We start from the raw sequence: 72,089 nt of genomic DNA, 5'->3' as shown, positions 1-72,089 counted from the left end.
GGGCGGCCACTACAGCTCTTAACAATAGTGACACAGGTATGTGCCAGACAGAAAAATGAGCTTTGCCACACTGCTAGTGGAGGAAAGTGAGGATCAATAAATCATAAAATTAGCCAAGGAATCATTTGTCTTTCATGGCCTCCTTTGATTCCAGCAATAATCCCCTAGGGCTCCAGTTCCTTTATTGCATGTTAAGATTAGGAAAACGTGCCAAGATGTAGATAGCTTAGTGCATGCAGAAAGGTAAATTATGGAAACACAATTTGGATGCTACAGTTGGCAGTTACAGAAAGCCATTTTTGTTTTATTTGGATTCTTATATCTCCCCAGAGGATATCTTAGCATCTGAAATTTTGAAAGCCCTCATCTTGGCCACTCTTACCAGGAGGAGGCTGATACAGCTGGATGGACTCAGACACACTGACAGCAGAACGTGGCATGTACTGAAGGCCAGAGCCGGGGAAGGAGAGTTTTAAAAACAGGGGGGGAGGGGGGGGGAATAAGGTCATAAGATGCACATCTCAGATTCTGGAACATTGGTAAATATAAAAATAAAATTAATCCATATGTGGATTGCTTTTGCTCAAGGAAGGGGCCATTGTAGTCCAAAAGAGTTGCAACTTAAAATATTGATCAGCCTAATGCAGGATTCTGTCCTTTATTTCCTGGCTACTCTAGCCTCCAAGTTCACTGTCCTTTATTTCCTGGCTACTCTAGCCTCCAAGTTCATTTCCCCTGTTATTTGTATCTGCGCTTCGGCCTTCTTGTTATATGGTTTTTTTGTTAAGTTAACCCCAAGTTTGATGTAAACCGGCCTGATATGAAGCTTGTCATGAAGTTCGGTATAGAAAAATGTTAAATAAATAAATAAATAAATTCATAGCTCTCCAACTGCTGTGTTGGTTTCCCTTAAACAAACTGCAATTTTGGTGACCTAACATGATTAAACTCCTATTTTTCTTTCTGAAATATGGAGGGATACCAAAGGTTATGTCATCCAACTGAAACACCTTTTGAAAATAAATAAATAAATAAAAATTGAAAGACATTATTCTTTCCAAGTAAGAAAACCTTATTCTTATAGAAACATAGAAATGACGGCAGAAGACGACCAAATGGCCCATCCAGTCTGTCCAGCAAGCTTTCATACTTATTTTTCTCATACTTATCTGTTACTCTGACCGCTGAGGTCAGGGCCCTTTATTGGTAACTTTTTTGGTTCTAATTTCCTTCCACCCCCGCCAATTGATGTAGAGAGCAGTGCTGGAGCTGCATCAATGTGAAGTATCAAGCCTAATTAGTTAGGGGTAGTAACCGCCGCAATAAGCAAGCTACTCCCATGCTTATTTGTTTGCCCAGCCTGTGCAATTTAGTCCTTGTTGGTTTTTGTCTGAATGTAAATCCTCTTATCTTCATTCCCCCCTGCCATTGAAGCAGAGAGCTGCTTGGATATGCATTGAAAGTGAAGTATCAGGCTTATTTGGTTTGGGGTAGTAACCGCCATAACAAGCAAGCTACTCCCATGCTTATTTGTGAATGCAGATCCTTTTTCCCACATTTCCTCTTGCCGTTGAAGCATAGAGCAATGTTGGAGTCGCATTAACCGTGTGTATGTTTATTGAATAAGGGTAGTAGCCGTCATTCCCGTAAACCACCCCCATGCCTCTTCTCTTCATTTCATTCACATCCTCAAGACTTTATGGATCCATAGTGTTTATCCCATGCCCTTTTGAAATCCTTCACAGTTTTGGTCCTCACCACATCTTCCAGAAGGGTGTTCCAGGCATCCACTACCCTCTCTGTGAAGAAATACTTCCTGACATTGGTTCTGAGTCTTCCTCCCTGGAGTTTTAAATCATGACCCCTGGTTCTGCTGATTTTTTTTCCAACGGAAAATGTTTGTCATTGACTTTGAATAATTAAAACCTTTCAAGTATCTGAAAGACTGTATCATATCACCCCTGTTCCTCCTTTCCTCTAGGGTGTACATATTTAGATTCTTCAATCTCTCCTCATAAGTCATTCGATGAAGACCCTCCACCCTTTTGGTTGCCCTTCTCTGTACCGCTTCCATCCTGTCTCTGACCCTTTGGAGATACGGTCTCCAGAACTGAACACAGTACTCCAGGTGAGGCCTCACCAAGGACCTGTACAAGGGGATAATCACTTCCCTTTTCTTACTCATTATTCCTCTCTCTATGCAGCCTCGTATTCTTCTGGCTTTAGCTATCGCCTTGTCGCATTGTTTCGCCGACTTCAGATCGTTAGACACTATCACCCCAAGGTCTCTCTCCTGCTCTGTGCACATCAGCCCTTCACCCCCCATCAAATACATTTCTTTCGGATTTCCACACCCCAAATGCATGACTCTGCACTTCTTGGCATTGAATCTCAGCTGCCATATCTTCGACCAGTCTTCCAGCTTCCTTAAATCCTTAAATTTAGATGCATACAACCACTGTGACTTAAGACTTCAGAAAGACTACACAGCGAAATTGACTGGTTTCCAATAATACTAGGAGGGACCTCTAAAAATGCAATTAATTATTTACAGTATCATACAGAATGCTGACCATTCAATTTGACAACATCCACCGTTATAATTAGGGCTTCTGATTTTAGGTGTTTATAAATTGTAAATGTAGGGGTTCATTTTCTAGCTAATTGGGGGGCACCAAAAATCAGTTTTTATCGTTTTTTTGTGGTGCAGATGTTATTGTTGGGTACCTTTTCCAGTTGAACCAAATACATACATTTGTACAGCCGAGGGGTTGTTAGCACAAATGCAGAGGATCCAGGATAGGCAAGAGAGTACTAGGGGAAGTGGTGTTTTACCTAATAAGCACCTATTTTATTTTTTATTTTTGCATCTGGAGATGTTTTATCAGAGTTTATTGATTAAAACCTAAAATCAGAAGCCATAGTTATAATAATTTACCCAGAGCCAATTCTTTTTTGTTTTGTTCTCAAATGTGCAAACAAAATGAACTATTAAAAACTTGTCATTTTCCTGCTTGATATTAATTATTTGAAATGCACTTAGCCTTGACGGTGTTCAAAAATAAGGCTGAATTGCTGAAAAAAAAACTTGCGGCAAAATGCAAATGAAGGCACTGAGCGGCCTCCAAATGTAGACTCAGTACCGACGTTCTGGCAAGATGCCTGCTTCAGAAGTCACAAGGATGCTCTGTTGTCAAGAAATTTAACAAAAGTTTAGTTAAACTACTTAAGATTGGGGCCCGATTTACGTTAAAATACCCTTGTAGGGCTTGTATACTTTACAAAAGTAATAATTATATATTCTCAGAGCCTAAACAGTTGAAAGAGTTTTTGGCTGCTCATTTACCACAAGCATCTACTGCAGCTTTGGAGTAGAATGAGAATAGGCTCTATGGAATGCTCAGTTAGCAAGTCATAATTAAGAATAATTGTATTAATTTCTTGTGAAAATGCTTCTGTTGTCATCTCCTTATTATCCTATAATTATGATGTCCAAATGCAATAAGATGAAATTCTAAATTTTTCTTTTTCTTCTGTATTTGATTTCCTTGCATTAGACATCAGCTTTTCTGTAAAGAGTTTATATCTTGGAAAAAAATTTTCAAAATTGAAAATAAAGAATTAAAAAAAAAAAAACTACTCAAGCCCCAATAGAACACTCCTGATGCAAAAAAAAAAAAAAAAAAAATAGATGCATATTGGATAAACATCACTTCCCTGGCACTCTCACCTCCTCTTTGCCTACCCTGGACTCTTTGCTTTGTTTCTGTGCCTCTTCCATGCTAACAACTCCTCAGCTGCACAAATGTATGTATTTGATTAAACCGCAAACGGTATCCAGCAATAGTACCTGCGCCACGAAAACACCGATGTTTGATACCCCCCCTCCCAAAGAACCCCTAATTAGCTGGAAAATAAACACTTAAATTGATGATTTATAAACACCTAGAATCAGGAGCCCTAGATATAACAAATGTAAAAAAAAGCATGGTGCAGTATCAAATCCCTGGATGGCCATCTCTAGCACCGAAGCAGGCATCTTGCCGAAATATCGGTGCTGGAGGTTGATAAGTGCCTTCATTTGTGCATCAATACAAGGTTATTTTCAACATGTCAACTTTTTTTGGACATTGTCAAAGCTAAGTACATTTCAAATTATTATTACTGTATATCAACCAGGAGAATGTCAAGTTTTTGATAGAAAGTTAATTTTATTTGCACCTTTGAAAAGAAAACAAAAAAATATAGAATTGGTTTTGGGTAAATGATTAAAACAGTGGATATTGTCATATTGGATGCAGATAAGGAGCAAAAGAGCAAAAATTGATTTCTACATCATACCAAACAATTATCAAAAAGGAAATCCCAACGAAAACATCTTTCCACTGACGCCAACAGTGGAAAGAGTTTTTCATTGGGACTTCCTTTTTGATAATTGTCATATTGGCTGCTCCATCTTTGACAATAATCAGCATACTATTTGATACTGTAAATAATTTCATTTTTAGAAGTCCCCCTTAAAATGATTAATTTCTATCACTGGTGTGGACCATTTACCTCTTTTTATGCATACTGAAATGATTTACAGTCAAAGAGAAGATCCAGTTGGAGACTATTGTTTGTTGTAGTGTATCACTTAAATAGTAAATGCAGATGAGATATGGAAAGGTTTTCAACAGTACTGTGCAGAATTCCTGTAATTTCTAATCAGTGCCAAGAAAAACCAACAAGTCACCATGTGACCCTAATGAAAAGAGTGTGCTGTTAATCCTTCCACTCATAAACTATTCTCACTATTGTTCAAAGGACTCACCTTTTGCTCTACCAAACCTGTGGAAAGAAAATTGAATTTTGCAGCGACCTTGAAGAGTTCTTAAGAATATTATGTTAAGCATCCTAATAAAGTTATCACTGCTAACAATAGGTGGAGCGTGACTACTTCATTTGGAGGGGCAAAGGTCTAGGGAAGTCAGATTGGTGTTGAGGGCAGGGAGGGCAACACTCTCTGTCTGGGTGCCTCACTCACTCACACCTTTTCTTACATGCATCCTCTCTTACAATCTTTCTCCTCATTCCACAGGCCCGGCCCCCAGCACTCTCCTCCTTCTCTATCTCAGTGCTCTTCTCATTCCATCCCCTTGACCAACGTGCCCTCTCCAATGCCAGCACTGTCCCCCTTCCCCTCCTCCCTCCCAGGAGAACCCCAGCAAACTCTAACCCTCCCACCTGGCTGATGCGGGGTGAGCAATGCATGGCTTCCTCCCCCAGCTTATACAGATCGATATAATTGTGACCTTGTCTCCACCTTCTGCCCTCCACTCTCTCCGACTGCTCTGCAGATTTTATTTTGTGTTCTGATGCAATAGGTGTAACGATAAACGACTGGAATAGGAAGCCCCTTTGATAATGGTTCTTTGCAATGGTGCTTTATTTTAAGATTAGTATACTTACAGCCTAATGTATCATGAGTTCTGTTAGGAAGGTTTCAGTAATTACTTAAAATCAAGATTAATGATTTTAGCCACACATTCCTTTTATGTCCTCAGATAGCAAAAGGTATTACACCAAAAGTCATTATTGAAAGCCAGAATGAACACCTGATACCAAATGTAAACCTAGCTATATACTGTAGATAAGGAAATTGTTTTTCTTGCTTTCAAACATTGTCCATTTAGTGTCAATGAAAAAGCTGCAGAGAGATAGCACGTGACTATAAACCTGCCCCCTCCCCCCCCCCAAAAAAAAATTACAACTAGTAAAGAACCACAGTGGTGATTTTGCTACCGATGGCATTTGGAAATCTATGTACTCAGCAGATTAATTAATACATGATTTGCATATAATAATCTAACATGACAGCAATCTGTAGCATCCTGTCAATATACAACTGTAGGTTAGCATTACAGCCCTCAATTGATATCATTTTGAGAGCAAGGGCATGACAGCAGCTTGCTGCAACCACCACTGTCCTATCTGGGGCACCGTGCTTGAAGTTGTGTCTATTATTGCATATAGCAGAATTCCTTTTTATTGCACACTCTTTATTAAGAACACAAGAACTGCCATACTAGAGCAGACCAGGGGTCCATCAAGCTCAATATCCTGTCTCCGACAGTGGCTGATCCAGGTCACTCACAGGTACCTGGCAGGATTCCAAAGAGTAGATAGCTCTCATGCTGCTTACGCACAGGGATAAGCACTGGCTTTCTCTAAGTCTACCTGGTCAATAACTGTGTATGGACTTTTCCTCCAGGAACTTGTCCAATCTTTTTAAACCCAGCTATGCTAACTGCCTTTACCATATCCTCCAGCAATAAATTCCAGAGCTTAATTGTGCATAGAGTGAAAAAAATATTTTCTTCAATTTGTTTTAAATGAGCTACTTGGTAATTCCATGGAGTATTTTGAAAGAGTAAAACAACCAATTTGCGTTTACTGATTCCACTCCAGTCATGAGTTTTTAGACCTCCATCATATCACCCCCTTAATCGTTTCTTCTCCAAGCTGAACAGCCCTAACCTCTTTAGCTTTTCCTCATAGGAGAGCCTTTACATTAATCCCTTTATCATTTTGGTCGCACTTCTCTGAACCTTTTCTAGTTCCGCTATATCTTTTTTGAGATGCAATGACTAGGATTGTACACGGTATTCTACGTACAGTTGCATCATGTTAAGACACAGAGGTATTATGAAGTCTCCATTTTAGTCTCTGTTCTTTTCCTAATAATTACCGCTGCACACTGAGCCACGGATTTTAATATATTGTCCATAACAACACCTAGATCCTTTTCCTGGGTAGTGACTCCTAATATGGAACCTAACATTGTGTAACTACAGATTACATTATTTTTTCCTATGTGCATCACTTTGCACTTGTCCACATTAAATTTCATCTGCCATTTGGATGCCCAGTCTCTCAGTCTTGCAGAATTCTCCTGCAATTTCTTGCAATCCACTTGTGATTTAACAACCTTGTATCATCTGCAAATCTGATCACCTCACTTATTATTGTTCCCTTTTTCCCAGATAATTTAGAAATATATTACAAAGCACCAGTCCCAGTACAGATCCCTGAGACCCTCCACTATTTACCTTCCTCCGTTGAGAAAGCTGAGTTTCATTTTAAACAAATGCACACCCCTCCTCTTCAGTCCTTATACCCCATAGGTCAGCTGGCAGGAGGGGTACATTTCACCTCCTACTGGTTCGCTATTTCATGAGTGTTTGATACTGCTGGATATAGGAGGTAAGATGCGCATCTTCTGCCAGACAACCCTAGGAGAGCCCTCTCTAAGTCTGCTGTTGGGGAAATAATTGGAGGAGACTGTCTTACTGGTGCGCTGAGGGGCCATGAATATTTATTTATTTATTTATTTATTTATGGCTTTTATATACCGATGTTCCTGTACTAGTACATATCACGTCGGTTTACATAGAACCAAAGTTGGAAATTACATCAAAGAGGGTACAGATAACAGGGCTAACTTCATATGAACTTATAGATAAAGCAGTGAATGACTTAAAATAAAATAAAATTATTATAAATATAAGAATAAATATACAAAATATAAATAAACATAAACATTCAACAAACTTGGATTTACAGCAGACTTGAAAAGCATGAGTGCATTATAACATACAGCTTGCGGGGTAATAATGAGATTAAATTATAAGATTAAATGGTTACGGCGTCGGACATCTCGCATCATCGTGAATCTGACTCTGAGGGAGAGACCTTTAAGTGAAGGCTTTTGTGAAAAGCCAAGTTTTGAGCTTCTTTTTGAACGTCCGACGACAAGTTTCTAGCTGAAGGTCTGTGGGAAGGGCATTCCAGTGAGAGGGGCTGGCGGTCGAGAATGCACGTTTCTTGAGCGATGACTTGCTGGAGATGCATATAAGGTGCCTAAGTAGCTGGATCTGATTGGTCTCGATGATGCGTGGGGACGAAGTGGGCAGCTTAGATCTAGCGAAGTTTGGGAATGAATGGTCTTGTGGGTTATGGTTAGTATTTTGAATATGATTCTAAATTTAATAGGGAGCCAGTGTAGGTTCTTTAGAATAGGTGTGATGTGTTCTCCTCTACTAGAGTTGGTTAGGATCCTGGCAGCCGAGTTCTGCAGCATTTATAATGGTTTGGTGGTGATAGCTGGGAGGCCAATTAGCAGAGAGTTGCAATAGTCAATTTTTGAAAATAGAATAGTTTGGAGGACTGTTTTGGGAGAATACCTGCCCCCCCCCCCCCCCATTTAGAAAGAAATTTTGAACAGCCTCCCTAGCTGCAAAGTCTACGAGTACTTTTTTTTTTTTTTACCTGTGAATCTTGTGGCTAATGTTCAAAGGGAAACTAGAGGGGAGTAGTTTCTCAGGGTAAATGCTTTGAAATTTATCAATTTTAGTACATAGGGCCTTGACAAGAAGAAAGCAGGGGCAGTTCTTGATAATGCGACCTCTGCTTTTTTTTTTGTAATTTACAGCCATGCTTAGCTCCTTTTTTTTCCCCTCCCTGGGGAATGCTAGCCTCCCTCTAGAACCTTAACCCTTTTCATTTTCTAGGATCTGTGCCCAGGAGCAAACTTTCTTCAGGAAAGGTAAGAGCACATCAATGAAAACCTCAGTTATCAATTCAGCAGCAAAAACACATCAGTTCTATAGCCCCTGTGCATTTCCATCTATCCCAGGAGCCATAAATCGCTCAGACTTTGCCATTAACGCATTGTCCCCTCATGAAAGGTTGGAGAATGGCAAATCCATTGCACATCTTCCTTCCTTACAGAGGCGAACTACCGAATTATTGTTCCTGGGACCGTCTGTGGATTAATTTCTTAAGCTGCCATAAATTATGCCATCTGTAATACCACCTCACAATACACAGAGTTAGTTTGGCAATCCTGACTTTGTAATTTCCATCTCAGGACATTCTGGAGGGAAGCAAGCGTAGAGCAGCAAGCTAGGAACCATGGAAGTCAGCGTTCAAATCCCATTGACTCTCCTCGTGACCTTGGGCAGGTCACTTCACCTACATTGTCTCAGTTACAAATTTAGGGGGTTAATTACTAAACTGCATTAGGACTTTACTGTGCAGTAAGTGCCTTAACACAAATAAAATGCATTTTAACATGTGATCTTGAACCTAAAAATAACACAATATGGGGATTACTAGACGGTACTATGGTAAATCAAATAACAAGGCTTACCTCCAAATTCATAAGCTGCATTATTTGATATTATGTTCTGCTTTTTCAGGCATTTCAAAGCAGATTACTTTCAGGTATTTCTCCATCTTCAGAGGACTCACAATCTAAGTCTGTACCCGAGGCAATGAAGATAAAGTGATTTGTCCAAGGTCACAAGGAGTGGCAGCAGTGGGATTTGAACCCTGGTTTACAGCTCCACTCCAAGAGTTACTTACGAGCTGTACGTAACTTTCCCCGAGAGCATCAGGATGTTAACGCATGCCCCATGCATCTAGGGCTCTGCTTAAAGAGTAAATCCCAACAAAGATAAATCCACCGTTATTTGTATAAGCAAATACATTTGTATTTTTGTCTGTTTCGATCTGGTCCTGAAGCAGCTATAAGGGAAACACTGGCCAGTATCTGTTTTGGATTCAGCAGCTTCTTGAGAAAAAGCCTTGTTCAGCGGCATTTTTAGCGTTTAGCTTTTCAGATAAAGTTTCTTCAGCTTTATACATTTATTTGAAAGTAGATTATTGGAAATTTTACAATTTAAATAAAATATACAAAAAATGTTTTCAAGAACTTTATAAAGTGCCTCTACATGGAGGATTTTGACGAATGATTGAAATAAATGTGTATGCTTAATTCTCAATGAATATGCAATGCTACGTATTTATTTTTCTGAGGTCTTTTCCTCTTTATTTTATATATATCTTTATCTATGTGAGCAGCACTTGGTTAGTGTTTTGGTGAGGAGTGCTTTTGGTTTTCTGCTTAAAAGAACTCAACAGCCCAAATAATGGTCCCTCTTCCTCAGGGTCAGATGCGACCCCTTTCCCCCCTGCGCCCTGTCTCACCCTCCTCGAGACAGCCAAATTAATTTTAAAAACATGTTTTTATAGGGGCATCCCAAGCCCTGCCCCCTTGTAATGAAAGCTTTGCCCCATCTATTTGGACCTCTTTTCCTACATCACCCTAGCCCAGCACCCTGACCATTACCTTTAATAGCCTTAGCAGTGCAGTGGAGCTTAGGGTGCCGCACAGGGCTCTATGCCCAGCAGCACTGTTTGAAAAATAGCAGACTTTTCCTCATTCACTCCCTTTAGTAAACCCCACATTCATGGGGGTGGGGTGGGGGATTAAAGCATGTGCAAAATATGTGTTAAAGCGTGTTTTTAAAGCACTTTAGTAAATAGGCCACTACATCACTGAACTCCTGATGAGGGACTACATTATACACGACAGGGACACAACTGGGTCTTGAAACTATTCACAAATGGTTTTCGTATGCTGGATCCCAAAACTACGCTAATTGCAAATTCTGGTTTGACTGTAAGCTGTTTTAATGCCTCTGTGCCTTTAAATGTATTGTAATCTGCCTTGAAGCAAATTCTGAGGAAAGGTGGAATATTGAATGTTCCTCAATAAGTAATAAATAAGTAAATAATGCATCAGTTGTTGCTGGTGGTATTCATCTTCTATTAATGTCCTGCTGTGTGAAAAATGCCTAGTTCTGTACACTATGAGGCTGTGGATGTTGCTGTATAATTAAATATTTGTTGGGTGGCTCACAGCTGCTGCCTTTAGTTTGTGTGGATCACAGTAACAGAGAAATGTGGAGTCTATGGCGTACCTAAGTCTGCCCAACCACACCAACTGCTTAGCTCCGCAATCCCTACCTCTCCCTCAAAGATCCCCTGTGCTTGTCCCATGTTTTCTTGAATTCAGATACTGTCCTTACCACTAGGGATGTGAATCGTTTTTTGACGATTTAAAATATCGTCCGATATATTTTAAATCGTCAAAAAATCGTTAGGGCCACGATACAATACCAATTCCCCCGATTTATCGTTAAAAAATCGTAAATCGGGGGAAGGGGGAGGGCAGGAAAACCGGCACACTAAAACCCCCTAAAACCCATCCCCGACCCTTTAAATTAAATCCCCCACCCTCCCGAACCCCCCCCCAATGCTTTAAATTACCTGGGGATCCGGCGGTGGTCCAGAACGGCGGCGGTCCGGAACGGCCCCCTCAATAGAATCGTGTTGTCTTCAGCCGGCGCCATTTTTCAAAATGGCCGCCGCAAAATGGCGGCGGCCATAGACAAAAACGATTCGACGGAGGAGGTCATTCAGGACCCCCGCTGGACTTTTGGCAAGTCTTGTGGGGGTCAGGAGGCCCCCCCAAGCTGGCCAAAAGTTTCCTGGGAGTCCAGCGGGGTTCCGGGAGCGATTTCTCGCCGCGAATCGTTTTCGTACGGAAAACAGCGCCGGCAGGAGATCGACTGCAGGAGGTCGTTCAGCGGGGGTTCCGGACCGCCGCTGAACGACCTCCTGCACTCGATCTCCTGCCGGCGCCATTTTCCGTACGAAAACGATTCGCGGCGAGAAATCGCTCCCGGAACCCCGCTGGACTCCCAGGAAACTTTTGGCCAGCTTGGGGGGGCCTCCTGACCCCCACAAGACTTGCCAAAAGTCCAGCGGGGGTCCGGAACGACCTCCTCCGTCGAATTGTTTTTGTCTATGGCCGCCGCCATTTTGCGGCGGCCATTTTGAAAAATGGCGCCGGCTGAAGACAACACGATTCTATTGAGGGGGCCGTTCCGGACCGCCGCCGTTCTGGACCACCGCCGGATCCCCAGATAATTTAAAGCATTTGGGGGGGGGGGTTCGGGAGGGTGGGGGATTTAATTTAAAGAGTCGGGGTGGGTTTTAGGGGGGTTTAGTGTGCCGGCTCACGATTTTAACGATTTTTCACGATAGTTTACACACCCAAACGGCAACAATACGATTCCCTCCCCCTCCCAGCCGAAATCGATCGTTAAGACGATCGAGGACACGATTCACATCTCTACTTACCACCATTGGCAGGTTGCTCCATGCATCCACCACCCTCTCTGTAATAGAAATAGTTCCTTAGCTTGCTCCTTAGTCTACACACTTTCACCCTCATCCCGTGACCAGAGCCTTCTTTCCATTGAAAGAAACTTGCCTCCTGAGGATTGATACCTTGGAAGTATTTAAGTGTCTCAATCTCATCTCCCCTATCCTGCCTTTCTTCTAGGATATACATGTTTAAGTCTGTCACCATATACTTTACAGCGAAGACCACTGACCATTTTAGTAGCCGCCTGTCTGACACCCTTCAGATCTGAGTCAGGCTGAGGGGATTTGGTTCCCACCAGTGCAGGTTTAAGACCGAACCACGGGCCTGACCTGTTGTCACATCCACAGTATAGGTTTTCTTTAAAGTACTTAGATATAAGGTCCCTTCCACGAAAGCTTACAGTGTTTGGGCATCAGGATGTTCAGTGATTTGTTCAAGGTCATTTATGTGAGTAGATGAGGTGGAATTCATATCTTGGTGCCTTATATCCAAAGTATTTGCCACCTAGGGCGGATACTTCCTTTGGCACCCCACATACGTAATTTTACGTTTTAAATACATAGAAAAATATATCATGTTTGCAAGCATATTTTTAATAGTACACTAAGTACAGTACTGTCATAAATATATTGGAAATACAAAAATTGAAGAATATTAACAATTCAATGAACAGGTATTACTGCATTTTATTTTATACAAAAATACAAGAAATCCAGTCTCAACACTTGGCGTATTCCTAGGCATCCCTACCCAGGAAAGAGCAGCAACTGCAAATATTACAACAGGCTCTAGAAGACCAATACACTTCCTATTGAAAACAGAACAAGCCAGACTGCTATAGACCCCCTACACTAGCAGAATCCCTCACCTTGGTCACATAAACGGAGCACAGAAAGACCAACAAACAATACAACCAATCATAACAGCAAAATTATACTAATAAACAGAATACATATTTCAAAATCTTTTGAATAGAACATCCAATAATTAAAACCTCAAACACCAATATAATATCTCAAAACAGCAGACGTATCAAATAGCATCCAATAATGAAACTAATAAGGATTAAAAAAAACCTCCTGCTCTCCATATCTGGGATTTTTGATTTCCAGTCACCCTGAGATTGTCATGGATTGGGAGAAGAGGGCCACATAAACTTTATCGTCTCTCACACACACACACACACACACACACACTCACACACACACACACACACACACACACACACACACACACACACACACACACACACACTCACACTCACACTCACACTCACACACACTCACACTCACACACTCACTCACTCACTCTCTCTCTCTGGCTTTCATACACATATAGGCTCTCTGGATCTCATAAAACCATCCCTAGCAGTCTTGCTTCTTAGACCCCTCTCCCCTCCCAGTCCCCAGCAGTTTTGTTCCCTACCCAGACCTCCCAGTCCCCAGCAGTCTTGATCTGCAGCCCTCCCAGTTCCATTCCCCACACCCTTCTCCCCGTCTCTGCTCATGCTTGCTAAACTTTTTTCTGCTCAACTCAAATATCATACCAGCACCACAAATTGTATGAGAACAGCTGCAGACAGCAGGCTTCCTTCTACCGCCTGCCCTCGGATCTTCATGGGGGCGTAAACTAGCTTCACAGAGGTCCTGACCTGGTCCTATACTCCCTTGCTGGCCTGCTTTTTGCATGGGGATGGGGTAAGTAGGCAGGATCTTGCTTCCAGCTCTGCTGCTGCTTGTTGAGGAACAAGCCAATGGGCCTGAGCTGGGGCTTGCCTGCCTCCACCCCCTGCTTTCTATGCGGACCAAAAGCCTCCTTATGCTAAAATCAGTTTGGCTGCAGCCTGCAAGCAGCCACAGATTGCTGTTTCCCGATTGGCCAGAGAGATGCATGGCTGGGAAAAAAAAGAAGAAGGTCGAGGGATGTATTTCAACCCTCCCAATAGCAGCCCTCTCCTGGCTGTCACCCTCGCACTCTCCTTAGCATGTTACTGTCCAAAGGATTTTCCATTCTGCAGTGCTGGTAAGATTCTCCACTGAGAAGCTGGCTGTTAGTGGGGACTACAGGAGTGTAGGTGAAAAACCGATGTCATTGCTCTGACCTCGTTAAGTTTTGCTAACACTTAGCCCCTACCTTTGAAAGAGTTAAGGTAATTTAACAGAAAACTTGGTGTAATTAGGAATTAATAGCAAGAGCCAATGATTCTAGAGTACAAATTGTTTCTGTATTGATCCCAGCCTGCATTGTCAGCACTCTGGAGAGGTTGAACTTTAAGTGCTTAATTCAGCTGGTTTCAAGCAATGATTTTTGTTTTTATTCTCCAAACCAAAGTGCCCTTGTTTATTCTTCTTTCTGCAAGTAATAAAATCAATTAAAGTATTTTTTCCCCCAAACTTTGCATGCCCGTAAAATCAATACGTTTGAAATGTCAGAGTGTTCACAGAAAATTGCTTAATGCCTTGGTGACACGACTGGAAGTTCTAAAAAGCAAAAAGATTTCAGCTAAGTGAAATTTTTAAGGGAATTGCCAACCATCCTGCTGCGCTGATTTTCCATGGGATCCTTTAACTAAGGGCCATGCCCTTACAAAAACGTGTCACCTGCCTTTCAGAAATCGAGACAGCTAACTTTAATAGGATAACTTTAAATCTAAGCAGCCAGCTTTTGAATATGGCCAGTTAGTTCTAAAGTTAAGCGGATATACAGGTCGATCCTGTAAGGCCGCGGTAATAACAGTGCGGCAGTGTCAGGCGCACCCTTCCTCCCCGCACGCACAGTTCTCTTCACTAACTCCCCGATACTCTCCTCTAATCGCATGCAAATGCATGCCGCGGCTTTAAAGCGGTAGGGAAGGGTTATGCCCGCGTAACCCATTTTACTGTATAGGCGCTTAATACAGCGCCTATACAGTAACCTGGGTGCGCTGGTACCTGTCATTTCAAATGACAGGTACCAGGAGAGTTAGAGTCTTTAAAAGTCAAGAATAAGCTGCAGCTTCACAAACCTGCCCAGAGACCCCCATAGCCAGTTGAATTTCCAGGATAGCCACAAAGAATATGCAGGAGAAATCTGTGTACATTGGAGCCCAATTCTATGCAAATATGTCTCATGTATATTCATTGTGGTTTGCCTGAAATTCTGACTTGCAGTGGGGGACACCAGGATGGATTTTTGAAGCCCTGGATTAAGCCCTTAATTTTTAAGTTAGTCCAATAAAAAGATATTGCCTTTATGTTAATTTTTGTTTGTTTGTTTTACATTTCCTTGCTATAAAAAAAAAAAAAAGAAAAAGTAATACAGGAAATGACCTGCAGGGGGCAACATTGAAGAGCTATTGCCTCTCTGTACTATTCTACTGTAGACAAAGTTTAGGGAACTTTCCTTTTGTTTGATCTCTACTAAACTCTTCTTATACATCATATAGCTGCTGGAAAGCCCCGAGACTTGCACGCATCCCGGGGCTTTGCACGTGCCGGCAGCCTATGCAAGATAGGCTCAGCGCACGCAGGGGTGGGGGGTTTGGGGTAGGTTTTCAGGGGTTACGCGTGTAACCCTTTGAAAATCTATCCCAAAGAGCAGAGTGCAAGAAGTTCCTTTCCCCAAAAAGAGAATGTATTGGAAGGAAGCTATAAAAGGTGCTTCTGATGTGGGTGCTCATAGGCCCTTAGTCTCAGTGAAACACTTTTTGACATGTCACTGAAGAAGTCATTCCTGTTATGCTTTTGATTTTTCATAAGAAGCCTTTATAATTGATAGTAAGGGTAACATGCCTCATGACATTTGTGCTACAGCCTTGTACTTGTTTACCTAGACGGATGAGCACTATAAGCTATATAAAGATGCTGAGCTACAAGGTTTTAGAATATTTTGAACTGATATGAGGTCAGTTTACATTCCATCTAAAAAGAGAGATGAGGTCAGTTTACATTCTATCTAAGATTATAGAAAATATTCCTAGAACAAATACAAGGTTGCTAATGCTGGCAAATTCCAAGAAAACATTTTCATGCAAGATGAGAATTAAATTTCCATATGGTCATTGAGATTATTTGTTTATAATAGGCCCATCATAGAAATTTTGACAATTATTTAACCTAGTTTAGGGGTTGAAAATATACAACTGAAATTCTATATAGTGCTTTGTTATCAGTAAAAATCATTTGAGAGGGCCCTAGTGCCTTGAATGGTTCTCTGCCTCTCTATAAGACCTTATTATTTTATAACATTTAAATAAAAAAAGCTTTTCTCTACAGTTAGTGGCTTTAAGCATTCACAAAGGTTATTCACAGTTTCTCTTTACTTCAAGAATTATCCCAAGCTCTGGGCTTCCCAAGAACAGATAGAGAAAGTCTCCACCCCTCAGTAGAATATACAATCACCATTACAGGAGCTTCCCCTCCTGAGATCAGCTTGCTTTTACCATTACTGTCTACTCTACACAGTGATTTCCCATTGACTGCCCTTTTGTCCCATGCAGCCCTGCTGGCTCCCAACCTTCCCACACACTGCTACAGTCTGCCTGCCCTGTTGTGAGGTTTGTTTGCTTTGGGCCACTGACGTCCCTGTCATGGAGGGCACTGGTATAAGAATATGCATCTAGAAAAATGTCCCTCATGCAGCATAGTCATAGTAGAAATGAGGAGCAGTGGCTGCTCCCAGGGGATAAAGAGGGCCATCCGCAGGAAGCAATCTCTAGTCGTGTGCTGGTTTCCGCCTGTAGACCACTAGACATGTACCATGCAAATTATAATATTTTCTTGGCAGGATATGGGCTTGCTTTAAAAAGTATCTATTAATGAAAAGCAATCATACAAAATGAAGACGACATGAATAAACTGCTACAAGGTTTAGTAGCTCAGGAAAATATGGCACATAGATAAATTGGGCATAAATAAAATGAAACCAAATTGAATTAATGCAAAAGGTGAATGGGCAATGAGGATGTATCAGATGTATTCATAAACCTCTTGTTAAGAATGCAAAGTAGAAAGCTACAAAGAAATATTTACAAAAGAAAAGCATTTTTTTTAAATGCGACCACTCTGAGTCAAGCTTTTCAGATCAGAATCTAACATTATTTAAAGGGCTGGAGTCAAAAATTTGATTGACAAATCATTAGTGTGGATCAAATTATTTCCAATCTTCTCCAAAATTACCTCACTTGGTTATAGTTGGGGGTCTTTCTGCCTCTCTGAACATGCTCAGCCCAATCTATCCTGCCATGCTAGAGCAGATCTCAGTGGGGAAGGTCAGGTGAGTAGTTTGTTGTGTGGAGAATAGAACAGGCAAAAATTATCTAACAGAAAAAAAAGAATACTAACATAGTAATTGTTGGCAGATAAGGACCTCTTGACCTATCCAGTCTGATTAGTCAGAGGAAATCCCTGGAGGAGGTCTGATATAGTTTTCCTTCAGCATCATTTGGGGAAGGAGCTGGGTGTTCAGGTTTAAAGTTGGTTTCCCCCTTTACTGTGGTATAATTTCAGCCCCATCAGTATCATCTGCCTCCTTCATCTCCTCACTGAAGGGTAAGTTGCCAATGACTAGAGACCTCAAATTCTCTTCAGCCACTAGTTGTACAAATCCTATAATTCAGGGAATCTAGGACATGATTCTTCCTCTGAATCAGTTTTTGTAAATATTGCCTCCCTCCATTAACTGAGAAGGAGAAATCATGAAGAAGCAAGGTATTGACTTTGGGTGCTGCCAGCCTCTAATAGATCTGCCTTCTTTTGTCCCTGTTTCAAAAGCAAAAAAGAGATGAGCAGACAGGGCTACACATGCTCTCCCAATTTTAATTTCTTATGACTTGAACCGTCCATGCCTGGCTTTCCGTGACTAAAAAATATCTCTTTTTAATATCTTTTTAACATAGGGACAGACCTCCCTTTTGTTCTCACTGCTACTGCCAGTGCTTGTGCTTCTGGAAAGCTTGGCTGACTCTACAGGAATACCCATTCCTCTGCCTATTGTCATTCCCTCATTTCCCTTTTCCTTACAGTAGCCTGATAGAATTAGAAATGCTGTCTATTAGGGTTTTTGATGTCAAATTTGTATTTGATGTCAAATAATTTATTAAAGTACCGTAGTGTATTCACCAGTGCCATTCAATTATAGACTATTACACACACAAATCAGTCAACAGGCCACACGCTGCAATATAGTGCTTAGCAAGCACTACCATGCAGATCGTTACCAGCTTTGCACTAGCACAAACTATCTGCTAGCTGGCTCGGTCTATGTATATTAGAACAGTTACAGTATAACCCCTTACAGTGTGTGTAAAAATGTCATACATACAGTGTATGTATGCTGCGGACTCCTTTTGCACATACACAAACTTTCAGAAGAAACAGATAAGGTTCAGGGCTTTGATTGCCCTCAAGATTAGATTGCAATGCACAAAATGAGACAGAGGCAAAAATCACCCCTACTCACTGCTTCTTTCCATATCCTACTCCAGTGAACAGAGACAGAATTCCAGTACCTCTGTCTCTCTTACACAGGAAGCACTGCAACATGGAGATAAGAACAACGTTTTCTTTTTCCCAACTTCTCTCCTTTTCTTTTTCTTTTTTTTTTTAATTTTTCTTTTACTCTGTCAGGGTCCAGAAACTATAATCTTCCCATGTGAAATTCACTTGAGAAGTAAATCTTAAAATGGAGTTTGTACATGCTCAGATTCTCAGTGGAAGAAAGTTAGTGTCATGATACAGGTGCCAACTATAGGTTGGTTAAAAAAAATGCTTAGCCTTCATTGGTACACCTTCCCATCTTCTTTGCTTCATCCGCCCTTGGCTCCAGTCAGACTATGACCTCACTGGCATTGTTTGGTTGCTAAGTTACCCTCAGGAAAAGGAATGCAATCTAACTGCTGCTGTTCTATTTGTGCCATAGCTATGAATGGAAACAAAAATTTTCATTATTTTTGTGGGTGCCCTTCATTTATTTCAGGGGACCACAAATGAAACAAAAGTAGCCTCATTTATTGCAATTTACACATTTGTTTCAACTGAATGCACATCCCTAACATTTTTGGGAAAGGCTTTCAAGCTGTTAGTATGGCAATAGGTGATTCCTCTATATGCCATCTCTTTCCTAAGGCCATGACTATCAAAACAAGAAGAACCTCAGTCTGGTACAAACCTAACCTTCTTTCAAGACCAAAAAAATCCCCTGAGGGAAAGGAACTTGCAGCACTCATATGAAAAAAAACAACCCAACAACCCACCACCACAATCTTTCTGCCCAGCTTCAGGAAACTGGCATTGATTTTTCTCCAGCCTTGAAAATTTAGTTCCTCCATCCGATAGGCCTTTGATAAACTTTTAGAATTGTTTACACAAGAAGAGTGAGGCTTTCCCTTTTGATAAGGCATGGTTTCTTTTTACTAATTAAAAACAGTTTCAGCTATTTTCCTTTATTTTTCCCATAAACCCTAGGGATGTGAACAGCTGCCTATCGGCCATCCAAAAATGGATATTTTTTTTTAAATAAATTGCCCTTGAATTTGGCAAAAACACAGTTTGTATTGATTCAGAGGCCTTACTCCAAAATCCAGCACACCTCAATTGATGATTGAGAATACCACATTTTCCTTAGATTCAAGCATAAGAAATCTTGGTGTATTAATAGATCCTTCACTTTCCTTTCATGCTCATGCTGAAAGCAGTCATAAAATCCGGTTTTTACAAATTATGGGCTCAATGCGGCTTGTGAAATCTCCTTGACAGGCATCTATTTTGCCTTTGGTCAATTATTGCAATTCAATCTATATTGGCCTTCCATTGGCAACATTAAAGCCACTTCAATTACTAGTAAATTCAGCTGCTCGTCTGAACTCAGGACATAAATGTAGGGACCATATCACACCAGTTTTAGTAGACCTTCACCTGTTACCAATTACTGAATGTATTCAATATAAAATTGGTACCACCATTTTCAGACTTATTTCATTATCAGTCTTTCCTTGGTGTAATGCACTGCTGCATGTCTTTTGCCCGATGCAATAATTAAGGTCATCACAAAGGGGACTGTTGGATATTCCATCTCTGCAACATGCCAGGCTCAGTAGTACAAGAGACTGAGCCTTCTCAGTTCCGGCACCCACCTTCTGGAACTCTCTTCCAGAAGCATTGCACTTGGCCAACAGCATGAAGACCTTCAAGACATTGCTTAAAACTTGACTATTTAAACAGGTATTGTTGCGTCCGTTGGTCTCAGAAGGCTTCGACTTCTGTGCCTCACCTTTCTCTCTGCTCTCCCCACTAGCCTTGGGAAGATGGATACCGCCACGTCTGCTTGACGCTCTCTCTGGCGTCCCCGGAACGGCTATGGCAAGGCTATCCGCCATGTTTCTCCTAAAGGCCTCTTAGGGTGCGCGCGCACACACCACCCACGTCTTTATCCACGTCATGGCAGGAACCTTGGGGGCGTCCCCCTCGAGTGACATCACGCCATCTGGGTATTTAGCCTGCCCTTCGTTTGCTAACAAATTGAGTTAGCAAGGATTGGATTCACCTCTGGTCTAAGCTACTCTGCCGCTTCCGTGCTGCCGCTGGAAGCTGTCTCTGCCTTTCGGGGTATTTTATCTAACCTGAGTACCCGCTCCTCGGGGGCCCTTTGCTTTCTTACAGGTGCCTATCTGGGATACCAGGTACTCACTCCTCGAGGGCCTGCGCTCCCTGCCTGGGTGCCTGCAATCCAACTACTTCTGCCTGCTGGGATCTACACCTATTCAGCTACCAACTTACTGAGTAATCTAACCTTTATCAGTCTGTCTCATCTACAGCCTGCACTGGGAACCTGCAACCGGAACTCCCTATACTATCATGTGCTGCTAACATCTACCATTGTGAGACGGGTCTCCTCTGCCAAGGGTGCCTGGACTGCTACTACTGGATCACCTCACTACTGCCACCTCTGGTGGTATCATCCAGCTGTATAATAAAAGACAAATCTCTGTGTTTGCGTGTCTCGAGTCCAGCCTAGTACTGTGGTTCCTCACGTGGCCATCACCACAGTACCCAAGAATCCACTCGAACACCTCAAAACAATAACAGGTATATTATTATCCTTTTTTCTTGCTAACCCTGGGCATTTCTAGAGCATGTACAGTATATAAAAATTGCTATTCCATTTAGATGTCTTTATGTTTTGTCTCATGTTTTGATTGTTTATCTGTACCATAAATTTTATCTTATCATACATTTTTAATAAAGATAAAGATAGGGATATGCATTCAATGCTCCATTCGTTTGATTTGTTTCAGCAGTACGCACATTTCTGATGAATGGATAGTGGATGCACAAAAATGAATGGTGTGTGTGTATGTATGTGCCAAGTACAAGCATGCACACCATTTGTTTCTGTGCGCCTATTATTCATTTGTCAGATATACGCATACCGCTGAAACAAATCAAATGAATGGAGCAATGAATGCACATGTCTAGTGAACACTAAACAAGTTTGGATTTGGTGAGAGTGAGAGAGAGGAGATCATCTATATAGTCAAAGGTTTTCTGACATTGCCATAATTCTGAGGAAATCACATCAATAACTCCAACTCATTTTACAGGAGGCATTTCAAATGGCATTAAATGATCAGTTTTAGTTTATTGACAACAGTAGTTAAGGTCTAACAAAATCTATGGTGTACACATTTACTAAAAGAAATATTCATATTCAGTGGAGTTAGCATTGACAGAGCAATTCTCCATAACCAGATAGCAGCATTAAGAATGTGATTAGGATTTTCTATTTGTTTTCTCCTGTTTTCATTTTACAATCAATAATGCAATAGATGAGAGAGAGAAATACATTGCAGTTATATCACTTGAAAATAGCAAGGCAAAAGTATAATTTCTTATTGATCAGTTTCACATTGGTGGCAGTAGCGATGACCAGAGACAAAAGCAGATCGACTGTGGTTTTTAAAGCACACAATCCTGTGCAGAACATAAGGAAATATGTGTTTAGACCAAATGAAAATCCTATATACTCAGTCTCTGAAAAATATATGTAAGAATCCTGCTGTTACTTGGCTGAAAAAGCAGAGAAACAATGTGAGATTACAACTGCTTCAATCCTTCCTCACTCCTACCTAATCGTCTATAATGAGTATGTTAAAACACCGCCGTGCTTTCAGAGGAAATAAGATGGAAGTTGGGTATGACCAAGGCAGGAAATGTACAAGAGAAAGAAAGGAGGAACAGCAGAAATCAGAACATTATGTCAAATTCTCAACACTGTAACCAAATAAATATGACGACAGGGCCAAGAAAGAAAGGAAACCTAGAAATACATTGAAAAGCATGTGTACATGCACAACACCAAAGTGCAGAATAAAATCCCCACTGTCTATACAGTAACATACAAACATACTATAAATAAAACCTTCCAACTCTGTCTCTGCCTAGACAGCCCACTGTGTGATTCTTGGCAGGTCTTACATGTATGAAAAGCTACAATGCAGTTTATAGATGTCAGGCCAGTATCATAGGAGAGGTAGAGAGGCGGACAAAGTTTCAGGGCGTGGAATGAACTGACATGTTTCATGAAGGGAATGGTCTTCCCTGATGTACAGTGCTGCTGCTAATAGAAACAAGACAGCAGAAACAGACCATATGCCTTAATCTACCCAACTAATTCATTTTACAATTCCTATCGCTCCTTCAGCGATCCCCTTTGATTATCCCATGTTTTCTTGAATTCAGATACTGTTTTTTGTCTCCACCACCTGCACAGGGAGGCTGTTCCATATGTCCACTACCCTCTTTGTAAAAAAAAAATAATTTTTGGATTATTCCTTAGTCTAGCCCCTTTTACTCTCATCTCATGACCTCTCATTCTAGATCTTTCTTTCTGTTGAAAGAGGCTCACCTCCTATGCATGGATACTTTGGAGGTATTTAAATGTCTCTATCATATCTCCCATATCCCACATTTCCTCTGGAAAGGCATGATAGGACAGATATGTTTAAGTCTGTCTCCATATGCTTTAGAAAGACCACTAGTGACCATTTATGTAGCCACCCTCTGGACTGATTCCAACTGGTTTACATTCTTTTGAAGATGCGATTTCCAGAACTGCAATCGATATTTCAAAGTGAGGTCCCACCAGAGACCTATACAGGGGCACTATCACCTCCCTTTTTTCTGCTGACCATTCCTCTCCCTAAGCGGCCAAGCAGCTTTCTGGCTTTTGCAGTCACTTTGGCCACCTTAAGATCATCAGACACAATCATCCCCCAAATCCCGCTCTTCTTTCATGCTTAGAAGAATTTTACCTCTCTCCCTTGGGTCTTTGCAGCCTAAATGCATAACTTAGCATTGCATAGTACTTTGGCACCATCCACCATTTTTAAAGCACTGGGACCTGGGCAGGAGCAAGTGGGCATCGTCCCTTTTCTTTTTCTATGAGGATATGGGAAGGGGGTAACTTGGTGGCCAGGGTGGGAGATTCCTTGCCTCAGAACTTTTAATTTGGGGTGGGAGGGGGGAAGAATAAAGGGACCTGACTCCAGTCAGGCTGTCCTCAGCAGCAGGCCAGCTCAGATTTTGGCCCTGGAGTGGGGGTGGGTTATGAAGTTGGAGGGGGGTCCAGGAAGGCCCAGTTAGAGCTGCTGGAGGCTTTTTTTTTTTTTTTTTAATTGGTTCAGTTTTTGTGTTTTCTTCAGTTTGGCAAATAAAAAATATTAAACATACTGATCCCCCAACCCCCCCCCCCCCCCCGAAACAGAAAAGCAAACAAACAAACAAAATATTGGGGGCTGCATTCCTAATGGATAGGAAATAATGCTGAGGAAGATTGGCCCGTTCAGTTTTTCCTGGCAGAAATGTCACTTCAGGAGTGACTGACTAAATCTAACTCTAATTGTATTGTTAAATAACCTTAGATTTATATGCATATCAGTACTTCCATATTAACCTTTTGCTTTAATTTAACTTTATTAAAAATGACAAGATATACCGTCACATTGTGAGAGAGACTTCTGAACAATTGATAAAACTGATTTCTTTTTTGTTTTTTGAGGTATCAAGACAATGAGAACCCCTAAATCAATCTGCCTGTTGCCGACTATTGAGAATTCCACTCAGCCCTGCGAGATTGTGAACAGAGCTGATGTCAGGAGGATGGAGGGCAACCAGGGTCCTAGATTTTATGTTGTAAACACTATATTTTATATCTAAATACAAATGGAAAATTTCTCTCTTGGATATTAGTGAATGAAAAAAGGGAAAACCATTGCACATGAAGAGGCAAAATGTTTTCTATTAGGGTTAAAGACACTTGTCTCAAAAAAAGCTTGGATTATGCTAGGCACCAGCCAGTCCTGAACCAGCGGCCTGGGGTGAGCTATCAGATTTCCAGGGAGCGTGCCTTACAGTTAGCCTGTTCCTGTCTGATGTATGTGTGTGCTGTGCTGCTGTTTAGGCTGCTGTTCCTCGATTGGCCAGCCCAGATTATCTGGGATTTTTTTTTTTTTTGTCTGTCCTGCCTCTGGCTGTGAGCTTTGTTGGTTTGTGGTGGATGACGGTGCTTGTTGCACCAGTGCGCTGGAATCTTTGCTCCAGCCTCTGGTATTCTTGCAACACACAGTAAATGACAGCAGTTAAAGACCAAAATGGCCCATTTAGTCTGCCCAGCAAGGAGTCTGGGTTGCGACTTCCACTCCATTCAGATTACTCCCATGCCTTCGGTTTAGGGACATAACTGCTGTTCTGTGTAGAATACCCCTCCCCATGCCATCTGTTTAGGATTGTAAAACTATTCCTGCCTAGGTTTTGTTTTCTTGGATTTGCTGGTTCCTGAGCATGGCTCCACTTTGACCTTGATCCTGCTCAGTGAATTTATGGCCAAGGTTCTGTTTCCAAATAAACCAGCACTGCACTGAACCCTTGAACTTTCTTGCTAGTTCTTCCTAACTGACTCCAAATCATCAGCAAACTCTCGAGAGGGTACTATGCCTAGTGGCTGCCCGCATCTCAGCCAGGAGCCCTCTAAGAGATAAGAGCAAAGTAATATGGATCCTTTTCCATCAATCAGTTCTTTTTTATGAAGGAATATGGAGTTTAGAGGCCATGGTAATATATAATCTTCTCACACTATTGTAAAGATACTGGCTCTTTAAAAGCAGCTTTAGTTTAGATTTGTGAGTTTCTAGTTTACTATTTACCTTGGTGATTAATTTTTTTTTTTTTTTTTTTTTATCACCCAGATTCATTTTTCATTCTTGGACACAGATTAAGTAGGCAGCCTGGAAAGAAAGTTAGTATTGATTCTGAGCAGGTTTGTGGCTATAAAATTTAAGATATAAAAGATTGTAGAAGATACTTACACCCTCGGATTACTTAAGCTTTTCAGTCTTTGAAAGTACTGTAGTCTGATTTAAAAAGCCCAAGCAGAAAAATTGCATTCTTAAGTTGCCAATGCAGGTCAGCGTGAAAGCCTTAGAATTACACATAAAGATAGTCCATGTTTCTTACACTAGCATCCCACTCTTTAAAGGAAATGGTTTCGGGTTAGATGGACTGTTGTCATGAAAGGGGTATAAATGCTGCTGTAAAACAGAAAAGAAAAGTATTTCTTCTGAATATTACCCTGCCTTCAAAGAGCAGTAGTACCCTCTGCTGTATTTAGTTATGTGATATGTGACTTTCATAGATGCAAGGGGGAAAAAACCCGAACTGGCTCAGCCTGTTCCTTATAACATGGAGCTAAATAGTCATTTTAGCATAAAGGTGCAGTTGTAAAAATGTGAAAGTTATTGCTGGGCAGGGCAGTCAAGTACTGTCCAGTAATAACTTATTTCAGCTAATGGTGCATTTACGATGTAACTGGGCATCCCTAAAAACACACATCCAGCACCATATTTGTGTACACACCGACATAAATGCTTAGGTTGCACATCCAGAGATGAAAGTTTATTAAAATGTCCAGTTTGTAATTTTCTTTGGTTAGAAGCCATTAAATATGAACTGAAGAGCCATGAGACTGTTTTTTTCCTAGTCTCCATCCTGACCTATTGGTCGTAGTTGTTGATGTTATCAGGATAGCTTATAATAAAAACTTAGCGATAACCAGGTAAATCGTCATACTTTGCTTTTATACCACTCTCGGTCTGTAAAGATTCTTCTGCTCAAAAGAGGCCAGCAAAATTACAGGGGGGGAAAACCCCAAATATTTTAGAAGAAAAGAACATTGATTTTCTTGCAAGGATATTGTTAGAATCTGTATTTCGGCATGCAGCATGCTATGTAAGCTAAAGTACTGCGTCCAGTGGTGTGCTGTGCTCCACACCGCTGAAAAAGACATATTATATCTGAACTAGAAAGGTTCAGAGAAAACAACAAAAATGATAGGGTGATAGGGGGATTGTAAAAACTTTGAGTTATAGTCAAAGATTAAAGTCAAAGGGACTTTTTTTTTCCTTTTAAACCTGGCAAGGCATGATTGAACGGTTGAAAATGGTGAAAAGCTAAGCGAAAGTAGAGTTTTCAGACAGGTGAAGTATTATAGGATAAAATAAAGCAGGCTGGCATTGGTTCAAGTTAAGATGAGACATGGTTCAAAAGATGTAAGAATGCGTTTTAACACAGTACATCAGACCGAGAGCAGTTGAGTGTAGAAGGAACCGACAAGAGGATATGAAAAAGGATTGGCAGCATGCCAAGTTTAATAACAAATTAGATAAGTACTTTAGCTAGGGGTCAATATATATTATATATATAAAATTGTTCCCTGAAAAACTGCCATGATTATGAAGGCGCATGTTCTGACAATATTAATGTGATACCATGCACTCCAAAGCAACTAGAAATAGTTGTCCTCTAGGAGAAAATGCTATGGCATCAGCATTCACATTCCCTGCGTTGGGGAGTGGGAAGAAGGGGGACTCGGCCATTGCACAATGGTGTCACCTATTGACCAGATTCAAGGTGTACATGCCCTGAGCTCCAGATGGAGCAACGGTTTGTGGCTACTGTGGCTAATGACCATCACTGCAATGACTGGGCCAAGTGGAGCTTATAAAATAGGGGAGAATCCTGGGTAGTTGCAAATGAAGGATCATGGCACCCTAGCCCAATAAAGGCTGGTTATGATTGAGCTGTAAGCCCCCCCCCAAAAAAAGAGAGGAGGAGGAAACTGCCAGGCCAAGGATAAAAAAGAAATAGAGACTATGATGATTGTAAAGAAGTATACGAGTCAGATTTCTGATCTCTTGTACAAGACTAGATTATATTTGTTTTAATTATTGTATAACTGTTGTATATATATATATATATTGTAGTTCACCTTAAGCTTTTGACTAAAAACGGTCTTATAATAGTACAACTACTACTGTAGTGCTAGCCGACATGTGCAGGGGGTAGAGATTTTGAAAGTGGATTGTATCCAGTTGTTGAACCAGTATTAGATGATTTTGCCATTACTGTCTTGGATAAGGCTAAAAGCCTAGATGTTACGTTGGATTCTAGTTTTTCAATGGAGACTCGCAGAGCATCCACATTTGCAATTAAAAATAATAAGATAACTGAGACCTTTTCTGAATTCCCATGCGTGGAAGACGGTCGTGGCTGCTTCGGTCATGGGAGCAATATTTTTATGGTGGTGTTTCCAGCACGCTCTATTTAAAAGCTTCAATTTATACCAAACAGTGCTGCTAGATTGGTATGTGGGAAGTCTAGATAGGAAAGTGTTTCTCCTCTGCTTTCCTCCTTACCCTGGTCGACAATAACAGAGCACAAAATTGAAGCCATTGTCTGTGATCTTCAATTGTATGAGAGGCAATGGGCCAAAATATCTTTTTGCTAAGATTGATTGGCAGAATCTTCAGCAACCTCTTCTGTAGAGGGTGCTGTCACCACAGGGTTGTCAGCTGGCGATACCCAAAGCACACAAATTTTGTTTTGGTTTTTTTTCTGTCTTTAAAATTATGAATGTAAAAGTGTAAACCATTCTTACAGTTTCTTACTGATCATGCAGTATACACGTTTTATAAATAAATTCAATTTTGCAGCCATTAAAATAACAGGAAATATGCACCCACCTGTGAAATCGATGTTCATGCTACAGATGTTGCTTGTAGCACCTTATTAATATTATTACCTGGTTCCGGTTAACTGAACTTGACCACAAGAAGGTAATGACTTGTCCAAAGTGAGTTACGTTGAACGTCACTAAATCAGAGATTTGAAGTCATGAGTCCCATAGACGGCCCAGATATAGGAGGTAGTTCCTACTTTATCCAATAATTGCTGAACATTTTAAATCTTTATTTTTGTAAAACAGAGTAAAAAAAAGTGAATATATTATACCTCTGCTGTTGTGAGAGGAAGCCATCCCTTGAATGAACAGATTTTCAAGCAAAACAGAAAAAAAATTTAAACTGGCAAGTTTCAAATAATGTGGAATCTGTATCAATAGGTTAAAAAAAAAAAGCCTCATGGAAAAACACACTTAAGAACTTCATGATTCCAGGCCAAGTAACAAAAGTTTTATAAGAACGTGCATGGGAAAAACCAACTATTTTCATTTCATTTCATATTTATTTCATTTTTTAATTACATTTAATTTCTAGTGTTTTAAGGCACACTAAATCATTTTCATGCTAAAATGGGATGGGATGTCAGATGGGAAATGACAAAATACAAAATGTCATTATTTTCCTTTTAAAAATGACAGCACATCGTAAAGTGTTATGGTGATATTTGAGTTTCAAATTCTATATGGAGGTTGGTTAAGGTGGGAGGAGGGCGACAGTGTAAACACATTCATTGCAGAAACAAGTCCAGCAGAAATCCATTGCAGTTTAAGGTAAAAAACAAAACAATAAAACAAAATATATATATATATATATATAGCTAGCAAAAAATATGGCAATATTCACTCTACTAGTGCTGAAGCTTATATACAAACAAACTCCCCAACATACAACAGTCGGAGTTAATAAGCACTATTATGATATTTAATGAATCGTTTCAAAAATATGGTTTTTTTGAAAATATGAAATTTTATTAATAACTTCAACCAAATCACTAATAATTTGTGTGAATAAATATATTACAAACCATGAAATATTTCATACATACTAAAATTCTCCCATGGGATGGGATGGGATGGGATGGGATGAAAAGACATCTAAAGGACATACACCACTAGTAGTTGTCAATTGTGTGAATCAAGGAATGTGATTGAAGACACATTATATAAGATTGTTGAAGTACTAAGTGGTGTATTTCTTTATACAGACCTGTTATAACATCAATGAGAGGAGGGAACATTTAGTTTGATCAGGGTCAGATTGAGGGTAGAATTAGGAGAGGATGGAGGGTCAAAACTAATGGGTTTAGCGAGGATTTTAGTATGTATGAAATATTTCATGGTTTGTAATATATTTATTCACACAAATTATTAGTGATTTGGTTGAAGTTATTAATAAAATTTCATATTTTCAAAAAAACCATATTTTTGAAACGATTCATTAAATATCATAATAGTGCTTATTAACTCCGACTGTTGTATGTTGGGGAGTTTGTTTGTATATATATATATATATATATTTCAGTTTTCTTTCTTTAAAATATAAAGATTGTGGTAATATCTGCTATTGACTGTAGGGTTTTTTTTTTGTGCCATTCATCTGTCTGAGAGTTTTATAGGAGCCAACCAATTTTTGCTAAGTGAAAGAAAATGCCCTCACTTGCACTACTAGTACTTATAATTTCTATAGCACTACTAGATGTACCCAGTACTGAGAAAGTCCCTTCTCCATACAGCTTTCTATGTAGTCAAGACAAAACCCTTATTGGCTTTGCAAATAAATATAAGGGTCATGGGTCTTGTGGGAAAAAGTGTGCATTTATTTACACCAAAACTATAGTTGTTTTCAGACATCTTCAACTGTCTTTGCATGTTTAGGGATGCGTTGTTTGGTGCCTTTTGCTTATTAGTCGGAATCTTTAGGCTAAGCTTTTAAGTTTGGGGCAATATCTGTCTGACAGTACGAATATGTTTTGTTACTGATTGTGGAGGTGAGAGCATCTTTAAATGCATTTTTCAGATTCCTCAGGGTTACCTGCCACTGGGGTCTTCTACTCTCGTCCCTCTTTGGATCTTTAATTGTAGAGGAGGTCATGTGATGAGAATGCTTTCCATGCTCTATTTTCGATCAATGTTTTTTTTCTGCGATTCTGCTATTATAAAAGAACTTTCTTTAAATGTTTCTTGCAGTGGGACATTATGGTATTACCTATGCAGGGTTGCCATCTCACCCCAGGTCAGCGGGACAGGCGGATCCAATCCTGATTATTTTTTTCTCTCATTGTATGCATAGATTTGCAGTTCTGAAGTTTTTAGGGAAATCAATGGAAAAATCAAAACTACAAATTGCAATTGGGCAAAACCAAAACTACATCAGCCTGTTTGACTGATCTTTGGAGGAGATGACAACCCTAAGCATTATATGCAGAAAACACAATTTTTAAAGAGGGTACTGAGACGCGACTTATCTTGGAGAGCTGAATCTGGTGGCAACATGAGCACATCCCTTGCAAGATGAGGGAAAGATTTCAGTAAGGCTACGCATTCATCAGGTAAGAAGAGCACACAACAATTCCCGATACTGCAACAGGAAAAACGATGAAGGTCAAAAGCTGCTGATTTGTCCTGCATGCGGTAACTTGTGTCTGCATTTTGTGATTTTTTTTTATTCAGAATGGAATACAATCTGACATTGCAAATCTAATAGTTAAACAAGAGGTCAGGCATTTTAAGCACCTGTAATATATTCTGAATGCGGCTCTGTTAGCAGCTGTAAGCACCACATGATGTGAAGTCTGATGATCTGTCCAGGGTTGATAATGTAGATTATGCCCTTGCTGTTGCTATTTCCATTTATCAGCCTAGGTGGTTTAGGATAAGCCCAACCTTATTGAGACAAGGTGATCTACTGCAGTAGATGGGAATCCAACAAAATGCAACAATTTCTTTGGAATGTTATAGAAAAAAATATTTGTTTTTATACATATGTAGTAGGGATGAGTGCTTTGGCTGCACTAATATTATTAAAAGTGTATTTGCTACCTTACTCAGCTCTAACATATGAGCCCTGTAGTCTGCAATTGCCTTGGCAACAGAATCTTACATTATGTCAGTTACAGGAGGTCATTTTTCATGGTCGATAACATATCTGAATTGTACTAACAAAGCTCATTGTGCAATTTGAATACTTGGTATCAATTTCTAACATGGGAAGACAAGTAAGCAGTGTTACAACTGTCTAGATTATCAAACTGCACAGGTACCTGCTAAGCATGGGACACAAACCAGAAATCTAAATAGATCACACTTCCACTCTTTAAATGCATCAGCCATCTACTTTTTTTTTTTTTTTTTTTTAAGTTCTGCTCAGTTTGGAAGAGGAGGGTGCATTAAGTCATGAAATTGTTTTACAATAACATTTTGGTGTTTTAAAGTTGTGAAATGAATAGAAACACCAAATAGGGATTTTAGTAAACAATTTTACAATGATAACATTACCATCTGAAATGGACTTAGTGCTGACCAGATGCTGAGTACGTCTTTCATCATTCTTGTGTTCCTTCCACCACTAATAACTACCTGGGATACATTTCTCTTTGTGCAAAACAGCTTCTTTACAGAAATTTTAATCACTGATCAGAAAAATAGCGAACGGGTCAATGTTGTTTGATAACAGTGACTGGAGGGGTGGGAAGCTGATCTAAAAAAAAGGAAAACACTGTTAGCAAATTCTTGAATCAATAGCCACAATCAGAATTTTGTGTTCTGAAAATTAATTCAAGTAGAAAAATCCAAGGCTCTGATAAGATTTAATTGCGGACTTAGTATTTTGGGATCTTAGATGACAACTCATAAAGAAGCCCACTGGACAATGGGTGGACTGCTGCCCCTCCCCTCTATTTGGCTTGGATTAGCCTGCAATTTGGCAATTGTTCCATCTTTAGTTTGCATATCAGATCCATACTCACTGGGTTAGCTCTGCATCATATCTACAATGTTTTGCCTGCTATCTTCTCACTTTATTGTAGGGAAAATTCATAATGTGAATGAATCTATGCACGTTTAGGGGTAGAATTTCAAAGGGTTTCATGCGTAACCCCGAAAACCTGCTCCTGCGTGCGCCGAGCCTATTTTGTATAGGCTCGGTGGCGCGCGCAAGCCCCGGGACGCGAGTATGTCCCAGGGCTTTGAAAAAGGGGCGGGGTCATGGGCATGGTGCTGATCCGGGGGGCAGTCCGGGGGCGGGACTGAGGCCTGATTTTGGAGCGGCCTTGGAGGGAACGGGGAAAAGCCATCGGGGCTCCCCTTGGGCTCGGAGCGCGCAAGGTGCACAAGTGTGCACCCCCTTGTACGCGCTGACCCTGGATTTTATAACATGTGTGCGGCAGCACGCATGTTACAAAATTGGGTGTACATTATAAAATTGGGTGTACATAATGCGCTGAGTAGCACGCACAAATGTACCCCGTGCACACAGATTTTAAAATCTGCCCTATAATGTATCTCATGTACATGCACTTGACTAACACTATGTATTGAGTAACTTCCCAGAGGCAGTGAAGGAGAGAACAGTGCCAGCTATGAGCCAAATGGTCGGGAAGTCTAAGAAAAGCTTTTCTTAGAGGGTCACTGGGCTTTCTTGATTAAGCTGTACTGTAGGTGGCAGACATCCACAAAAATATCCATGGACCTGTTCTGCAAGTCTGCCTTAAACTAATTCAACGAACAAGTCATGTTATGGAGCCATCGGGCAGAAAATTATGGCATACGCCACAATTTGTACAAGCTACTGGCAAGATTTAATATACTGTGAAGCTGCTTATATCACATCACATAATTAAAGCTAAGATAAAGTATGGCTGTGAATGTTTACTATTATAGAAGGCAGATATTAAGTCATCAACACAAGCACATTTTTGGCATAACTCAAGTTGTCAGTTAAATAAAATCACTTTGATCACTCCTTTTCATTCTGATTTTTCTTTCATTCTTGAGAAAGTCTAATCATTTAAAAACAGAGAAAAATAGAATGACAGCAGATAGGGGACATTTACTCTGCCCAATTTAATTCCCAGTGGAAGGCCATAACAGACCAAATCTGGCTTTCTTTCCCCTCACAAGCAGAGATCTCTGTGTTTCATTTTTTGAAAAGCTTCCCCTGCTCATTGCATTTATTATGAACCTAAATAAAGGGGAATACTATTCTAATAATCCTTTTCAGAAACCCCACACAAATCACACCAATATATCCATATAAAGTATGGATGCATCATGGATACATAGTAAACGATGTACTGTGATTAAAAAAAAAAAAAGTGGACACCTTTCACTCCCAAAAATGTAAAACAAACATATCCAATGAAATATATTGGAAAGAGAGAGACCTAATAATAGCTAAGGCGGCGGCCACAGGGGCATGCAATGGGGAAGCTGATATTTTGTGGAATCTAGGTGGCACCAATGCTACAGATGTGGTATGTTTTAAGTATAGTGGGTGCAGGATTTGTCAATAAATGTTTTCTCAGGCTGTACTATAGGAAATAAGCTTTACATGAGGGCACATTGCTGCAAAGAATATGTGTTCAAAGAGGGGCATCATTACCCACTCCTGGCCATTGCTTATACATTTTTCCCTGTTTACTTCTGTGAATACAAGAGGAGTAAGGATTTGCCATATAGGATGCACGGATCTTGCTTTGCATTTTCTTTGCATCATCCTTTTGCACAGCACTGAATGAATTAAAGGAACTATTTTGCAAAGTGTATTTTTCAGCTTTCTGACTATGCAAAAAAAAGAGTAACTTGCTTCCTTTTTATAAGAAATAATGTAAATTCATTCAAAAGGGATGCAACAATAGAGCTATATGCTCTGGAACACTATACATTACTCCTTAGTGTTCAGCCAGCTTAGTTAAATCAGCAAGGGCTGTTGATCTAATGGATCCAGCTAGACAGAAATTTGATCAGATGTATTGAGCAGTAATAATATCCTATTTTTTTAAATTACCAGAATATCGATTACTGTCATGAAGGTGGTAAGAAAATTGTAAATTTGAAGTGAAATGGAAAGCAGGATAATAGGATCAATGAGCTCTAGTGATGGTATTGAACAGCCACTTCATTATATTTTCAATAAATATGAGCTGGTTTTGTTACTATCGCCTGTAAAGTTGAGAATGCTCCAATTACACACTATATCCGTTGAAGTGATGCAACAACCATGCACTGGTAACTAAAAATGAGAGTGCAGGATCTCTAGGGGGCCTGGCACTGTGCATTGATACAGCTTTACAGTGCTCATGACTGGTTCAAACTTGGCTACAAGCCAATAGTGACTGTCAAATCATTACCATCGGAAACTAGTCTGAAGGCCTATCTGAAATGAGTTGGTAGGCTCCTAATATAGTAAATAATGGCAGCTAAAGACTAAAAAGCTCTATCCAGTGTGCCCAGTAAGTTGCTTAGGGTAGTGTGATATTTTTGTTACTATGACAAGATCAGAATGTGACTGATGATGCCTTTCTCTAATATGCCTCACGCCTCCCTCACCCTTCAACAAACACACACTTCTCTTCATCTGATTATCTCTCAATGGAATATAGGCTGAATTCATGCTAATGAAACATGAACTAACGTGACTCAGCTTGTCCTAGATTCCAGTGGATGAGTATCCCTATCACAAAAAAACGTATGATCCTAATTTGGCATTAACTAGCACCATGTTTGGCAGTCTCGGTGGAGAGGCTAAAGATGACAGTCATGGACATTGAATCACTGGCTCACCATTTAAGACAGTATCTCCAGGAAAGGATTGAGGCTTATGGAACATGGTAGTGGGAGAAGACTTGTAGAGGGCACTGCCCATGCTGTTTCTATTCTATGGATAAATAGAAAAATCTATTCTCCAAAGCTGTCACTCCACCATCTTTCGCTAGAGAAAAAAATTGAAAATGGAAAAAAAAAAAAAATCTAGAAAAGATTCTAATGCTATGGATTCTGGATTTATCAAGTTCATAGCATTTTAGATATAGGCGATATGGATATTTGTATGCAACAATATTACATGCCTCAATATTGTTAAACATTACTTTTCTGTATACCTTATGCTAAACTAAGGGCCTCATTTTCTAAAGTATTGCAGGCCTGCGGTACTTTAGGTAATGAGGGGTGGGGGCCGAAACGGGGGGGGGGGGGGGGGTCCTGGGCTAGCCGGCAGCGATCGCACCGCCGCGGTGCGATCACTGCCGGTTTCACACCCACCATAGAAGGTGTAGCTATTGGGCGCGAACTCGGATGCGAAAAGGCCCTTACCTTTTCGTCGTCTGCGGCGTCTTCGCGGAGTCGGCCCTGGTGACGCCCCGACTCCTCCTCTTCCGGGGCCGACTCCACCCCCATCTTGGTATCGCGTGCGATCCGTCTGGTAAATGACCCCCTAAATTAGATATGGAAGTCAAAACACTTTTAAATGATTAACTTTGAATCAACTTGCCATTTTATTACTTTCTTTTGGCCTGGCAACTCCTTTAGTGACTCAGTTCAATTGGAACCGGAACCAGCTAAGGCTATGTTGCCATGAGTTTCATGGATATCTGGGGTTTGACCACCCTCCTCACTCTATAGCCAGGTTATTTCAGCAAGAGTCTTGGGTAGGAGGCCATAGATGGCATTCCTCTTTGGGACCCAATAGGTTTCTGACTTGAATCATGCAGGTATTATATTCCCTCGCTTCCTTCTGTGGAATTATGCTTGTTATCCTTAAAACTTGCTACATTTCTGAACTGCCCGCTAACTTTTTTTTTTTTTTTTTAAATTCCCCTCCTTTGAAAGGCGCCCTGGCACTATACTAACCATACTTGGAAAGGTAGACCATTTATGCACCTTCTGTAAAAATACTGCTAAGCAAAAGCATTTTGGGGGAAAAATAACTAAAATTTCTCACTCGCTGCCCAAAGCATGTGGTTTGAAAGTCTTTTGTTTTAAAGGTTTATCAAACCTATCTTTAATTGGTTGAACAGTGGATCGAGTGATTTTTTTTTTTTCCAGTCCTGAAATGGAAATTGCTCTGTACAAAAAGAGGCAATGCTGCTTTGTTGCCAATCCATCAGCTCTCTGATTGATAGCATTTTACTTGGGTTTCTTTTTTTGTATTGACGCTAAGGGCACCGAGCTCCTGCCCTGCTTTCAGACAAGCTTTAATTGCTTTTGCCAGGTCAATAGTGGTCAATGATGTCCAATATCTTTGAGCAGAAACACAAGTTTCACATTGTTGACTTTATTCCTTGCTCTTGGCCTACCTACTAGACAAGAGCAGCTTGTAAAAGGCCTGAAGATGTTCAGAGTCTCTGTTATGTGCCACCGATTTCTTATCAGGATGTTATCCTCCCTAAGAGGCCAATGTAATAACAGCAGGGTAAAAATTATGCTAAAAAATAAATTTCACTACCAACATAATAAGATAATGATTTCCACTACACTCAGTAGTTAAAAAAAAAGAGCTAAAATGGTAGCTGACGTTAAAACAATAGAAAGTAACAAGTTATTTCATTTTTCGTGTCTGATATCCTGCCTGTTATCCTAAGCATAAAGGTGGGTTAAAATAAAAAACATACTATTGTCATATAAACACAAAATAAAACTTACCACATTAAAATAAAGTCAGTAGTTAGAAGCAGATGGTGAATTTAATTCACATCTCTATTAAATTACAAAAGAATTAAGAGTCTGTGTGATCTAAGGAGCCCAAGATGAGGGACCCCCCCACACCCAGGAACCTGAGATCAAGGCCCTATGTCCAGGAAGTCTCCCACACCGGAATCCCAGAGTGAGAGTCTCATAAACCACCTCACTCTAGCTTCCCTACCAATAAAGTATCCCATCCTCTCACGCATCTTCAGCTTAGCCTCGCCAATCCTTAATGAACTTCCCTACACAGCCCATCCTCCCATTTTGACCTCTACCCACTAATGCAATCCCACCCTCAGCACAACCATTCACCCACTGCCCCCAAGCCGCCACAAACCCAATAATACACCTCATTTGTTCAACCCAATGGACCCCTTCTGCACTGCACATCTTTCAGTGAGAATGAGCTACTTGGTGCTCAAACTCCCATACTGCTGTTGTGAGATCAGCATGGGCACTGCGCATTGCTAAAACTCATTGAGACCCATGCATCAGCTATTTCAGGGTTGGTGGTGATGGCAGCCAGCAAGATGAAAGAGGGAGGGAGGTGGAGGACTGGCAAATTGGCTGGCGGGAGCAGGTGTGACTGGAAACTTCAGCAGAGGCTAAGTGACAGATTGAAGTAATAAGGGGATGAGTAGGAACCAACAACTTGGATGAGTACTCTCTGGTCCTCCCTCTTACCTCTGAGCCGTGGCACTCCAGCTCTTGCAGTAGCAATGACGCTTTAAAACGGAGGTGAGAGAGGAGCACTCTCAAGCCCTGTGGACGGTACCCTACCCCTCCACTCACATTGGCTCCCTCTTACGACAGAAAGCCATGCAAGAGTCGGGGCTCAGATGCAGGTCCAGACAGAGACATGGGAGTAGGCAATGCTCCTGCACCTATTACAATTTGGTGCTGGAGGCAGGCAATTGCTTATTCCCATGATGGTGGAGTACAACAGAAGGACATATAAGATCCCCACTTAATTCCTGCCAGCTCCCAGCTTTCCCATGCCTAGCCACAAGACTCTGTAATCTAAATAGCAAGCAATGCTAGTTTGATCATTGCCCAGACATCCAGTCTTCTAGATTCGCAGCACAGTCTGCCAGACAGACCTGGCTACATGAGCACCTGCATTTCCGCTAGGCATGCTGATTAGTTATCTGACTTGCAGGGTGCCAGACAAAACTCAGACAGACCCAGCTGGAATCCTCACACACACATAGGACTACACATAGGCTACAAAGCGCCGGAACCTTCTGATGATGTGACCGTGCAGGGCTGGTTGTACAGGAACTTGCTTCTACCACTACCGCAGTGATAGTGGTGGCAGCGGCAAGATGCAACCCCCCGTCCCGTCTCGCCTGCCCTCCATATACATATAATCCCTCCAGGTTACCTATTTGTAAAATGGTAACGAGCACCGAGGGTAAACACAAAATCCATTAGATTAGAATAGTTTCATTATTCTTTATTAAAATTGTTTTGTGAATTTGCAGCTTTGCGATAGGTGATGGACTGACAGCACTGGGAACCCAAGCCTTCAGCAAGTTACAGAATAGGAACCACAATAGCAGCAGCGCAGTGATGTCATGAAGAGTGAACAACTCTCCAAAGATAGTCGCAAATGTATTTAGTCCAATAAAATGGCATCACCGTCAATCTCAACTTCTTTATTGACCATTATTTTCTCCTAAAAGGATATAGAGTGTTGGAAATCAAAACGTACACAAGCTAACACCCTAGCACCAGACAGCAAATCTGAACTTTTTTTTTTTCTAAATTATTCACAGAGACAGCGTTCAGAATAAGACCGTGGCTGAAATCATTTGTCATCAGCGTATCGTCTTAACAAAAAATGGTTCCAAAGCTTATAAATGTTGAGAAAAGCAAATTAAAGTATGGATGACTTGGCACGCTTTCCATATGGGAAAGCACTTTTTTTTTCTTTTTGTTTATAGATAGAGGATTTTAAATAGCTTTCAACATTTGAGTCCAAGCTGTCTGTTATGAAAAATGTCTTGGATCCTTGTAACTAAAAGAAGAAGAAAATCTTCTGCTCAAGAATGGCTCTTTTTAGTATATTAAAAAGCATTCAGGCTATTGTATTGCACATTTGGCATACTGAATGCTGCATTAGGTTTTTTAGCCTGTGCTCACATCTGGCATGCAGATGCAAACAGTCTGAGTAAGAAAGGCAACCATCTAGATCCATGTTTGCATGCATTTGCAGTAAACCTTGGTATTTTTTGTTTGTTTGTTTGATTAGGAAAGAAATATCACAAATCCATAACAAAATTTAATCCAGGCAGAAGCAGCAGAGACCTTAAGACATATTCCATGCAGAGGAGCTATAGCGAATAGTAAGCATTAATTATAACTGCCAGGCATAAGTTGCACACTATGAGCTCGTATGAAATTAAACCTTTGATTTAGCATGTTGCCTTTATTCTCCATATGCCAAAGAATAAGACTTGATAGGACTTGCTTTCACTCTGCTACTGATGACATTGCTCAACCAAAATAGTTGTAAATCAATGTTATTTAAGATTAGAAAGATATTAACCCAGGACGGTCTTAGAACAGCATATTATGAAAGGAAATATGACCTGATGTATTGAAGGGTTTTTCCATCTTGTGTCTACAAGAAGAATAAGGAGTACGTAAACCTCAGAAAGCATTTGTTTTGCTCATTTGAGAACAAATTAAAGGCACTAAGACTTCTTTCTAAGGGTGGGTTTCATTTTTTAATAATGTGCACTAATATTATCTTTAGCACATGCTAAAATGATTTAGTGCACGCAATTTAAAAATTCTAAATTAACTCCCCTATCCCCACCAATAAAAGTTGGTGGGGTTTGTTTTTTTTGTGTTTCATTTCAGGAATGCACATCCCTATCGCTAGTGGCTCCCACACCTGTGCTATTCCACTGCACAGCCACTTAGCTTTTCAGGATTATCCACAAGGGAAAAAGCAGTGCATGAGATATGTTTGCAAGTATCGGAGACACAGTACAAATACAATTTGCCTCTTTTATCTTGTCTGTGTGCATAAATCATATTTAGTGTGTGGAAAACATGATTTTTGTGTGCAAAGCATGTTTCCTACACATAAAATCCCAACTAGAGGTACCGGTACTGGAAGTCCAGCTTCTGCCATAGAAGCTGGACTTCTATGGCAGAAGCCCTGGAAACTTTACTCCACCTGGGACTAGGAGTTAAGTTTCCTGTACTAAGAAAACACGAGGTAAGCCAGGACTCCTCTCTGGATTGGGGGGGGGGGGGGGGGGGGGGGGAATAGCTAATGCCATCAACAACATAAGTTAATGCCCTTGCATGGGAATCCTAAGCGCACAATGCTGTACGCAGGACTCTTTACTGCTTGGCAGTAAAGTTTGCTCATAAAAAAATGTGCACACAACTGAGGGTTAAACTGGGCACCATCCTGAGTGCACTTTATGACATCGGCCCCCTAGATTGTAAGTCCCTTTGAGACACGGAAATTCCTGCTGTACCTGAATGTAATCTGCTTTGAAGTAACTAACAGGTGACAAAAGGTAGAATATAAATACAATAAACAATTGTTACACAAGAACAAGCCTTCTGTTTCTTTTTACAAACTTCCAACTTGCCAGAATTTTCTCCAACTGACAGTGTTTTTCCTCCGTCACCACTTCACTCATAAAGGTTTCTCTGGCTCAGCTTTAAATCCCCCTGGCTGCGTTGCTCTCATGCAATTCACAGTTTTAGAAGTCCTCCTCTGAGGCTTACCTCAACTTGCCCAAATGCTGACCTTAATAACCACCATCAGATCGGATCTTCATCTTCCCCTCCCTTCTCTGTGTGGCATTTTAAAAGTAGGTCATGAGGTTTCCACGTACCCTTACTTACCCTGCCCCCAGAGATCCATGAGCCTACACCTCCCTTGGAATTCTGGGATTTGTAGTTTTCTATTCTTTGACTTGCCCTGAGGGCTTCTGCAGAGCGGGCTGGTGCCCCTCTCCCGGGCATTTTTCTGTACGGTCTGAAATAGGCCCTGAGGGCTTCTGCAGAGCGGGCTGGTGCCCCTCTCCCGGGCATTTTTCTGTACGGTCTGAAATAGGCCTGAGGGCTTCTGCAGAGCGGGCTGGTGCCCCTCTCCCGGGCATTTTTCTGTACGGTCTGAAATAGGCCCTGAGGGCTTCTGCAGAGCGGGCTGGTGCCCCTCTCCCGGGCACTTTCGTACGGTCTGAAATAGGCCCTGAGGGCTTCTGCCCATGGCTTCTCCCAGACTTTCTCTCAAGGACAGATACCCTCTCTCTTTAGGGCTGATGGTGGGATCTCTATATATATCCCATTACAACAGGTTTGGGAACCCCTCAGCTAGAAAGTCAAAACCGGAGATGGATATGTTTGATGAGTACTGTAGCCTCTTCTTACAGGTCTGTGCCCCGTCTGAACCAGATCATGGGGAAAAAGAGAATCTGGAAATTATCTGGTTAGCGCAGGGAAAAAATAAAACATTTTGTGATACTTGATTGCAAACCACCAAATGCTGGATCTACCCATGCCATTTTTCTGATAGCTGTAGCTGTTGTGGGCTGAGGGTAGGGATGGCAGGATAGGTGTAGCTGGGGGTTTGTGACTGTGTGTGGCTAAGGAGCGGGGGGGGGGGGGGGGGAGGATGGTAGCAGGGTGGCAGGTTATGTGTGGCTGGGTGAGGCCCTCCCCATTGCACTCTTTTTTTTTTTCCCCTTCCCTGCTCAAACCTCAGGTCTGCTCTTTCTTCAGTCATCAAGTCTTGGGCTCCTTGCTGACCCCACTGCACCCACTGTGTGTCTTAGTTAGACGGTAGGGCGGGCGCCTGCTCCTCTGACACCCGCTTTTATTGTTCTTGTGCCAATGAGACTTGGCCTCCCCACTGGCCCGCTCCCATGTCGTCATCCATCTGCTGCTCCTGGACTCGCAGTAGCCAGCTGACATCGTCAGAGCACCTCCGGGCAGGCCTTTTTTTCAGTTAAAACCCAATTTCCCCATCAGGGGTGTTATATTGGGAGTTTGGGGTTTTAACCGAAAATCAGAAACCCTAAACATACAACAGGACGGTGCCAGCCTCAGAGCTGGCCAATGCCATTTTGAAAACAGGACCGAATGGTGCAAAAGTGACTAGGGATCGCTCCAGCCCATTTTGACTTCCTGTAACCCATGGATGGGTTTAGGGAAGGTGGACGGATAGTGGAAGGCCAGGGAGAGGGGTTCAATTACTGTGGGGCCAGAGGAAGGAGTGGAGTTCACGCTGAGAGGAAGGGGTTAACAGCCTCTTCATTTACTTTTTTCTTTGGCATTTATTTCATTTCAAGCAAACAAAAACCAAACCAAAATAAACATCAAATGAAGTGGTAAAAAAAAAAAAAAATGTAAAAATTCAAAAGAAATGAAAAAAAAAAAAAAAGAGAGAGAGAGACATTTCTTTCTGTGCCCATTCCCCAGTGCCCAGAAACCTTGCAGTCCAGTTTAATTCTGAAAATAGCGCTCGGATGCCGGAGGCTGCATTCTCAGTGCCGTGCATGTTCTTACTATTGCAGTAGGGCTATGTTGATTGGACTGGGCTATGCCAGAAGCTATCACTGGAGCAGGCTTGTTTTGATGAGTATTTTGTCACTTCTATTATATTCGCTTCTAATATTTTTTCTCTCCTTTAACTGCTTGGAATGGAAAATGAATAGGGTGAGGAGAGGTCAACCTCCTAATCTGATTATTTTTAAATTATCTCCTTTAAAATGTTCATCCAAGCGTTTAATAGGTATTCTGTGTGTTCCTAGGAACATCTTGTTGGCTCGGTAATAGGTGTTACAGTTTTCTTTGTAATTTTAAAACAAATCAGTGGCGGTGTTTGTTCATTTTATTTTATTAGGTTGTAAATATTATTGCAGGTTACAGCAGTTTCTTATCTGCCGGTGGATATGGTGGGTACGCATGAATGTGCAGTCTCAGCCAACCCAGCAAGGCGCCAAGGCTGGTTTCAGAAATGGAACCGTTAGTCATTTTGTTTTGTTTTTTTTTATATCTTTCTGGAGCAGGTAAGCAGATTACTCCTAAAATTAAGGACAGGCAAATCTGATTAATCCTTCTGTCTGGATATATATATATGCACATCTGTACGTGCATACGTTTCTATCTATCTGTCTATAGATGTATACGTTCTGGTTTGTAAGCCTAGAGGACGAGGGCACACAGAGCCATTTCTTCACTCTTTTTCACACTCCAGCATAGTCCAGTGCCGCAGGACAAGGTTCTTCCCAGTGGGGAAGAGGAATAAAATCCTCCATGGTCCAAGGTGGCAGGAGTGGCTCTCAAGTTTACTGTCTGGTGGGTGGGTGAGGTGGCATCAGTTCAATTCCACTGTTAAGGGAGGTACCAACAAGTACTCTGGAGACTAAGGGGGGGGGGGTCGTTTACCAAGCGGATCGCACGCGATGAGGGACGTTTCGCACGCGAAAAGTCCCTCATCACGTGCGATACCAAGATGGGGGCGGCGTCAGCCCCGGAAGAGGAGGAGTTGGGGTGGCACCGGGGCTATCGCTGTCAGTTTCGCGCTGAATAACTACACCGTGGAGGTTATCGCAGGACCGCCCCCCCTTGCGGCATTAGTAAATCCGGCTCTAAGTTTGAGTGTCCAAAATCATTCTTTACAGCGAAAGGTTCTTAAATGCAAATTTGACTCAGTTCACAAAACTTCTTGGTACAAGAAATGGAAATCACGGTTCTTCGATCTTTTTTTTTTTTTTTTTTAATCTGTGCAAGGGGGTCTCAGTATCCAGGCCAGGGAAAACTCTCACCCTCCGTGGACTGGACAAGAAAGGCTTCTCACGTGGACAAGGGTATCATAGATGGACAGATAAAATCCCCGTCCAAAATACTGGTCAGCAAAATATAAGGTCCTAGTCTTTGCACAGTCTCCCAAAGGTACCTTTCTTCCAAGGTGAAGTCTCCATGTGGGTCCTCAGATGTAGCAGAAAGGTTTTATTCACAGTTCTCCTCTTCATATGATAGGAAAGGTCCAGGTAGCAGGGAACACAGCAGCTCTCGTAGCTGTCCCCTTTTTCAGGGTACAGAGGGTGGCAATGAACATCTCCCCCAAAAATGGGAAAATCTGGACTCCTCCTGCAGTGAGTCACACCCCTGATCCAACCCACAGCTTGTGGGATGAAGAGCAACGGAATCTTCCCTACCCCCCTGATCAAACCCTTGCTAGTGGGCTCCTCGAAACCCTCCAGCCAGGAGTACCAGGGCTCTCCCAGGAAGGAAACCGCAGAGGAAGAAATCCAAAAAATAAGCAACCAAACTTATGGAACAGGCACAGAAGGTAGTGGTCCCCTTCCCACTTCTGGAGTATTCTGGCCTTGGGTCCTAGCACCAAAGCAGGAGAAACAAATCTAACTATGGAAAACAGTCCTACTGCCTCCACACTCTAACTCAACAAGGCGGGGGGTAGCTAGCCATTCCAGCAACCTCAGTGGAGGAGCTGTTCCAAACTGGTGCGCCCCTCCCTCTACTACCTCTTCCTATCCTAGCTCAGAAGGAATGAGGCCATTTTCGTAATGATTCTGCAAGGGTCATTACATATCAATGTAAGGCTGTTGACCATAAAAGTCAGATAATGACAGACCTTTTCACCTGGATCCTGGAAGTATGAAGAGAATGTGACTTGCCCAAGGTGGCAGAGAGAGTCAGTAACAGAGGAGATGCTTGGTCTCGGGCATCAAAATGCCTCCCTGCTCATAGATTAATGCTGCTACCACTAGATCAGAGGTTCACAGCCCCAGTCCTGGAGATGAACCTAACCAGTCTGGTTTTCAGGATGCTGGCAATGATATTGCATGATATGGCTTTGCATATATATATTTTTTAATTTAACTCTTTTCTATACCGACATTCTTGATACAAATCATATCATATCGGTTCACAAGGAGCAGGGGGGGGGGTTGTAACAATAATATTGAAGAGGAAGAAAAGTTACAATAAAACAGGGTTATGTGAACTTGAGCCTCAATATGTTTTTCAGGTTAACGGTCTATTTTTAAATAGTTTAGTACATTGGCCCTTAGATGACGATGCTATGCTATTTACAAACAAAATATGGAAAATTTTAAGAAAAATTCTGGAGCTGGGTCCAGAATGAACTTAATCAGAAATCTGAAGGTGGATCAGGTTCTAGAAGTGGGATAGGTTGTAGACCCTCTATCCCTAAATACATTACAATTATTATAATGCAAGATATAGAAATGTAATAAATACATATTATAGGAAACATTGAATGTGCTGGTAAGAAGGTATTGGGAAGTCCTGTGAAAATGCTATTTCAATTTCATGTTTTTCTCTTCAGAAAAAAAAAAAAAACACCCCTCTGGTAATTGCCAGGTACTGACAGCTGGCAGACTCAAAATAGCTGTGCCTGCTGTTTGGGAAGAAATATAAAAATAAAAAATAAATAAATACGTTTTTCTGCAAATGGCCTGACACTTTGGGACAGTACTGGGCGAAGCAGCATTCCAGAATATTGTGACTAGGGGGAGGAGTATCCATAAATTTCAGCGTTAGCTGCTGTACACAGCTGGCCCCACTGCAAGAACATCTGGCATTTAATTCTTTTTTCCCCCTTTGTAGCCTGAGGCTTCTGCGTTAAGCAGTTGGTGCATTCTGAAATGAATCATGTCCCATGGCCAGGGCCCGAAAGAAAATTGTGCCAACAAGCTCTCAAAAGAGAATTGTGTTCCTTTTTTTTTTTTTTTTTTATAACTGTAGAGAAACAATAAAGACAATTTATTTTGTATTTGCCAGTTTGGCGACATTTCTACCATATTGTGTTTTGTATAAGAGCTGATTCTTGAAGGATTTTTCCCCCCCATTATCTGTCGATGGGAAAACGGTGAAGAAAATCCTCCAAGGTGCAAGAGGCTGATGTGCCAACCCGCTGAATTTAGCACAGATTAGCGGCCTTTTTGCATGGAATTTTGCTTGGTGCTCATTAGCATCTGTGGCAAACTTGCATGAGACCTCCATCACGTGTTGTCATGGTCAGGGGAACTTCACGCAATCCCGGCCATGACAGTGCACGAACCTGGCTCGAGATATGCAAGCTCGGGAGAACTGCTGAGAGGATTAAAGGGCCTGTGTGATCATGCGAGGTTCAGTGATGTACATCACATTGATATACTTATGTAAGAGCTGCATTTCATCAAGCCGATTAATTAATAATAAATAATAATAACTATGCCCCCTTAAGTGTCATTAAAAGTCCCTGGTAGCCTATTGGTGTTCCCCCAGGCCATACTCTTCACAGGCAGAAAAAAATCAAAGTTAAAGCCCCATGTCAAGCCACGCCCCATCCTGTCCAACCCCCTTGTCCCTTACAATCATAGGAAAACCCTGTTAGGTATCCCCTCCCCAAATCCCCTAAAAGCCTACCCAATAGTTGTGGGTATCTTCTGGGGCAGGAGCAATTCCTGCTCGCGTCTGTCCTATCCATGTCTGGTTCCAAGCTGACCGCAGGAGCTTCTTTGATACGTGTAAAGAAGCTCCTGAGGACAGAAGGTGCCGTATTGGAACTGGGTGTAGACAGGACAGGAGCATGTGGGGGATTTCTTCTGCCCCTGGAACACCCCTGCAATTTTCTTAGCACGTTGGTCTCTGAGTGTGCAATGATGTACTCCTCCCTGGATATCTTTTTAAAAATGGAATTAAAAAAGGAAAAAAATCTCTTTGGCTACTGTCTATGGTTTGGTTTGGGTGTTCCTGACTGAGGCATGGTTTCACAGAAGCATATACCAGATCCATGATTTTATTCCAAGCCAGTGCTTGGCATTACCAATAATATATCTGTGGCCCTACTGGCCACTAGATGGTGCAGTGAGATTAGCACTGGTAGCTTACGTGGTTAACATGGGGAACTTTCTAGTGTCGAGGGTTCATCTGGAGTACGAAAAGAGGTGTGGGTGATGTTTTGAGTGACAGTGTGGCCCTTCTCCTAAGGGGCTTGAACTTAGGGGTATAAAAGAGATTGTTGGGGGGGGGGGCTCCATCAATTGACTTATGAGGAGAGACTGAAGATCTTAAATATGTTTACCCTGGAAGAGAGGAGGTGCAGGGGGGGGGGGGGGGGGTATGATACAGACCTTCAGATATCTGAAAGGTTTTAATGATGCACAATCAACAAACATTTTGCATTGGAAAGAAATGAATAGAACTAGGGGGCCTGTAATGAAACTCCAGGGAAGACACCTCTGAACCAAAGTCAGGAAATATTTCTTCATGGAGAGGGTGGTGGATGCCTGGAATGCCCTTCCGGAGGAGGTGGTGAAGACTAAATCAGTGAAAGATTTCAAAGGGGCATGGGATAAACACTGTGGATTCCTAAAGGCTGGAGGATGGGAATGAGGAAAAGAGTGCATGGGGGTAACTTGCTGATGTGGGGGTTACTTATTACCCTTAACCAATAAGCCTTCATACTGTTGATGCAACTCCAACATTGCTCTCTGCTTCAACGGCAGGGAGGATAGGGGAAGAGGGGAATTAGTCAGAAGATGGAAACCAGGAAAAGAGTGCATGGGGGTAACTTGCTGGGGTGGGGGTTACTGCCGTTAACCAATAAGCCTTCACACTGTTGTTGCAAATCCATCATTCTCTCTGCTTCAATTGCAAGAGGTGACAGGGAATTGGACTCAAACAGCAACCAACAAGGTTCCTGGCTTGATGGTCTGGGAAGCTGATAAGTATGGGGGGTGAATTGTATGGCACAGCAGATCCTACCATAAGAAGCTTGCTGGGCAGACTGCGTGGACCATTCGGTCCTTTTCTGCCGTCATATCTATGTTTCTATGTTTCACAAGAAGCAAAGAGCTGCTCACTGCGAAAGGGTGTTCTGAGGGCTCTGAGCCATTGAAGAAGAGCAGATGCCTCCCCAGTGGTGCTACGAAGAGGAGTTTCAAGGAGTTATGAAGCTGAGAGAGGGCTTCAACAAAAGGAGTGACCTAGAAGTGGGAGGAGCTGAGAACACGGAGATTAGAGAGAGAGAGAGTCTGAGGAGACCCATGGTAGGAGAAAAGCGAGGAGCTGAATTCTGGAGTTAAGGAGAGGAGCTGCAGTGGAGACCGGCAGGACCCGAGGGAGAATGGTGCCTGTGTGGAGTTCCAGTGCAGGGTTGGGGCACTGCATCTGCCTACAGAAGGGGGTGAGATACCTTGGAGCCATTCTGTGCACTGTGGGGATGAGGAACTGGTAAAGAGATTTTAGGAGGAAGAAGTTGGTTTTTGGTCTAGCACTGCAGAGAACCTGGGACAAAATACAAGAGAAGGGAAGGAGCAAAGGGTTGGAAGAGTGTGCTTTTTGGATTTAACTTTTTGGGGGGGGGGGGGGGGGGGGTTTCTTCTTTTTTTGCTAATGTGATGGACTGAGAACTTAGGATGGAGTCTGTGTTGCCGAACTGGTTTATTTTTGAAGTAGAGTGTTTTTTATTTTGGAGCACAGTTATGGTCAGGGAAGTGTCCTCAGCTCAGTTTGGGCCTTGCAGGGGACCTCGCTGCCCAGCCCATGGTACCTGGAGAGTGTGAACTTTCCCCCACCCTGCTGGACCAATGCACCCCGGAGGTGGGTAACCCCCTGGTGAATGAGGGGGTTACATATCTTTCCTAAAGGCATCTATATATGCTTATTACAATTTTAACGCCAAACACTGACTTGGAATAAAATCATACATCTAGCCTAGGTTTCTATGAAACCATGCTCAGTCAGGTACATCCCTAGAAAACCTCACACAGTAGCATACATATCTAGATATATAATTATATTATATATACTTCCTCAAGTAGTTCCTTCAATCAGGGTGCACCTCGGAGCTAGGACCCGCCCCTGGCCCTACAAGAAGCCGGGCAGTCCGCGCACGCTCGTAGGGGCATGGCCAACGCCACAGGAGACGCCGAACTCTGGGGTGAGGCCTGGTGTGCAGTGGAAGGACTGGTGACCGCTGCTGCAGGACGCCGAGGCCTGGAGGAGCTCACGGCTGACGCTGGGGAGGCCGACCCGAGTCCTGCAGAGAAGCCAGAAAGGTGAGCAGGCCTGCGTATGGGGCGCGCAACATCCATATTAGGAGCTACGACCCAGGAAAAAGATCTGGGCATTATAGTGGACAATACATTGAAATCGTCAGCTCAGTGTGCTGCAGCAGTCAAAAAACAAATAGAATGTTAGAAATTATAAGGAAGGGAATGGTGAATAATGCCTCTGTATCGCTCCATGGTAAGACTGCACCTTGAGTACTGTGTTCAGTTCTGATCACCGAATCTCAAAAAGATATAGATGCATTGGAGAAGGTACAGAGAAGAGCAACCAAAATGATAAAAGGGATGGAATGGCTTCCCTATGAGGAAAGGTAGAGTTTAGGGCTGTTCAGCTTGGAAAAGAGAAGGCAGACGGAGTATATGATGAAGGTCTATAAAATCATGAATGAACTAGAATGGGTAAATATCAATTGGTTGTTTACTCTTTCAGATAATAGAAAAACTAGGAGGCACTCCATGAAGTTAGCAAGTAGCACATTTAAAACAAATGGGAGAAAATTCTTTTTTACTCAATGCACAATTAAGCTTTGGAATTTGTTGCCAGATGTGGTCAAGGCAGTTAGCTTATCTGGGTTTAAAAAAAGATTTGGACAAGCTCCTGGAAAAGTCCAAGTTGACTTAGGAAATAGCCACTGCTTATTACTATTATTAGTAGCATGGAATCTATTTAATGTTTGAGAACTTGCCAGGTTCTTGTGGCCTGGAAACAGGATGCTGGTCTTGATGGACCCTCGGTCTGATCCAGAATGGCAACTTTATGTTCTTAAGACATGCCTAAATTTGAAATTGCTACACAAATTTGGAATAAGTCAACAATAATCCTGGGTTTTCCCACCCAGGGGTTACATCAGCAAGACAATAGTGCCACTCAGTTCATTGCAATCTAGGGTGGAGATAGTTAAAGATTTGGCATTAAAAGCCCTGGCAGAAAAGCCATACTTTGGTGGTGTTTTCTGAAGCAGAGGTATGTCATATATACTTATGTGTGTTAAATATATAGTATATATATGTATGGAGAGAGAGAGAGAGAGAGGTGTGTGCGTGTAAAAACTGAAGCAAATGTAGTTTTGCTTTTTGTGGTATATTCAGAGTACATATCCCTGGTTAAAGCTTTAAACAGATCATAATTCAGATTTACACAATCCTCTAGTTCTCATTTATTTTTAACTCTGCTTACAATGAAGAGTAGCAGAGCTATTAGGTAGGGAGGTAGTAGCTTGCCCAGCTCTTTCTAACCAGCATCTCTCCGAACACAGCGTGTGTCCTTCCCCTTACCAGCTCTATAAACAGACAATTTAGCACATTGCTGTTGCTCATTTTGGTAAGGTGAGCTTATGCAAGCTGAAATGCTAGGTTAATTGCAGGCAGATATTTCAAGTAGATGTACAAAACAGCACAAGACCCATCAAAGAAAGGGCAGATGCATTCACCGACCTCCCCTGCCTCCGCGGAGCACCCCTTTTCTTGGCGCATGACAGTACATGTGCTTTAATGATGCCTGCCTAATTTGCACAGTGAGTAAAAGCTATGTGAGCTGTTAGCATATATAGTTTCATGCTCACGGTTACACAGCACATGTACTTTTATGTACGCTGAGATTGGGAATGCCCAGAAGCACAAATTATGTGCATAAACACCTTTATACCCAGGTGAAACATAAAGAGAATGGCCATCTTTATATGCCCCATGAGAAAATCATTTTTATTATATCTCATCTTCAGTTAAAAGCTGCTTAAAAGACAGTTTTTTGGTGGGATAAGGCGAATAGACCCTAAGGAATCAAAATCAGTCACTAAGTGTACTCATGTCCTGAAAATCAGGTCACATTTGTTTTTTCAAGTGTGACCGACAGAGTAAACCTACAACACAAATGTGGCAAATTTGATTCAGGAGAAAGATTATGCAGTAGAAGATTGAAGGCATGTGTGTCTGTGTTTGAGTTGCTACTTGGCATAAACTGTACATTTTAAATGTCACCAAAAAATGTGGGTTTGCGGTCATGAGAATACATACTATATGTGAGCTGCAAGTCTGATGTGTATTGCATGTGTTATTGCCTCCTAAATACACACGATCCCCAGAAACGGTGGCCTGGTAGTGTCTACGCTCGTTAAATCTCAGAAACTAAGTAGGGGGCAGGCCTAGCTGGTACTTAGATTGGGGGACAACTGGATAAAACCCAAGTGACGTGGGCTGCAGAAAGCAATGGCGAAGCCCCTACAGCGAGGTGGCCCGCTCTGGTATTGAGAGCTACAGCCCGTGGCGTGGCTGAAAGAGCAACGCCATCGCGGAATCCCATCTCTGTGAAGAGGAGGGCCTCAGAAGGAGCAAGACCGCCGTGGGATCCCATCCCCGGGATGGTGAAGAGGAGGACCGGAGCTGCAATGCTGCCGTGAGATCGCATCCCCACGTCGGCGAAGAGGAGGGCTGGTGCAGCAAGGCCATCATGGGATCCCATCCCCGTAGTGGTAGAATTAGGATTTTGGCAGTGCCTAAGAAAACGTCCTGTGTGGGTGAGAAAGGGAGCTTGAAAGTGTGTATATGTGTGGGTGAGAATAGGGCCTGGGGGGTGCATCTGTGTGTACATAAGAATGGGAACCGTGGGGGTGGTGGAAGTGGTGAGAGAGTGAGAGTGTGTGAGAGGGAGTCTGTGAGAGAAAGTATGAGTGTGTGTGTGAGAGGGAGGGAGGAAAGGAAGAAGACAGGAGGAGAAGACAGAAACTGAAAAGGAATTAAGAAATGATCGACAAGGGAAAATGGGAAAAAGAGACCGGGACCAACTGATTAGAAAAATACACAAGATCAGACAACAAAGGTAAAAAAATATATATATTTTGAGATTTTAGCAATTGGAATATGCCATCTTTGGGAATGTGCATTTCTTATATTTGTTCTTTCTTCAGTATTCCACTGTTCAGAGTCTGGTTTCTCAGGCTTTCTATTTTGGTTTTATCTGCATGTTTTTGTTTTAATTTTATTTCTATATTAGATAAGGATCATCTCTGTTTTACATGTGTGTATGTGTGACTGAAATGCAGTATTTCTGCTAGCGTGTAGTTTCTCTGTAGTGGTCCAGATTGCTCTGGTACTCCAGTAGGTGATGTATTAATGTTCTAGGGTCTGGTGTAGTATTTGCATTGCTGCTTTTTCGTAAGGTTGCTGTTATTTGAATCCTGAGAGTCAGTGCTGTGACTGTTTGGTATGGCAAAGGTTCTAGATGTCTCTTTCTTTGCAGGAGTTTGTGTTATTTCACAAAATAGCAGTGGAGGGATATTTTTTGCTGAGGTGACACCAGAATTTGAATTTTGTTTTCATGTTGGTTGTAATTTATTTATTTAACTCTTTTCTATACCGACCTTCATGGTTAGAACCATATCAGATCGGTTACACAGAACAAGGTAAACTGTAACAAAGAACAATCGTTTAACAGAAGAAGCAAAGTTACATTCAACAATGAGGTTTTAACTTGGAAGCTTAGGCAGCCGGAAAAAAAGGCCGGAGAGGGCAGTTAACTACGAACATGATACAAATGAGGGTTAGGGATAGTGCTTGACTAGGTGCTTAGAAGAGGTACGAAGATGTGAATTGCCCTAGCTCTGCTCTGCACCTGTACTGATGATTCATGATATTTTATTGTAGTGATGATTTCTGGTTTTCTGCAAAGAGGATTCATGAAAGAATACATTAATTTTTGTTTTATTACATGATTGGATCTGTTTGTTTTCTTTGCTTTTTACCTGATATACTTGTGCATTTATAAACTCTATAAATATAAAATAAATTAATGCAGATTAATAATTAATTTTTTATTCTGCTAAGTGCTTGAAATAATTGAGGTAAAATGTTTTAAAGTTTCACACATGATGCATAATGGCTGTTGCAAACTACTGAAAACCATTGTAGGGTGCAGTATATGGCATTATTTATCAATAAAAATACAACCGGTAGGTCTCAGACCTGCATGCCTACAGCCCATCCATGTTAAACTTGTGCCCACCCAAAAAATCAGTTCTGGCTATGCCACTGGCTACAGCAGGCCTGGTTTTCAGGATAAACACAATGAAGATGTATGAGATAGATCTGTGTTCATTGCCTCTGTCTTATGCAAATCTATCTCATGCATATTCATTGTGTAATTTCACTTTGAAAAGTGAAGTAAACTCCAGGGGTAAAAGACACCTGTGGGTTTTGCGCCAATGCAAAATTACCCCAAAATATGCTAAAAGAGGGCAATTTTACAACAGCCCATGTGTACAAAGTACACGCAGACTTCAGACCTCATTTTCAAAAAGGATTTACGTTGGGTATATATCCATGCGGACATTTACATGTATGCTTTCAAGGACACGGGTAAATGATCTCTCCCTCCCCAGCTCCCCTCCCCCCACCCCCTGGGGAATGCTGCCTTGCAGTCTGCATAAAAATACACACAAAACCGTTTCCTCGCATACTCGTGTGTACCACCTCTGGGGTGATTTAAAAAAAAAATGTCCATGTACACGCGTCCCCAAAACGTTCGCATAAAGATTTTCTCATGCAAGTTGGGTCTCTCATACAGGGGTTCTGAGCCTGGTCCTGCGAGCGAACCTAACCAGCCTGGTGTTCAGGGCATCCACAGCGAATAGGCATGAGGAAGATTTGCATATAGAGGGACTCCAATGTATGCAAAGCTCTCTCGTGCACATTAATTAGGGGATAGCCTGAAAACGAGACCGGATAGGGGGGCACCTCGGGAGAACCGGCGGCGTAAACCATCATTTAAACAGCTGCCAGAAAATTAGATCAGTCTTAGGTGCTACTACAGGACAAAACATGAAAACAATATAGAATTTATTTCAAGTTTAATTTCATATACTGTCTGTATATCTTTTTAGATATAAGATGCACAAACATTTGCCTCTTTCTAGATGCTGCTGTAGACTGTGTTGAAAATTCTTTTCATATACTGTAGTATAGCTCTCTCATGCATTCTCTTGCTATCTTTCCTCTTCCCTGCTTTATTATTATTACTTATTTTTAGAACTGCTTGCAAAACACATCTGAAGAGAATAATATCAGCACAAAGCAACTTGGACTTCTCATTTCCAGAGGAGAAGACAAGGTGAGCCCAAGGTCAGATGCCGTAGCCGTACTCTAAAGGGAAGGAGACAGGTCCTCGGGACGTAGCTACGGTTGCTTTAGAAATGCTGACAAAAATGAAGAGGAGCTGATCTGTGTTTGAGTGGGCAGTTTCCGAGGTGTACTCCAAGATTATAATAAATGTGATTCCTTTGTGGTGATATAATTGCCCTGGGCAGAGGGCGCAGGACAAATGCTGTGCAAAATTATCATTGGTTTTATGACAAATTGCATTTAACTAAGCATGGGTGTGTGGTCGCATCAGAAGGTCACGCCTTTTGGAAGTTCTTTCTGACCTGCCATTGCTCTGAGCTCCAGAGTAAATTCCTCCTCCGAACCTGTGTTCCTGGAGGGGAGAAATGGAATAATATCCAAGAGGATTTTCCAGTCATTTCCAGGCAGGAAATAAACAGGATCATGTGCTCCTGGAAAACGTCTGACCTTGTGGCTAACCACACGATACTGGTGCATATTAACTGCAAATTTGTTACGATGCTTTGTGGCAGGATTGCTAGACTATAATATTACATATGGTCCAATGATTTCCATTCACCTCAATCTAGTTTGGTATGTTGCAGAACACCATGCAGTTTATTTCGTTCGATTGCCTAGTAACATGCCACTGCCTTAGCAAAAGAGGAGTGGGATGTTTGGTGACTTACAGGGGAGATATGATAGAAACATTCAAATATCTGAGAGGTATTGATAGATCAGCATCCACATGCAGTAAGCTTTTTTCCATTGTAAAGGAAATTCTGGAATGAGGAGTCACGATATGAGGCTCCAATGGGGTTTGATTCAGGCTCAACATCAGGAAGGGTAACAGATGCTTGGAGCACCCTCCTGGAGCAGGTGGTGAAAGTTAAAATAGTAGGGATGTGCCCTGATTTTCCAACTAAATGAAAAACGCAAGAAAAAAAACTTGTTTTGTTTCATTAGACTGAAACAAGAAAACAAAACACAATTTTATTTTTTTCCCTTTCTGTTTATTTTAGAAATGAAAATCCACCTAGCACCGCTGGAATTTAAAAACGGAAGCCCGTTATCTTGGGTCTTTTGCTATGCCCTCCACCGCTTCCCTGAATGTTTCTGACTTCATCTGCGGAGTGCCAGTAGTTCAAATCGGGCAGACGTGTTCCTCAGTTCCTCCTGCCCTGCCAGCTTCTGTGTTCAAAATGGCGCCATTTTGTGGTATGATCATACAGCATACGACTGTACAACAAAATGACGCCGGCCTCAGGGCCAGTCAGTGCCATTTCGAAAAGAGCTCCTGCCCGATTTGGACTACTGGAACCTCAGAGATGGAGTATGACTATTTTTAAAAGTCAGTGGTATGGGGGGGGGAGGGGATTTCAGTGGGGGGAAGTGCCTTTTGTATCATTTTTTTCTCCTCTCTTTGGTGCTTATGTTTTAAATAATGAAACAGTAAACAGAAACAAAATGAAAAATGAATGAAAAAAAAAACAACATGAAAAATGTTTCCCCCTAGAAAACAGTAACAGAGGCTGGATAGTTGGGCATCAACCACAGCAGTACTAATAGCTATTTAGATTATTACAGGATTTGTGGCTAGACATGGGAATGTGAACTAAATAGGGGATCTGGTATCCTCGCCTACCCAAGAAGGTAGATTAAAGGGAAGAAAATGGCAAAACCTGCCTTGGATAATGTTATGAAGAAAATGGTGACTGGTCTCGTTACTGTCTTGAGTTTCAAGCCTGCATTCTCTTACCACGCCGCCGACAGTGAATTAAAAACAATTACAAGCAACCTGAAGTTGTTCTAGCACTTGGAAAATATATTGAACATAGAATGGTTTCATGTGAAAAAAAACAACAACTTTAAGCTGATAACAGCAATGTATTCAAGAACAGTGTATGCATGTTAAAAACAAGGTACAGCTTTTCTTTGCAGTCTCTGCATCCTGACCGAGACCATTTCCAATGTAATCAGCAATGCCATGATAGTTTCAGGAATTCCTTGGCTCCTTTTTGCCTTTCCTTATATTTAAAACTTTATTTTGCATTTCCTAACGGTTTGGATGAAACCATCACTGCCTTGGCAAAATGGTGTTCCATGGCCCATATTCAGCGCCATTCGTTCATTCCGTTTAGGACTCAGCCAGACAAATGGGTGGACTTGAAAATCTGGCCATGCTGACGGGTTTCAAGATAGCTGGATAGCTTGTTATCTGGCTAGCTGGGGGTGGAGCTGGCAATCTAGCTGTTAGCCACATAGACATCAATTTTTCAGCATTATCAGGCTGGAAAACTTTAGGATCAGTTGACGTTGCTAGCCGGCCAGCGTCTGAATGTGGACTTCTGTTGTTTTGTTTTTTTTTTTAAATAAGGCAGATGAATCAAATAAATCAAGAGTTGCCTTTAGATAGTTGTGTGACTGCAGGCTGCTGAGCTTTTGGAAGGGGGCTGGTTCTCAGTGCAATTAGGAGAAAGGCAGAGAGGCTCTCACTGATGAGACCAATTATCCCAACACGTTGAAGGTCATGCTTATTTGAGCCTGCCTAAAACATGCACCCAACATAATTCAGGACAGGTACATAAACTCAAGCTGTGAGAATCTGACGCATTTGTAGCTTTTAAAAAAGAACTGGATTTGTTCAAATATATTGATGTATAAAATACATTTACAATGTTTTATTAAATGAAAAATACCTCCCATGTTTTACAATGCCTAGAAAGTGATTTGTTGGGTTAACAGTTTGTCAGAAGAAATTAAATGAGTGCTAAGTGTGTCAAAATACAGATAACAGATGAGGTCAGATAGCTCTTGGACCTTTCACGCAACATGACTGTCATATCCTCCAGGCCAATAGTGAACTGGAAAAAAGAAACCACTAACAGCAGTTGGAAGATGTGAAAGAGGGATGCATTGTAAGATACTAGAGATGTGAATCGTGTCCTTGATCGTCTTAACGATCGTTTTCGGCTGGGAGGGGGAGGGAATCGTATTGTTGCCGTTTGGGTGTGTAAACTATCGTGAAAAATCGTTAAAATCGTGAGCCGGCACACTAAACCCCCCTAAAACCCACCCCGACCCTTTAAATTAAATCCCCCACCCTCCCGAACCCCCCCCAAATGCTTTAAATTACCTGGGGATCCGGCGGTGGTCCAGAACGGCGGCGGTCCGGAACGGCCCCCTCAATAGAATCGTGTTGTCTTCAGCCGGCGCCATTTTTCAAAATGGCCGCCGCAAAATGGCGGCGGCCATAGACAAAAACGATTCGACGGAGGAGGTCGTTCCGGACCCCCGCTGGACTTTTGGCAAGTCTTGTGGGGGTCAGGAGGCCCCCCCAAGCTGGCCAAAAGTTTCCTGGGAGTCCAGCGGGGTTCCGGGAGCGATTTCTCGCCGCGAATCATTTTCGTACGGAAAATGGCGCCGGCCATACGCGTATGGCCGGCGCCATTTTCTGTACGGAAAATGGCGCCGGCAGGAGATCGAGTGCAGGAGGTCGTTCAGCGGTGGTCCGGAACCCCCGCTGAACGACCTCCTGCAGTCGATCTCCTGCCGGCGCCATTTTCCGTACGAAAACGATTCGCGGCGAGAAATCGCTCCCGGAACCCCGCTGGACTCCCAGGAAACTTTTGGCCAGCTTGGGGGGGCCTCCTGACCCCCACAAGACTTGCCAAAAGTCCAGCGGGGGTCCGGAACGACCTCCTCCGTCGAATCGTTTTTGTCTATGGCCGCCGCCATTTTGCGGTGGCCATTTTGAAAAATGGCGCCGGCTGAAGACAACACGATTCTATCGAGGGGGCCGTTCCGGACCGCCGCCGTTCTGGACCACCGCCGGATCCCCAGGTAATTTAAAGCATTGGGGGGGGGGGTGCGGGAGGGTGGGGGATTTATTTTAAAGGGTCGGGGTGGGTTTTAGGGGGTTTTAGTGTGCCGGTTTTCCTGCCCTCCCCCTTCCCCCGATTTACGATTTTTTAACGATAAATCGGGGGAATTGGTATTGTATCGTGGCCCTAACGATTTTTTGACGATTTAAAATATATCGGACGATATTTTAAATCGTCAAAAAACGATTCACATCCCTATAAGATACAGCAATGTCAGGGAACCAGAATGTATCTGGAAAAAGGACTGGGTTTGTTTCTAAATTTTGATTCTGAGATCAGTGAATGATACATTTCTTGGAATCAGAGGTGCACGCTTTATATTATTGTCATGTCTTGGCCTTTTAAGAATCCACTCTGGTCCTCGGCTGCTTGTGCTTTGTTTATTCATTACATGTGTTAGTGCTATGCCTGCAGAATGGTCGAGCAGCTCTGACCGTTGGATGTGCCCTGCTGATTTTAAGGCTGTGATACAAGTCTCTGTTTTTCGTCTCTTCTAGATTGTTGCAGTTCAATTGTGGGCTTGCTACAGACAACTTTTGAGATTGTCCAAAATATGGCGGCAATTTATTTATTTATTTATTTAAAGATTTTTTTATTTTTTTTTTACATACCGATTGCCATTTGCACATCGTATCGGTTTACAAAGAACGCAGAGCAAATAGAAAATAGCATGGTACAAGGCAATTAAAATGGGGCATAAATTATAGTGAAGTATACAGCAGCGCAATTGAGATGGAGATTAAGGAGGAACACCATGGTAGATACAAAAAGCATCATCAGAGTTACAAGAAGCCTAGTGAATAAATAATAGATACAAAAAGCATAATAATAGTTACAAGAAGCCTAGAGAATAAATACTAGTTACAAAAAGCATCATAATAGTTACAATAAGCCTGGTGAATAAATAATAGCATCATAGTAGTTATAAAAAGCCTAGTGAATAAATAATAGGCATACCGTTACACGCCTAGTGTGTATAATAATAGGGTTACAGCTACTGCCTAGAGAATATAATAATAAGAAGCATACAGTTACAGTGAGCCAGTTGAAGCAGGGACCAAAGGTCAAGTTGAAATCATAGACGTAAAGTGTCAGTAAACGAATTTAAGTTGGTCAGGTTACGAGCTAATTACAGAACAGCAGGTGCTAGGGACTTGATCTTATTGTGGGGGGTGTATTCATATAATGGGGGGAGGGGATAATCATGGATAATCATGAACCATAGGAGATAGGAGAGGGCCGCTCCAATGCTAATCTCCATATACTAATTACGGGAGGTATTTTGGATTCAATTTATATTCTTTGCTCTCACTTTCAGAACTTTGCATAAGATGGGGCCTGATTATTTAACTTCCTGGCAAATTCTCCTTTAAGTTTCTGTTGTGCTGGCTTTTAAGCTTAATGGATGTGTATTGTCAGTCTGCATTGTTATTAAAGAGCACCCATAGCTGACACCAAGATATACAAAGGGTCCATTCAACAAAATTATAATAATTTGTACCTTTAGTCTGCCTTCCAAAATGATAAACAAGGTGATTTACAGCATTAAGTACATTAAACACCTTCCTCAAAGAGCTTACAACTGAAGTAGGTATCTAAATTAATGGAAGATAAAGTGACTTGCCTACACTCGGAAGGAGTATTAGTGAAAGAAATGGGCTGTGAACTGTGGTTCTTAGTTTATTACTCTAATCACTAAGCCATTCCATTACTACTACTATTTATAATTTGTAAAGCGCTACTAGGCATATGCAGCGCTATACAGACACATAGAAAGTCCCTGGCTCCATGGAGCTTACAATCCAGTGAAGACAAATATACATGACAAACAAGAATCTGTGGGCAGTGCACATTACAAAAAAAAGTTGTTTTAAGAATTAAAAGTAGCCTCAAAATGGTGAATTTTGTAGACTGGTCTTGAATATGGGCAGAGAGGGCGCTTGACACACTGAATCGGGAAGCCTGCTCCAGGCATGTGGCACAGGAAGGTGGAAAGCACGGAGTCAGGAGTTGGCGATGGAGGAGGAGGGCACAGAGAAGAGCCAACTTGCCTGACGAACGAAGGGAGAGGAAAGAGAAGATAAGGTAACGTGGAGCTGCAGAGTGAATGCATTTCTTTCTAGGCGAGCAAGGGGAAGCTTGATCCGAAGGCGGAAGCAGATGGTGGCGTAGGGAGCCGAGAAGAGGAATCGCATGGTCACAGCAACGTTGAAGACAGCTTAAGTCGCGTGGCTGAATTTTGAATAGATTGCAGTGGAGAGAGACGGTTCCGCAGGAGGCCCGCGAAGAACTCGTTGCAGTAGTGTAAGTGGGAAGGGATAAGAGAGTGGACGAGCGCTCAGGAAGGAAAGGAAGGTTTTTTTAGCCATGCGGTAGAGGAAGAAATGACACACTTTAGCTGCGTTTTGGATGTGCGCGGAGAAGGAATGAGAGGCATCAAAGATGACCCCCTCCCCCCAGCGTTACTGGCTGAGGGATGCAGAAGGATGAGAGTGCCATGCACAGAAACTCAAATAAAATACATTCAGCTTCTGACATAGAAACCTAGATGGTTTTCCATTTTCACTCAGTTCTGAAAAAGGAACTTATTACTCTTAAGGGCTTCTAATTTAGTACAAGCTCCCCCTTGGCTGATTAAACAAGATTTGAGAATTCAGAGTAAATGTTCACAGAGAGAGAGAGAGAGACTGTGCTTATCTTCCCCACTAATAAATGCCCAGCTCTGTTCTTTCACAGGGCAGCCCAAATTCTGCTCATTCTCCTAGGCTTTTCATCTTCCCGAAATGACTTTTTATCACAACACCACCTATAAGTGAGAGTAAAACCACATTATTTATGTTTCTGCAGTTAATACCATCTCAGGCAGCTTTACAATAGCCAGCCTAGTCCATTATTCACTCTTAAACTACTAATTCCCGGTCATTCTTCTGATACATCTCCAAGCCTGGAAGCTGGAAAGCATTTTTATTTATTCTACTAGTACTGAAAGATTTAAACAAGAAACGGCGTGCTGCAGTGATAAGGCAGTACACTAAAGTGGCGTTTGGAAAGGCTTTTAAACAGAATGCAAATTTTATCTCCTTTTTCCAAGGAATATAATGAAAACAGGTTTGCTTTTTGAATAATCTGCCAGATCTGAGACCCGGCATAAACACATGGTACGGGACTTTATTTGAAAACCGCAGCAAGAAGTCACGTTACGCTAAACAACGTAAACATCCCGCATCGTGACCAACGGATATTAATTTACTGCACCTACAAGAGGAATTCTTGGCCTATTTTGCCATGAATTTTGGAGGAGGGATGGCTCTGTGAGTCATTACAAGATTTTTTATTTTTTTTTGCCGAATTCCAAATTTCATATTCCCAGACCCTTCCTTTGTCTCCCCTTTTATGTGATCTGCTGGTTACAGACACAGTACAGTTTGAAAAACAACCTAGAGTCCTGAACCAGAGAAACAGGAAAAGTCCGAGGTCTGAACCAGTTCCAGGGGAGCGAGTGACTCTCTGGCCTCTGCTCCATCTGGGCCCCCCCCCCCCCGCCCCGCTTCCTACCACCACTGAGACCGCCAGGCTCACCAGCATTTGAGCCGGGCAGACTCCTTGCCGGGCACAGACGTATTCTGCTGGGGTGTGACCCTTTAAGGGCTGGGCCGAAGACCATGCAGCCAGTCCTGAACTGGCTCTAGGGAGGTGAGTGACTGTCCAGCCCCCTTCTATCTGCCTCTCGCACTGTTCCTCACTGCCACCAGGAACCCAAGCTCAGCTCCACCCAAGCAGGTAGGCTCCTCCTTGGGTGCCGATGTCATCCACCTGATCCCAATCCTTTAAGGACTGCTCTAATCATATGATAAAAGAAACAAAAATACACAGAAATTTCACCCAAGAGTAGATACTAAATATTTCATTAAGGAAAGTCACCTAAGCACATTTGTCCAGGCCAAATGTCATTTTGTAGTCATCTAGGAAACACTTTGCCCCTTTGTGCATCCCTTCATGCGCTCTAAATTGTGCCTAGGAAATCTGGAGCCTGTGGAGCACATCTGTCCCCGGCTGCTGCTGCTGACTCCCATCCTTTGCACCTATCCAGCACAAATCTGCCAGCCCAACTGGAACTGTGCTTCACATTGAATCTAACCCGCAACTCCATCTCATCATACCCAATATCCAGCCTCACTGGCCAAGGCAGACATTCATCTTATTACAAGCCCTCCCACCACAGGCTGAACCCCCCTTCCCCCCAAGAGATTACTACCATTGAGTTGGTGTTTTGGATTACAGCTGCCATTCTGTGAAGGTTGTCGCCATGCCTTCTGTTTAAGATTGCAACTGCTGATCCATGTAAGTTACCACCATGCAGAAAACTTCACAACTATCACCTGTTATCTGTTTCTTTCCTTCCTCCAGCCACTATGGGTCCTCAGTGTCTATTTCACACCCTTTTGAATTCTGCTACCATTCTTGACTTCACCACATCTCTTGGAAGGGCATTCCAGGCATCCCCCAGCCTTTCTGTGAAAAGGTGATCCCCTTGGAGCTTCATAGCCGTGACCCCTAGTCCTACAGCTTCCTTTCCACTGGAAAAGGTTTAATTTCTGTTCATTAATCCCCTTGTCTCATCTCATCTAGCTTATACAGATTTAGGTCCTCCGGTCTCTTCTCATGTCTTTGGTGCAGATCCCACACCATTTTTGTTGCCTTCCTCTGAACTGCTTCTGCCTATCTCTGTTCTTTTAGTGATACGGCCTCCAGGACTGAACACAGTGCTTCTGTACCAAGGAATTATTACCTCCGTTTTCCTGCTGGTTATGCCTCTCTCTATGCAGCCCAACCAACCCACCGGCCCTAGTCACCACCTTGTCACATTGCTTTGCCACCTTCAGTTTGTCAGGCGCTATCACCCTGAGGGCTCTCTCCTGGTCCGTGCACGTCACTCTCTTGCCCTCTAATATGTACAGCTCATTTGGATTTCTGCACCCCAAATGCATGACTTTGTACCTCACTGCATTGAATCCTTTAAGCTTTATAGATCGCTTCACATTCGTTCTAGTCCTTCACAGATATCCATTCTGTTACAGATCATAGTGTCATCTGCCAAAAAAAAAACAAAACCAAAAAAGTTTTCCTTTTTATTCTTTTGCAATATCCTTCACAAACATAATGATCAGAACCCATCCCCAGAACTGATCTTTGAGTCACTCCACTAGCTGCTCTTCTGACCTCAGAGGGAGTTCCATTTACCACTACCGGCTGTCTTCTGTCAGTCAATTTCTAATCCATTCCACCACCTTGAGACCCATTTCCAGGTTGCTCATTTTATTCTTGAGCCTCCTATACATATCAAAAGCTTTGCTGAAATCTAAGTAAGCCATAGCAAGTGCCTGAGCTAATTCTCTGGTCACCCAGTTCAAAAAATCAATTAGATATGTTTGACAGGACCTTCCTCTGGTAAAATCATGTTGCCTCAGATCCTGCAACCCACTGGTACGAACTAGAAAGTTTACTATCCTTTTCTTCAGTAGATTCTCCATTAATTTTCCCACTACCAAGGACAGACTAACCGGCCTCCTCTCTGCTATCCGTTTTGTAAAGTGGGACCACAACCACCCTTCTCCAGTCTTGTGGTATCATTCCTATCTGCAAGGATCTATTGAACAAGTTCTTCAGTGGATCCGCCAGCATCTCTCTGAGCTTCCTTAGTATCCTGGGATGAATCTCATCCAGCCCCATGGCCTTATCCATTTTCAGTTTTGCTAGTTCTACCCAAACACTCTCTTCTGTAAATGGTATCTACCCCACACTCATCCTTATCATTGCCAACCTTCTTGGTCTTAAACATAGAAATGGTGGCAGGAAAGGACCAATGGTCCATCCAGTCTGCCCAGCAAGCTCATGGAAGTTTCTGCTGCACCATACAAGTCACTCCATACTTATCAGTTTCCCAGATCGTCAAATGCCTGGTGAATAACTTAGAAGTCCACTCAGACCCTAAGACTAATGTCCCAGTTCCGAAGGGCTTGGATGCCGCATCTTTGGGTCCACCAGCCATCATCTCAGGACAAGAGACATGAAGGAAGGAGCTTTATCTTGGAAAGAGAGACTCCCAAGAAGAAACTGAGTCAGGTGAGCTCATGAATTTTGTTAAACCACTCATAGCAGACAAACACCTCCCACTGGGGAGTGTCAGACACACCACTACACTCCTCCTTTCTCTTATCTCATCTACCAGTGGTCCATGGAGACAATCATGTCAATATTTATTTATTTACTTATACTTAGCTCATGCCTTTTCACTGGTAGCACAAGGAATTACATTCGGGTGCAGGAGGTATTTCTCTGTTCCCAGAGAGCTTACAATCTAGGGAGATCATTTACTAAGTTTTGTTAGGCATTTACTGATGCAGCAATAACATACCGCTCACTATTTTACCCCCAATAATGCCATTTTAGCAGCTCTTAGCTAGGCAATTTCATGGTAATAAAATAATACGGCTTAGCTGAATAAACTGCAAGCCACGTTATTTTCATGAAAGTTAGTTACAACTCTAGAGCACCAGGTCGCTAACATGTGTCCTGATGCTCCTGGGGCAGTGTGTTAAAGGGCTCACGTGGCACAACCACCACCACCACCATCACTACCACCACCATCGCAAAGTGGATGGTGGTGGCAGTCCCAATGTAATAATCTTTTTATAAAGTTTTTTAATCGTGTGACACAGGCTCCTCCCCTCCCTTCTCAACCCCACCCCTTAGTCAAAATTGCCTTCCTGGCTTCCAAACTCCCTTGACCATACCTTTCAATCTCTGGGCAAGTAGTGCCCAGAGTGTCCCCTAGGCTCTGGACCCTGCGCCATCTCAGTAAAAAATGGCACCAGCCAGCCACCTATGTTCCTACCACAGTTTGGTAAATGACGCCCTAAGTTTGTACCAAAGGCAACAGAGGGTAAAATGACTTGCCCAAGGTCACAAGGAGCATCAGCAGAATTTGAACCCTGGTTCTTAGCCTTCAACTCTGACCACTAAGCTATTCCACCAATCCACTAAGGAGCACTCTGGAGACCCCCTTTACAAAATCACGACCTTGCACTTTGAAAAAAAATTTTGAAATAGTCTTAAAAAATGGTCAAAAGGCTAAGCTAAATATAATGGGAGACTAAATACTGTAGGTGGAGACAAGCAGCACTGGTAGAACGAGATTTCATTCAAATTCACGTTTTCCCAGGTATGAAAGTCTCCTTTAACTCACCCTAGGAGAATACATTTTATCAAACGGAGAGCTTTTAGCTACTGAACAGAGTAACTTTTTTTTTATTAGCTCATTGTACTTGGGAAGGAAAACACAGCTCTTCCAGGAAATGGGAATTTGCTGACTATGTCAGCGCCTCTGGTTCAGTCATGCAGTTGGGTTGAAGGGCTGGGGATGAAAAATGAGGAGCTAGGACCAGTTCAAAAACAGGTCTAGGGTATTTGCTTCTCTGTGCCAGTAATGACCCCCACCCCCACCACTAAGTCTTGCATTTATGCTGACAAATTCATCTGTCCGTGCTGTCTGCTGCTTTCTGCCAGGTCCCTGATTTCTCCTTGTTCAGGCGACTTCGTTTGAAGAAGGCGGGAGGGAGGTGTCTGCTTTTGCCCCAGCGATCCTCAGCGAGCCTTTGAGCAGGAGGCCACACTTCGCTACACCACGGTAGCAAACTTTTCTTTATAAAGGTGGTGCCACAGCACAAATATACAAAAATGAAGCTAGAGGAGCAGTTAAACAGGAACTGGCTTAGCTGCCTGGGCCAGCCTGCATGATTTTTCTGCTGCTTTATGGTTATAAAAAAAAAAATAACATACATTGCAATTCCCACTCCCAGTCTATGAACCCCTAACAGGGATCCCATTGATTATTTTCTTTACAGTTTTAAGTACTTTCTGGGGATGATAGGGGAAGCCAAGGCAACAACATGGGGATAATTATGTATTATCCCTCCCCTTACAAACTCACCCTCCCTTCTCGATCACCCGGAAAATCATTACTTTCACTTGTCTGTACCTGTGGCTTCTCAGCATTCATGTCACATAGCCAGATAAGATTAGCAGACAGGAGCATTTTGAAGGCACCATGGTGGGGAACTGGGGCCGCTAGCAAGAGGATGAGCAGTTTTGGAATCAATAATTTAATCCCTGGATGATATCTGATTCGAGGTTCTACTCCTTGCTTGTCGCGCCATAAATTTCAGCCTGGTTCTACTCTTATTGAACAGTAAAGAAATAAAAATAGAACCGGCTCACAGAAAAAGCAAAACACCGCTTTTCAATATCATCATATTGAGTAGTTTGTTCCCAGGAAAAAAAAATAAAAATTACTTCACATAACCTATCAAGGACAATTTTGAGACATCGGTGCGCGAAGGTAATTCAAAGTCACTTTTCTGTGCAGTTCGGCCACACGGATTACCATCAGCATTACTTATGTATCAACATTGTCCCTGACTCTAGAATCCAAAATTACAGTCAGTATCTTTCAGACACATCTGGCAGAATAAACTAGTTCAAATAATTGTTTTAATGCACTGGAAACTTCCTTTAAATTACCAATCATCCCCCTTGGGTATGCAAGAGCAAGCCTTGCCTGAAAAAAAAAAAGTAAAGGAATTTGGGTTTTTTTTCCCCCCTTCTGTCCTCCGCTTCCTCCCCCTCCAGTCTTATAATGGCTTTCAGGATGTAATGACATTCCATCCCAGGTTAGATGAAATTACATGTATGAAGAGGCCTAGAACAACTTCTCATTTACTGGAAGGTAGGCAACTGACATCTTTAACCTCCTTCTCTCACCCAGAAGCCTGTTTAATTTCCATTATTTCAGTGCTTGCAGAGCTGACCTGTCTCATTTAATTTTCTGCTTAGGGGAAGGCCTGCAATATGTAAATGACATTTCGAAGGAAAACGGGGGGAAAAGTAATAATTGAACAGAGATCATTACAAAAAAAAAGAATTTTTAGCGCAATGATCTATAACGCTTACCAAGCTTGGCTACCTGTTTTTTCATTTAATGTTTAAAGGAACTCGGAATTTAAGTAAACCTGGTGCAAGCACCAGATGTATCCTTGGCCATAGGTATGGGAGGGTTAAGAAGGAAATCGCGTAGGGTCATCGGTGCCCATTGCGTGTGTAGTTGAGCATACCCCGTCGCTATCTCCTCAATCTCTCTCTCCATTCAACTCTGCTGCTGTGGGCCTGGCAGACTGAAGAGGTGATACAGGAAGCTAATCGGACAGCTTTCTAACACAGAGCTTGTGCCTTTGACTAGGGTTGGCGATACTGCAGAAGGAACACGACAACGGGCAGGTTAGATGGGCCTCCACGTCCCTGCTCATTTTGCTTAAAAAGCATTCGATTAGCTTTGCACTCATTTTATTAGGGGAGGGAGGTGGAGAGCTGGGTAGAGAGGGTGGGGCCCTAGCAGTTTCCTCCTGCTTCTTTGGGCTTCTTGCTGAATCAGAACCCGAGGGCTGGTGTCTTGCTCCAAAAGTCTTCATTCGCAACTACCCTGGAATTTCCCTCTCTTATTTTACGTCTTCCCTCCCAACTCACTTAGCTCAGTCCATTCAAGTGACAAACCTTGATCAAGGGCCAGCGCTAGGGCTCCTTCCTGCAATCATGAACCCCAAATCCAGCCATAAAATATCCCCATTCCACGGTGGCTGGGAATCCTTCCTGTCCAGGTGCTTGTGTGGATGCTGCCTCTGCAGGATCCCCTGCCCCAGCCAGCCCAGGAAGTAAAAGATCTGACCGCAGGCCGCGTGCTATTTTATTTTAAATCACGGGCTCCAGGATGGTCCGTGCCGCGGGTAGCAGATCGCAGGCTCCCGAATCTGGAATCCTGATAATGCAGATTGTTTCTAATCGGTGATTTTGTATTTCCTCTGCAGTTGTTTCCCCCCCTTTTTACTGCACAGTGAGTGTTTTTTTGTCTGTTTCAAAGTGTCTGATCACTTTCACATTAAAAGTCTGGAGTTCCTGGATTGTTTTAAATTTTCCTTTGATTAACCTGATCACAAGGTCATTAATGCAGTGGTTTGGTTCCACAGAGGTGTCGATCCAGTCTTCCCTGAAGTGTTTTTGCAGTATTTGTCTGTCATCAATAATGGAACATTCCATAGCGTTTGCCCAATTGTAGTATGGCGCTAATTTCTAGTAGTTAATACAACTAAAATTAATTGCCATAAGAACAGATTGCCTTGAATTAAAGATTCGCTGTAAAGCCTCTGGAAGTCAAACAGTGGGACATTTTTGGGCTTTGCTTAAGAACTTCTAATTAGAAAGGAGATAGTCTCAAGATATTTAGTGCAGAAATAATTTTAGAAAAGAGATTTCGTTCATCCAGCGGCCAAAAAAGAATTTGGATAAATCAAGCCCACTGTGATTGGTTGGAAAATAGCCACTACCTAGCAATTTAAACTGTACGATTGAAAGAGATACTTGAGGTCGTTATAACAAGGAGAGCATAAAATAATTCCATTACACACACAGGTGAGTATATTTGGCATCTGTGAACGCAAGAGGGCCAGAGATAGAGTTCTGCCATCTTTCCTCTATACTGCATTCCCTAATGGAATAACTTGGTTCTCTTAAGTCAGTTCTGTATAACAAACTCTAATTTACTGATCTGGGTAATGTCTCTGATTTAGCTTTTATAATTAACATCTTTTTATTGCTTGAGATAACAATTCTGCTGATTACATTTTCTGGCTAAAAAAGAGACCTATATGGAACAAAAATGATTTTAACAGAAATAATTTAAAACATCAATAAATAAATAAATAAATATGAGGGGGAGATATATTTATATTAAAAGGGAACCTGGAATATAGCAGCAAACATTTATAGAACTTGTTGATTGCACCAGCTGATTTAATCACTATAAAGTTGATGAACAGCTCTCAGTACAAAAATGTAATTTTCTTTAGATTAAGGAAAACAAAGGGAAGCTATTGCCCCTATTAGCTCAGAGCAGCTGCAAGGCCACATTAAAGTACTAAAAATTAATAGTCATGTGAGATTTTTTTAACTTGGATTTTCTTCATGGTTCCCTCTGTGTAATTGCATACTTCATTAAACCTGAGAACAGTAATAGCTTTCAGGACACAAGATGCATCATGAAGTACTTAAAGAGCTAATTAAAGTGGACAAAAGTTAGTTCTGAATGCCATTCTTCTAGTAAATTACCTGCTCCGTACCAAATGGGCCACTTTAAAACTGGAATCTCTCCCCGCTAAGTTCATGAGATGTTATGTCTGACCCTTCTCGCACAAGCTGTACCATGCACGGTAACAAGGCCCACTGAATTGGCCAAGAAGGATTTATTCATTCCAAAACTTTTAGCTGCACTTAACCGAGTTGTCAAGCAATAGCAGAATTTCAAACCTTAAAATTCATTTCAATACAAATTAAAGAATCAATAACCGGGTGGTGGCCAGAACAAAGGCCTCACATCTCAACAACTCTTCATGCTAACGGCACTTATCATACAAACATAAAAATGATATACCAGGAGACACGTGTGTACCCATGTGGGTTTTAAAATCTGTGCAGTGCGTGCCGTGCTGAGTCACGCACATATCTCTCAGCTTTGTTGTGCGTAGGGGTTTTAAAATCTACCAGTTGGCTCATGTTTCTTTGGAACACCTTTTCCCTATTCCTGCTTTCATCTCTTAAGATTCACTGTAATGAGTCAGATAGAGGGCACGATTTCCCTTAAAGGGGTCAAACATATCTTCAGGTCATGGTGGACAAGCCAGACACTCCAGCCTCTCGATATAGAAAGTGGGCCAATGATTCATCTTTGGGCCTTGCCAGACACTGTCTCCTGTGGCAGGAGAGTGCAATGATATTTATGAAGCATCAAAGTCACTTCCTAAATATCAGCTCTAAGGAAAGATACCGGTTAAGAGAGCCTTAGGTAAATATTCTTCTTAACTGAAGAGACAAGTGGCAACACAATTGAATAACAAGACGTTTCTTTTCAAATTAGACCTGTGTGCCCGTTCGTCGGCCTGCACCCAGGAACGTGGCTATTTTATAACACAAGCACTTATGTATGCGCATGTTATAAAATATCCTGGCCGCGCATACAAGTGCAATGAATTTTGAGTGGGTGCGCGCCTGTGCACGGAAATCCCACTTCTACTGCGTAAGTGGGGGGATTTTAAAAGGGACGTGAGCCGACACCTTTGCCAGTTTTACCAGTTTGTTCCCAGGGCACCCAATTAACAGATAAGTCCTCCAGCCCACCCTGGCTTCATAGCTCGTACATCCCTCAGTTATCCCGGAATCTTTAAACTCCTCCAAAATTGCTCATTATTATTATTATTTTTTTTTTTTGTTTTGGACTTACAAGCCATCCAGAGCAGAAGTAAGGTTACACGGCAGGGAGCCTTGGAGCGTGCCGGGTTGCGTACGTTTGTACGTGCAAATTTCTGGTGAAAGCCCCCAAAACGCCCACCCCCATCTCTTTACGAGAATTTCCGCTGTGGGCGTACAGCAGCATTTACCTGCATGTCCGGGCAGAATTTAAAATCCGTTGGGCACGCACGAGCCTGACGTATTCTGCAACCCCTAATTTCGGTGCATGTCGGGCTTTTCAAATTCACCTTAAAATGTACAAAATAGAAATTACCCCCCCCCCCCCAGTACACCTCTGCCCGTACGGACTGCATCTGCTATTTGGGTAGGTACTTTTTTTGGGGGGTATAAACTGTTTATTAGAATGTAAAAAACATTACAGTATGTAAAGTACGAGACAAACATTTAACCAACAGTTTACGTTTGTATACCGATCCCCTTCGCTCCCCATTCCTCCTCCCCCCCATCCCCCTCTCCCCCATCCCTTAAAGGGTAGAAAGTGTAAGCATAGGTATTTGTCTCATAGATAATTAAGTAGGTAAATGGAATTTACATGCACATGTTTTGAAAGTGAAGTGTATGCACTTAAATCTCCACCCCTATCCTGACTTCACCTCCAAAACACTTTTCCCAGGGTGTTTGCAAGTTTGCATACTCCAGATGGGAAATGTTTCTAACGGGCCCCATGTTTAATGACTGCCAGCTGATTATGGGCCAAAATATCTCCTACTTCAGGAACAGCTCAACTTGGCCTTAGCTTGTTCATGAGTCCAAGAGGCACCACCTCCTATGTAAAATCTGCTGAGGTTATCATATAACAATGATAACATACGTGGTGACCCTCACCTTTTCAGGAGACTGGGAATTGGGAAGAGTATATAAAATATATAGTGAATGCTCTGTACGCTAGAATGTCTTTCATCCAGAATGGTTCAAGCCTGCTTGTTCTGGATAATAGATTTTTCTGGATAATAGATTTTTCTGGATTTTCTAATAAAATAATTTGCATAATGGGACTTTTTCTGGATAATGGAACATATGAAGCCAACCTATATTTGGATATTACAAGTTTGTCCAGGTAACAAAGCCCATGAGTTTTTTGGGAGTTTTTTTTCGGCTAATGGAATATTTTGAATAAAGGAGCTTTGGATTTAAGGTGCTGTACTGTAATATTATCATAAAATGTACCATGACCTTAAGGCAATTAATAACCATTCCACTAGCTCTTCCCTGCATCCTGCTTAGCTGCATTTCTCACATAGCTCTCACTATGCAAAATGCTCTACTGGCCAAATGTCAAAACATTATAATAAATGTTATAAAAGCAATATGCATGAATATTCTGAGTTTATATATCAAGGTGGCTTCAGTCTGGTTGATAATGGACATTTATCATGCTACAAAACCACTACACAGCTTGCTAGTTGGTAAGAGAGCTCTATGACTACAATAACAGGAGATTTCCAAGTCAGTAATGAAGTGGCAAAACCACTATGTCTCACCTAAATTCCTTCAATATTACTAATGTGCCAGACACACAAAGGGACTGAATTAGCACAAGCTTGAAAGGCATGGACAAAGATTGCCAATGATCAAAGTTTCAACCTTCATAGAAGGTTATGATTACTAGGCAATTGCCCAAACATTTAAAACTTGTGCGCATTCAGCGCCATTTGTGCATCTGTTACCATGTGTGTATTTTAATGTACTTACTAATGTGCTAGGGGAGTGAAACAAAAGCAGTAATGGAAGTCTAAAATGTTTCCCTGAGATGTTCCTGCAGCAAGACACCTGTGATCAGAATAAAGGATGCGGCCAACAACTAAACTTACATAGCAAGGCCTCTATTCTGTGAAT

The sequence above is a fragment of the Rhinatrema bivittatum genome, chromosome 14 (assembly GCF_901001135.1).
Source record: "Rhinatrema bivittatum chromosome 14, aRhiBiv1.1, whole genome shotgun sequence".
NCBI lineage: Eukaryota > Metazoa > Chordata > Amphibia > Gymnophiona > Rhinatrematidae > Rhinatrema > Rhinatrema bivittatum.
Note: the sequence above shows the minus strand (reverse complement) of the source record.